Below are 72,089 nucleotides of genomic sequence, written 5' to 3' on the forward strand. Positions count from 1 at the left end.
TTCATCACATTCAAATAAAAAATAAATCTGCTACAGCATGTGACCAAGCTAAAAGTGCAGATACATTTTTAACCACCATTTTTTTAAATGTCACCATTTTTCTAGGTAAATATATTTCTAAAGGTTCCATTGACATGCAATTTTTAACACATGTTGTTGGTGGTTAATGGAAGGAAAAATACCCTGGTGTCAGTAGTTGGTTCAAGGAAGAATACCTTGGTGTAGGTAGTTACTGGGAGGAACAATGCCCTAGCATTGGTGGTTAGTGCAAGGAAAAATACACTGGTGTCCGTACTTAGTGTAAGGAAAAAAAAAACAGGTGACTAGTTAGTGGAAGGAAGAATACCCCAGTGTAGGTGGTTAGTGGCAGGAGGAAGAACACTCCAGTGTTGGTGGTTAGTGGGAGGAGGAAGAACACTCCAGTGTTGGTGGTTAGTGGGAGGAGGAAGAAGGCCCCAGCTTTGGTGGTTAGTGGCAGGAGGAAGAACACCCCAGTGTTGGTGGTTAGTGGGCAGAGGAATGCTCCATCATCAATGCTCTGTAAAGAGTGCTGACATTGGTCGTCAGGGGTCAATGGGAGGAAAATTTGACCTCTGAAGGGTTAGGCCCCCCCCCCCCCCCATATCAACATTTTTGAAAAAAATCTTATGCAGTTTGTTATATCTTTGTTAGATCAACGGTTGTTTGCGTTAGATCTCACACAGAAGAAGCAATATTAACAGTTATTTTCTGGGGGGCTAACCCGTCATCAGCTCCCCCTTATCAAATAATTTACCAAACAGCTATTTTGGAAGCTATTTGTTAGATCCGGTAAGATCAAGTGGTTTTAACGTTAGATATCACATAATTAGAGACTTATTAAGTGATTAATGAGGGGGGGGGGCTGGCCCCCTTATCAAATTTTCTGGCCAAAACTCATTCAGGCTAATAGATATTCAATAGATCTGGTAAGATCAAGTGGTTTTAACGTTAGATCTATAGATAATTAGTGCAGCGCTATACGTGTTAAAAACACAATACTTATAGTGACATAAGAAGTAGAACAATAAATATAGTAAATGTGACTCAACAATGAATTAAGTCCAATAGGTAGATTCACAAAGAGTTAGGCCCCATACACACGGGAGGATTTATCCGCGGATACGGTCCAGCGGACCGTTTCCGCTCATAAATCCTCTCGAGGATTTCAGCAGATTTCTCTGCGATGGAGTGTACTCACCATCGCATTGAAATCCGCGCCGAAATCCTCTGGCGATGACGTGTCGCGCCGTCGCCGCGATTATGACGCGGCAACGTGCGCGACGCTGTCATATAAGGAATTCCACGCATGCGTCGAATCATTACGACGCATGCGGGGGATCCCTTCGGACGGATGGATCCGGTGAGTCTGTACAGACCAGCGGATCCATCTGTTGGGATGGATTCCAGCAGATGGATATGTTCTGCATGTCAGCAAATATCCGATCTGCTGGAATCCATCCCAGGGGAGATATATCCGCGGAAAAAGATCCGCTGGCGTGTACACATCATAGGATCTATCCGCTGAAACCCATTTGCTGGGATTTATCTGCGGATGGATTCTATGGTGTGTACGGGGCCTTCGGCCGGCTTATCTACAGATAAGCCGACCTAACTCTGAATCTAAGCCGACCTTTGTTTAAGTGTATGCTCAAACAGAGATACACTTAAACATATCTAAGATAGGACCTATCTTAGATTGCAATGTTTTGGCTGACCGCTAGGTGGCGCTTCCATTGCGGCCGGCGTCGATTATGTAAATGAGGGGATACGCCGATTCACGAACGTACGCCAGGCCTACGCCGTCGAATTACATCGTTTCCGTAAGGCCTTAGGCGGCCTAAAGTTATTCCACCTATGAGGTGGAATAACAATGTTAAAGTATGGCCGCCGTTCCCGCCGCGAGGTTTGAAATTTTTGCGTCGTTTGCGTAAATCGTCCGCGAATCGGGAGTTACGTCGTTTACACCCACGTCGAAATCAATAGGCCCGTACGGTGTACTTAGCCGCAATGCGCACTGGGAAATGTAGTGGCCCGGCGCATGCGCAGTGTCAAAAAACGTGAGGTCAAGCCTCATTTCCATACAACACGCCCCCCTCCAAGCAATTTGAATTAGGCGCCCTTACGCCCGCTCGTTTTAGGCTACGCCGCCGTAGATTAGCAGGTAAGTAGATTGTGAATCACTACTAGCCTAACTAATTTAGGGCGGTGTAGCCTAAACAGGCTAGGCTAGGCCGCCCTAAAGTTACACCAATGTACGTGAATCTACCTACATGTGCGAAGACCAGATACCACAAGCAATGTGATACTGGAAACAATGAAACACTGTATGTGAAATAGTCCGTGTAAAAAGAATATGTGTATCTTTCCAATCGCTGACATAGACTGATGAATATCTAGTTGTCTGCAGGGATCACCAAGGCATCAAGTATAGATATTAGGGTACTCTAACCATGTGGTGTGGACTCAGCTGTTTTGCAACCGTAAGTCTAATACGCTTGATGGCCTCTATGGACCTGGATCACTGCAACAAGGACTCCCAGGATGATGGAACGTTTCTCAATCACCCAGGTGAAATGAATGCCAGGAACGACAGGAACCAAACCGATGGGCCTTCAGATGCAGGATGGATGGAAAAAGACAATTCCAACAAACTCGGAGAAGCAAAAAGAAAAAAAAGAAAAAAAGAGTGCTCCAGATGGTGCAGGTCAAAAATAAACCATGACAGGTTTTATTTACAAGGTCATACGAAATGACAGAAATATGTAAATGAAATTAAAAAAGTGATCACATAGATAAAAGCAGTATGGGGTGCTGTAAAGCGGAACCCAACACGTTTCGGCTTAGAGAGCCATCAACAGGGGCATGTTACTGCACCCCCATACTGCTTGCTTTTATACATATAGTAAATTGAGACCACCCACCGGAAGGGGGCGAGGACTAACAGGAAGTGATGTAACACATAAATAAAACAGGAAATTATGTAATGCATAACCCTTACACAGTAATGACATCCCGCACAACCATGCCCAAATCTTCACAGATGCAACATATAATATATATATAGAACAGATAGTTCATAAAATATACTGGGATGTCTGTAAATCCCCATAAACCCTAAACATTGCCAAACATCTGCATCAAAAATGGTCTGCTTCCTTATACTAGAGTCAAACCTCATTGATACAATGGTCCCATTACAGAAAGCATCACATGGGGACACCTCATAGAACAGCAGTGTAAACTATCGCTATGCTGCGCACACTGGTGTGCATGGATCTCCGCTATGGCACCATTAAATGATGTCATAGGCGTTCCTACGTGAATGAGCATCTGTGGGGAAGCTTGTTCCACGGCATATCCCCATCAGGGGTACCTCATCCACGCCTCTCTTTGGGCTCATCGCGATCGACACATACGATACCCGATGACGTCAGAGAGCTCGGGACCTCTCACAGTCCGGAGCGCTGGTCACTCCTCATACAGCATAAGCAATCATGTGACCGCCTCAGGTTGCACAGTCCATGCAGTGGGCCAATTACGCTCAAGTACGGAAGGGCACATGACCGCAACATCGAGTCACGCGGTCCGGAATGTAAGACAATCAAATCCTGACACATCATAGATCATGTGACGGCAACCTAAAGTCACACAGTCACAATCGAGTAGGTCAGATGATAAATAGTGTCCTTCGCGCTACTAAACAGTGAATAGATAAATATAATCTTCCAAAATATACAGAAATGAAAATGCAGCAAAAACTGCCAGCGTTTACAATACACAGCGATAAGTGAATCAATTTAAGGGAGTTCTTGCGCATAATCTTTAAAACACGCTAATAATATGACCAAAGGTGCATAAATGGTGGAGTAATAATCAAAAGTGCAATAAAGTAAATAAACTATAGTCCATATGTGATATAGCAGTGGGTACTGCCTATAGAGGAGAAGAACTGAATGTCCACAAATCCCAGAGAAGGATAGACAACTGAATAAAACGTATGTCTGGTCTGACAGAACTCTCACCTCACTAATGAATAAAGACAGCCATAAGGATAATCATAGATGCCTTCACCTTCACCGAATAGATCATTCCACACTATAATACTTCCACTGGTGCCTCTCCGTCTAGATTACCACAGCCTTATCCAGTTTTCTCGATCAATACCTATATAAGCTCCATCCAAGGGAACAAGAGGAAGAAAGAGGGCCTCCAATGGTGTAGTATTTAAATAAAAGGGGACGTTTATTACGGTGTATATGCTCTTACATAAGAAAAGTAAAACTAGTGCAATGTAAAATGAACAGTGGCGTCCTCTGCGCCTTCTCACGTCACTCCAGGTGTACGTCTGCCCACGGCCAATCCCTACGCGTTACGACACGGTCACGTGTCTTCATCTCATGTGTTCCCCCAGATGAAGACACGTGACCGTGTTGTAGCGCGTAGGGATTGGCCGTGGGCAGACGCACACCTGGAGTGACGTGAGAAGGCGCAGAGGACGCCACTGTTCATTTTACATTGCACTTGTTTTACTTTTTTTATGTAAGAGCATATACACCGTAATAAACGTCACCTTTTATTTAAATACTACACTATTGGAGGCCCTCTTTCTTCCTCTTGTTCCCTTGGATGGAGCTTATATAGGTATTGATCGAGGAGACTGGATAAGGCTGTGGTAATCTAGACGGAGAGGCACCAGTGGAAGTATTATAGCGTGGAATGATCTATTCAATGAAGGCGGCATCTATGATTATCCTTATGGCTGTCTTTATTCATTAGTGAGGTGAGAGTTCTGTGAGACCAGACATACGTTTTATTCAGTTGTCTATCCTTCTCTGGGATTTGTGGACATTCAGTTCTTCTCCTCTATAGGCAGTATATCCACTGCTATATCACATATGGACTATAGTTTATTTACTTTATTGCACTTTTGATTATTTCTCCAGAAAGAAAACAAACATTGGGGGTCACAGGAAAATCCTGCAAGCAGCAAACCCGTTGGCCAGCTTTTCCGATGTGTGGACAGACTGTCAGGACAAGCATTTGTGTCCTGCTAGTGTGGAACATGTCTCGTACCTTTCACAAGCACATACACTGTCCTATAGCTTTAGCTACATTTTCTCTGAAACGTGCAGAGATACCCCTGCACGGAAATGCAGTTTCTACTCTTGTCAGTCACATTGGGAGCAATGGTCTCCAGGAAAATGGCCGCCATTGGCAGACACTAGCCGGCAGTGACAGATGCTGCCTCTAGTAGACGGAGCATAGGGCGCGTGCGTGTATGTCCTGGACGCTTATTCATTGGTCGCTGTGGGTAGAGCGCAGCTTCCTCTTCCCGTGTAACTTTCACTCTCTTTCCGACAGAGAGGATGCAGTGCCAGGCGGAGGAGGATGGGGAGTTCACCGGCCAGAATACAGGAGTGGACTCCGCACTGGAGGACCTGGAGTATAAAAACTGTGAGATGGAAGGGATAGGGGACGCCGACATGGACTATGACAGCCTGTCTGATCGCTATATTCCTTACAGGTACTGCTACCTTGGGATGGAAGATCACAGTGTATTAGAGAATATTCTGACTGACTATTTATTTACACTGGTCTTGGAAAATGTAAAATCGCAGATGCAGAAACATGGCAGGATTAGAGTTCACAATATATAGAGACAGGGGATGGGTGGAGTGTGGAGGTACATTGCACCTGTCACTGTGGGCAGCAGGGTTGCCAACTTTCAGTAAATTTACAAACAGTTTGTAAATTCTATAATTGTTGCATTTGTCCATGAATGTCGGTTACCGACATGCAGCCTACATGTCTATAACGGACGTTCAAGGACAGATGCAAAAAGTACGGATTTTACAAACTGTTTGTAGAATTACTGAAAGTTGGCAAACCTGGTGGGCAGTAGGTGCAGGGTGCGTAAAAAGGATCAAGCTGTTGTGGGCATTTGGCACGAGAGGGACCAAGCTGTTGTGGGCGTTTGGCGCAAGAGGGACCGAGCTGTTGTGGGCGTTTGGCGCCAGAGGGACCGAGCTGTTGTGGGCGTTTGGCGCCAGAGGGACCGAGCTGTTGTGGGCGTTTGGCGCCAGAGGGACCGAGCTGTTGTGGGCGTTTGGCGCCAGAGGGACCGAGCTGTTGTGGGCGTTTGGCGCCAGAGGGACCGAGCTGTTGTGGGCGTTTGGCGCCAGAGGGACCGAGCTGTTGTGGGCGTTTGGCGCCAGAGGGACCGAGCTGTTGTGGGCGTTTGGCGCCAGAGGGACCGAGCTGTTGTGGGCGTTTGGCGCGATTAGGGATCGAGCTGTTGTGGGCGTTTGGCGCGATTAGGGACCGAGCTGTTGTGGGCGTTTGGCACGAGAGGGACTGAGCTGTTAGGGTTGTGCCCTGGCATTGGCATCATGTTCTCCATATATCATGTTGTTGGAGGGGCATTGGGTGGGAGGAGCCGTTGTTCGGGGGCATTTAGTGGGGGAAGGGTCTGTTGTGGTGGCCATTAACTGCCAGAAGGGCATGTTGTGGGCATTGGGTGAAAGAGGAGCCTGTCTGTTAGGGTTGTGCATTGGCATCATGTTCTCCATACATCATGTTGTTGGGGGGCATTGGGTGGGAGAAGGAGCCATTTGTTGGGGGGCATTGGGTGGGAGAAGGAGCCATTTGTTGGGGGGCATTGGGTGGGAGAAGGAGCCATTTGTTGGGGGGCATTGGGTGGGAGAAGGAGACATTTGTTGGGGGGCATTGGCTGCCAGAAGGGCATGTTGTGAGCATTGGGTGGGAGAGGAGCCCACCTGTTAATGTTGTGCACTGGCATTAGCATCATCTTCCCCATATATCATGTTGTTGGGGCATTGGGTGGGATAAAGAGCCCGCCTGTTAGTGTTGTGCACTGGCATTAGCATCATGTTCTCCAGCTGTATGTATGGAACATTAGGTTCCGGGAGGAAACCCATCAATCCCCATTGTAACCAATGGCATCTACATTTAGTCACATGTTTGATGCAGAATGGCCGACTCCTATATCAACTTTTCCTGTGTGTTTGTTCATTTTACAGATACAGTGGAGGCAACGGAGACCTCCATTGACTGTCTGAGATTTACTTCAAACATCTGGTAAAATATCCTTTATTATTACAGTTGTTTATATTACTCAGTGTGTGTATGTGTGTTCTTTTCCAGAGAGAGGAAAGAATGGGCAGATGTGACTCCTGTCCCTCAAGATGATGGGCCAAACCCAGTTGTTCAGATTGTTTATAGTGAAAAATGTAAGTAGATACTTTATGTCTGGCTTTATAATACAGCTATATTTTATATATAGGAAAAAGGAGACTTTGAAGCTTAGTGTGCAAATTAACCATTTAAATTCTAATGCGCGTTCAATCATGTAAATAGCTGCGTGAGCTAGAAAATAAAGGATTGCAAAGAGGTTTTTTTTTTTTTTTTTTTTATATAGACAAGCTTAAAGAAGAACTCCAGCTTTTTCTCCCCAAAACAGATGAATTGTGCATGTAAAAAAATCACAACCCCACTTTTAGCTTATGTGTAACTTACCTCCTTTAGCTGTATGCAGCAGGTTTGTGTGTCGGTGATGTCACTCCTTCCCCTGGCTGAATCTAAAAGTTCTATGGCTTCCTGCTTCTTTCCTTTAACAGTCCTGATACTACATGTCCCATCATCCTTTTTAAGCTTTCAGGACGGGCTATGGGAGTCGCATGTACCAATTCTGGGAGTTGATGTGGGTGGGTCCTGGGGTTACTGTGGGTGTTTCTGGGCCTTCATGTGGGTGGTGAAAGGAGAGTATTGGAATTCTGCTCTCATCAATTACAATCCATTCCTCTCTGCAGTGAACAGAGTGCTGTACAGCAGGGTGTGTAACCTTACAAACCATCCCTTGGACAAGGGAAATGTGCTATTCTAGCTATAAAGGGCACACAAATGTAAGACTGATCACATGATCGTGTTTTTTTTTTTTTTTTTTCGATTTGATCTCATTCTTTTTAACAGAGAAACTGCACATTGTCTTTGAAGGCATGATTTGTAATGTGTGTGTGTGTGTGTTTATAGTGTTTACACACACAATACTCAATTTAGTCACACACATCTTTTGGTTGTTGTAAAGTGTACGTGAGTCACCAAACACACTAAAATTATTGTGAGTGTAAACGCAAACTTCTTCTACGCAAAGTGTGAATGGGCCCTTGGATGCAAGGGATCCCTACCATACTAGAATCATTGCAGTGTTGGGGCTTGTTTAAATTATTGGTGTAAAAATGTAGCACAAACACAAGGTTTTGCCACCCCCAACTGCTTCCCTTTGGCTGAAGAAGCAGTGGCTGGGGGTGAACACATGCTACAACTCTGATACTTGTCTTCATGGCTGTGGTGGGAACTCTACCTCCTGTTGTGCTTGGTGGGCACTACTGCCTGCCAGACCCAAACAAATTCTAGTGAATCGGCCCACACTGCAATTGCGCACAGTGTGCATGTTTGCAGTGCAGCATTTAGGGCAGTGGTTCTCAACCTGGGGGTCAAATGAGGATTTGCCAGGGGTCCCCAAAACCTGGGGTGTTCCTGAAGCCTGCAGCCGCCCACTCAGCCTCTTCTCAGCCACCCCTTCAGTTCATGGCATAGCTGGGGGGCAGGGACTAGAGGTCAGCTGACTGGTGAGAAATATGAAGTGGGAGGGGCTGGAGGAGACCCTATCTGCTGATTTCAGCATAGGTGTCACTGCTACGAGAAACCACAAAGTCGGAGACACAGTGTGTAACACTACCTGTGATTAGAGTTGTCCTTAAAAGTCCCCACTACAGTTCTCAGATCAGCAGATGACCTTGATCAAGAGCACCTAAGTTGGCTGATCCCAACTCCCCGCCAGCACTGACACTGATCCCATACTCCCCACCAGGGAGTAAGAGAAGGAATAAAAATAGAGACTACGTGGAAGGGAGAGGAAAAAAGGGGGAGGACCAAAGAAAAAGGGAGAGAAAGAATAAGAGAGAGAACAAGAAAGATGTCTAGAGAGGGATGGGGATAACAAACAAGAAATTAGGATAGAGGGATAAAAGGGAAAGAAAAGAGGAACATAAAGAGAGAGAGTGGTACATCCTAAAATGTACTATAAGGGGTTTTAATACTGAGTGGAAGGGATCCAGGGAGCGCTAAATGTCCGTGGGTTAGGGGCGCAAATTACTTGTCTTGTCTTGGGTGCCGACAACCCACGATAGGATTTTTTTTTTTTACCGTTAGGGGTCCCCACAACTTGGGACATTTTATCAAGGGGTCACGGCACTAGACAGGTTGAGAACCACTGATTTAGGGGATTAAAATGGGTGAGACGGTGATACAAATCCTTCTCACCGCCTGTCAAATGCTCTCTGAAAAGTGATCCGAATTCAGTAAACAAAAGGGGAAATCTATCGTACCTCCTCTTGTGTCATTCCTGTCTTGCAGCTTGCCAATAAATAATGGCCTACAGCAAGACTATAGAGCAGTGATGGCGAACCTTGGAACCCCAGATGTTTTGGAACTACATTTTCCATTAAGCGCAACTACACTGCAGAGTGCATGAGCACCATGGGAAATGTAGTTCCAAAAGATCTGGGGAGCCAAGGTTTGCCATCGCTGCTATAGAGGAGGGACTATGGGAGGTTATTTTGAAGGTGCTATCTTCCTATGTAAATGTATCGCTTCACAGAGAGCTGAGGGGTGGGATTCTCCCCGTTCACACTGGTCAGCATATTTAACTAGGCAGGACTGAATTCCAATCGTGATCCATACAAACCTGCTCAGCAGCAGCACAGCTAGTTTTCAGAACAGGCTGTGTATGAAGCGTTTCTTATTTGAATAATGCTGTGGTCTATGAGGAGGTTTGGGCTCTTCCCATAGATATGACAGGGCTGGACTGAATGCTAATTAGGATGCATTTCATTCCAACCATCAGAGCTGTAAAGGAAGTTCCATCATTTGCACAGTCTCAAAGAGGGGTGTGTTTTAGGCTAAAGATGCTGCAGGAAGTGGCTGTAGAAGAGACTGTCTACAGCAGGATATACAGAATGTCACATGATACAAAAACACAACTAAACCCAGAATATCAGGGGATCCGCAGATAACAGAGCAACATGGTACATAGGTATGATCTATGCTGCGACTGATCATTCAGTTCTAGTGAAAAGAGAGAGTTCAGCCTTAAAGCGGTATTAAACCCCAAAACAAAAATGAATTCTATTGCAGCTTACCAGTTCTTGGCTGCGGGGGCTGCATTTAATTTTTTTCTTTGTCAGGTATTTTTCCTCTGTTTTCACCTGGTGATCTGGCCAGTAATTCCTTTATTTTTCTAATTTCCTTTAAAACTGAGCTAAATCCATTAATGTAACTGTCTCTCAAAACCGTTACATTTAGGAAATGCTGTGACTAACTGCCATCTTTGCTCTCAACAGAACAAGCTGTCCAGCTTGACAGTTAGAGTTGAGACAAGCCATTTAACATTGACAAGTGATGCTTACAATGATCAGCTTTTATTTATTTAAAACCCTTATCCCAAAACGAAAAAAAAAAAAAGCTGCTGTAAAGGATAAGTTCACCTTTTGGGGGAAAAAAAATAATAAATGCACATAAGTACAATACTGCTGTACAAAGGTTTCTCGGTTGCTCCTCCATCCTGAGTGGAGACACCCCAAGACAGTAAGTGTTACTTATAAGATCACCAGGTGAAAATGACTAAATACCGTAAATAAAAAAATAAAAAAATATTGCAGTCACCACATTTAACCATTTGACTACTGGGCACTTAAACCCACTTAATAACCAGACCAATTTTCAGCTTTCGGTGCTCACATTTTGAATTATAATTACTCAGTCATACAACACTGTAACCAAATGAATTTTTTTTTTCCACACAAATAGAGCTTTCTTTTGGTGGTATTTAATCACCATGGGCCCAGATTTAGGTAGAATCGCGCAATATTTGCGTGGGCAAAGAGCAAAAATTTTTCTCTGCGCCCACGCAAATATTGCGATTTGCCCGCGATTCACGGAGCAATTGCTCCGTAAATTGCGTGGGCGATATGTTAATCAGCCGTGCGCAAGGCTGCCTAATGTAAATGATCCCGCCGGGGGCGGGAATCATTTAAATTAGGCGCGCTCCCGCGCCGAGCGAACAGCGCATGCTCCGTCGGGAAACTTTCCCGACGTGCATTGCGGCAAATGACGTCGCAAGGACGTCATTTGCTTCTAAGTGAACGTGAATGGCGTCCAGCGCCATTCACGGTTCACTTACGTAAACGACGTAAAATTTGAACGTCGCGAGCGGGAAGCGCAGCTATACTTAAGCATTGGTTGCGCCTGCTATTAGGAGCAGCCTTATGCTAAAGTGGCCGTACGGAAACTCCGTACCTTGCGTGCGCAGGGCCCGCGCAACTTTTGTGAATCGGTGGTAGTATGCAATTTGCATACTATACGCCGATCACAAAGGCCGCACCCCCTAGCGGCCAACGCAAGAATGCAGCCTGGGATGTGAAGGCATAAGGAGGCTTATGTCTGTCACATCCTAGGCTGCAGTCGGTGTAACGAGGTTCCTGAATCAGGAGCACTTGTTACACCGGAGCAAGTAAGCCCTTGCGCCGCGCAACCGCTTCTTGAATCTGGGCCATTGTTTTATTTATTTTTTGCGCTATAAGAGAAAAAAAACCCTGAAAATTCTGTAAAAAAATAAAAATAAATTTTTTCTTTGTTTCTGTTATAAAATGTAGCAAATTTGGAATTTTTCTTCATAATTTTTGGCCAAAATTTATACTGCTACATATCTTTGGTAAAAATAAGTACAAATTGGTATATATTATTTGGTCTTTGTGAACTTTTTAGAGTCCACAAGCTATGGTGCCAATATCTGAAAATGTATCACACCTGACGTACTGACGGCCTATATCATTTCTTGAGACCCTAACATGCCAGAAAAGTACAAATACCCCCCCCAAATGACCCCTTTTTGGAAATAAGACATTCCAAGGTATTTAGAAAGAGGCATGCTGAGTTTTTTTTTGAAGTTGTCATTTTTTCCTACGATTCAAAATCCAAGACTTTTTTTTCACCCCAAAAAACATTCTGCTATTACTCCCAAGTATGGCGATACGTGTATGTGTGAGATATGTGTGAGACTTTTACACAGCGTGGCCACATACAGAGGCCCAACATGCAGGGAGCACCTTCAGGCGTTCTGGAGCACCCAGGCCAATGTTTTTGCATAATGTGAAAGATGAAGTTACGCCGAGTAAATAGCTACCTAACATGTCACCCTTCAAAATTGCAAACGCTCGTGGAATGGCGCCAAACTTTGCTACTTAAAAATCCCCATAGGCGACACTTTAAATATATTTACTGGTTACACGTTTTTAGTTAGAGAACATTTAGGGCCAAAATTATTTCTCTCGCTCCAACGTTCACAGAGATGCCTCACATGTGTGGTTTGAACACCGGTTTCATATGTGGGCGGGACTTACGTATGCGTTCGCTTTTGTATGTGAGCTCACGGGGACAGGGGTGCTTTAAAAATGTTTTTATATTTTATTGTTCATTTTATTTTAGTTTGACACTTTTTTTCCACAAAAATAATTTTTTTTATCACTATTACAAGGAATGTAAACTTCCCTTGTAATTGGAATATGGCATGACGGGTCCTCTTTACAGTGAGATGTGGGGTCAATAAGATCTCACTTCTAGGCTGGGAAGCCTGAAATAAAAAAAAACAATTCTGGCTTCGATCGTAGCGTTGAATCTGTAGAAGCACCGGAGGACTGTGGGAGGGAGGGGTTGTCCCTTCTCGCCTCTCGTAAGAATGATCAAGTGGCGGAACAGCTGCTAAGATCATTCTTATGGTGTAGGGAATCGCCGGCTGAAAAAGCTGATATCTGAATGATGTCTGTAGCTGCAGGCATCATTCAGATATCCCCGCACAAATTCAAGGATGTTATGATGGCGGGCGGGAAGTGGGTATTGCACTGGGTATGGCAGAGGGTATTGCACAGTATGGGCAGGGATGGCTGGATCTGTGACTGCAACTGTCACAGCTCCCCAGTCCACAGTGCTGCTGCCTCCGCTCCCCCCCCCCCTCCTCCTCCTCCTCTCACACTGTACCGATTGGTACAGAGAGGGGAGGGAGGAACCGGCATCATCACATGACGCCGGTTTGTTTACAAGTGATCGCTCCGTCATTGGACGGAGCGATCACGTGGTAAACGGCTGCGATTTACCGTGATGCCCAGGAGGCGCACGGTAGCACGATTATGGGAGGACGTTGTATAACGTTCTCCCAGAGTTAGGGAACCACCCTGCCGCCGTTATTCGGCGGTGGTTAAGAATTGGCAAACTTTAATGTCTTGCATTTTAGTTTGAGTTTAGTACTTCTTTAGGCTCCATACACACTGGGCATTTATCTGCGATGCATGGGGCTCTGACACAGGTACACGATCAAGCAGCCTGTCAAACTCTGCGAGAGGCTGACCTCTGTTGCAGCTGGATAATGCAGCTAGTGCTACAAACATTTGGGGCAGTGGAAAAGGCTATGTTTATTTCCTTACCCCTGCTGTGGCCAGTTTCACCACCTGACCTTCAGCGCTCTGTCTATGAGAGGTCCTTCATTGTTATTGCATACAATCTTGGACTATTAAAGCAGAATTAAACCCCACTACATAATCTTTTTTTTAAATGGGCTCGCAGGAGGTTTATACCATAATGTGCTGGTGTGCACTGCATATTTGCACATTATGGCAGACTTGCCTGTCAAACAAGGCCCTCCAGCTTTGTGCGGTCCGTACTCCAGCTTGTCCGGGATGCTTCCATCTTCTCCCTGCCTTCTTTCTGGGTTTCCTTTGTTTAACTGCTTGAATAGTCAGATGCAATGACTTCACTCTCATGCATGGCATTCACTTCATCACAGCACAGAGCGGTACATTAAATGTATTCTGAGCTATGTACGTATACTTTACCAGGCAGGGAGACAAGCATTTATGACAAGAAACCAATAAAGGTCTCTTCTGTCAAAGTCCTGCCTGTCAGTGTTTAATTTAATTAAATGAGAGTTTACATCCACGTTACCCATGCATGGCCGGGAGCACCTTTAGAGATGAGGCTGCAGAGGACTAGTCGCACCAGCTGGAGCTAGGATTAAATGTCCTTTTTTTTTTTTTTTCTACCCCTAGGCAGAAACGAGCATTTAATTATTTATCCCTTGCAGTTTAGGGGGGTAGATATAGGGGTGACAAATAACGTGACATTGACAGTCAACGTTGTCTCACACAATGCCAGCTGTCAGTACAGCCATATTGGCTGCTATGTTCTCATGCAGTATTGGCTTTACCCAACAGTAGCTTGGGATTTCAGTGCCTGTGTCTGCACCTGAGATAGCCCTAAATTGGTGCAGGGACACGGTCCTCTGTCACCCGAGGTGAGGTTGCCATAGTGCATCCCCCTTGACTAATTTGGTGCTACACAAACCAGCATGAATTCAGTTTGGTAAAAGGTTGGGGCTTGGATAAGGCAATTAAGGAGTTAATAAAATTAATAAGGGTTTAATTTTATTACACATTTGTTCCTTTTATAAAGGTGCTAGAATCGTGTTACTGGTACAAAGCACTTTATTCGGTGCTACAAACCCAGCGAACACTTATTTAAAAGAGAAGTATTTTCTTCTAGATTGTAAGCTCTAATGAGCAGGGCATCCTGATCCCTTCTGTATTGTATTGGATTGTATTGTATTGTAACTGTACTGTCTGCCCCCACGTTGTAAAGCTCTGCGCAAACTGTTGGCGCTATAGAAATCCCATATTATGAAGTATGGGAATTGGTTTTGTTTTAATAATACTTGCCTAGGTGGATGCTGCGTCCGTTCCCCGTTAGCTCTAAGGCTAAGCAACGAGCGATTAAACCCTTCCGATCGTTCGGTTTTCAGAGCTTCCTGAGCAGAGAGCTGGTGACTGTCAGTCACCGTTGTCTGCCCCTCCACGCTCACTGGATCGCTGGGCTGTGGAGGAGGCTCTGCGCTGGGTGCCGGTCCAGACATGTGGGCAGATCTCAAATATGGTCGCGATCTTTCCCGAGCCTGGACTGGCTCTGTGACGTCAGCCGACAGCAGGCTTTAGCCTGCTGTCTGCTGAACATGGGTCACTGGAGTGTAGGACAAACTGCATTCCTGTGATCCACAGGAGAAATACAGCCAAATGAGCTTTGGCTGTTATCCTTTTAATGTTTTTAAATGCAAATGATTAACAAAAGGGCAACAACAAAGTATTAAGGAAATAATAAAGGGTTTAATAAAAACTAGGGTTCACTAAAGGTTAATAAGCACTACACAGGATCTTTCTGCACACCAGGTGCCCCTCCATCACTACACAGGACCCTCTCTGCACCAGTGACCCCTCCATCCCCCCCAAGGAACTCCTCTGCATATCAAGAGCCCCTGTGTTATAAGTTAAAACATTTTATACCAGGGGCTGTTCATCCCTGCAGTCAACAGGTATGACCCATATGAGTACCAGCAGCCCCTATGTTACCACATACGACCTCCCTGCACATCAGAGGTCACCCCATCACCAAGTAAGACATACACCGCTCCCCTTAATTTTATGGGATGCAAATTGTAAAATTTAGGGTTAGGCATCCCTGTGGCCCATCTGACCATACAGAAGGAGCCCTACGTGATGCTGATATGACCAAATAAAATGTGGCTCCTTCAGCACACACCAGGAGGACACTGGACAGGATTGTGAGGTGCACATGTAAGGTTAGGTACCTCAGTCAGCCAGCATACAGGTAATACCTACAGTAGTAGCTTTCATTCATAAATGAATGTAAAGCAGGAATTGAGCTGTCATACTGATAATTCTTGCAAATTACACACAGATGTGGCTCTTCCTGTGTAATCATTGGAGCTCCATGATAGCTGGACTCTGTCCTTTTTATACAAAGTGGGTGGGTGGCCCACTGACAGTGGAGTTTTGGAGAAAATTGCACTTTCCGGGAGTGCTCAGTCGACAACTGCAGAGGCAAGAAAGGCTCCAACCTCTGCTTTGCCCCCCCCCCCCCCCCCCCCATCATTGCTTACAAGTTGAGTGTTTTGGCCTGGCTCTGCTCTCAATGATCCGATGAACAGAGTTTTTTTTTTTATAGTCGACAAGACTACTGGAAATTGTCCACCCCAGGATTAATGTACCAGTCTAGAACAAGCACTTAGTGGAAAGCTCTCAGCATCTCAGAAGTAAGACATTTTCTACATTGTCAGCCTTTTTATTATTTTTACTTTTGAGAATTCTAGTCTGCATTTTCAGTAGTGGGGCAGACGAGGTAAGAAGTATGCCTGACACAATCCGTATCTGTACCAAAATAATGTAGCATTACATGATTAATATTTGACAATTATACATGTAGTTGATGTACATTTACAAAGTTACATAGTAGGTGAGGTTGAAAAAAGACACAAGTCCAACCTATGTGTGCGATTATAGAACCTAATTGGCTTTGTTGCCCTTCTTTGTACTCGCTCCATTTCCAGCACATTCTTCCTGAGGACTGGTGCCCAGAACTGGACAGCATACTCCAGGTGCAGCCGGACCAGAGTCTTGTAGAGTGGGAGAATTATCGTATATGTCTGGAGTTAATCCCCTTTTTAATGCATGCCAATATTGTTTGCAGCAGCTTGGCATTGCATGCAATTGCTGAGCCTATAATCTACTAGGACCCCCAGGTCCTTTTCCATTCTAGATTCCCCCAATGTATAGATTGCATTCATATTTTTGCCACCCAAATGCATTATTTTACATTTTTCTACATTGAACCTCATTTGCCATGTAGTTGCCCACCCCATTATTTGTTCAGATCTTTTTGCACGATTTCCACATCCTGCGGTGAAGTTATTGCCCTGCTTAGCTTGGTATCTTCCACAAATACAGAGATTGAGCTGTTTACCCTATACTCCAGGTCGTTTATGAACAAATTAAACAGGATTGGTCCCAGCACAGAATCCTGGGAGACCTTACTACCCACCCCTGACCATTTGGCGTGCTCCCCATTTACCTCTGAACTCACCCTTGTAGCCAGTTTTCAATCCATGTACTCGCCCTATGTTCCATGCCAACGGACCTTATTTTGTACAGTAAACGTTTAAGGGGAACTGCGTCAAATGCTTTTGCAAAATCCAGATACACCACGTCTACGGGCCTTCCTTTATCCAGATGGCAGATCACCTCCTCATAGAAGGTCAATAGATTGGTTTGTCAAGAACAATTCTCCATGAATCCATGCTGATTACTGCTAAAAATACCGTTCTCATTACTAAAATCTTGTATATAGTCCCTTATCCCCTCCAAGAGCTTGCATAGTATTGATGTTGGGATAACTGGTCTGTAATTCCCAGTGATGTATTTTGGGCCCTTTTTAACCACTTCCATACAGGGCACTTACGTACCTTCCTGCCCAAGCCAATTTTCAGCTTTCAGCACTGTCGCACTTTGAATGACAATTGCGCGGTCATGCTACATTGTACCCAAACAAAATTGGCGTCTTTTTTTACCCACAAATAGAGCTTTCTTTTGGTGGTATTTGATCACATCTGCGATTTTTTTTTTTTTTTTTTTGCGCAACAACTAAAAAAAGAATGAAAATTTTGAAAAAAATTCAGTTTTTATTTTTTTCTGTAATTTTTTTGTAAATAAGTAAGTTTTCTCTTTCAATTATGGGCACTGATATGGTGGCACTGATGGGCACAGATGAGATGGCACTGATGGACATCGACGAGGTAGTACTGACGGGCACAGATGAGGTGGCACTGATTGGCGGCGCTGGTATGCGGCACTGATGGGCACACATAGGCGGCACTCATGGGCACACATAGTTGGCACTGATGGGCACTCATGGGCGGCACTGATGGGCATCACTTTGCACTCATGGGCGGCACTGATGGGCACCACTGGGCACTCGTGGGGTGGCACTGATGGGCACTCGTGGGGTGGCACTGATGGGCACTGTGGGGCGGCACTGATGGACACTGTGGGGCGGCACTGATGGACACTGTGGGGCGGCACTGATTTACTTGTTGCCAATCAGTGCCCATTTGTGGGCACTGATTGGCATCTTTTTTTTTGCATCCTTTTTTTTTTCCCCCAGACTTTTTTTTTTCAAACTTTTTTTTTTTTTTTTCAAACTTTTTTTTTTTCACAATTTTTTTTGTTTTGCCCTTCCCTGGTGGGCATCCCTGGTGGTCCATGTGGCGATCCGAGGGGGGGCTGCGCTGATAAACAATCAGCGCAGCCCCCCCTGTCAGGAGAGCCGCCGATCTGCTCTCCTCTACTCGCGTCTGTCAGACGCGAGTGAGGAAGAGCCATCGACGGCTCTTCCTGTTTACACCGTGATCAGCCGTGGTTGGACACGGCTGATCACGTGGTAAAGAGTCTCCGTGAGAGACTCTTTACCGAGATCGGTGTTGCGGGGTGTCAGACTGACACCCCGCAACAACGATCGCCGCGATGCGCGCCCCCGGGGGCGCGCAGCGGCTAAGAATCCTGAGGACGTCATATGACGTCCGGTCAGGATTCTACAACCACTTTGCCGCCGTCAATCTGTCATTGGCGGGCGGCAAGTGGTTAAATATTGGTGCTGCATTGGCTTTTCTCCAATCAGCTGGTACCATTCCAGTCAGTAGACTGTCAGTAAAAATTAGGAACAATGGTCTGGCAATTACTTGACCGAGTTCTCTAAGGACCCTCAGGTGCAAGCCAGCCATAATTCTTTACAAAGGGTTTTTGTATATGGTGGGGAAAGGCTGTCATCATGACGCTTGTATAAGAAGTGAGGGTTTAGTTGTCGCTAGGACATGAAAGTTACAGACAACAATAAAAACATTGAGGTTGATTTATTAAAATTGGAGAGTGCAAAATCTGGTGCAGCTCTGCATAGAAACCAATTGGCTTCTAACTTCAGCTTGTTTAATTAAACTTTATCAAAATAAACCTTTTTAAGCTAATTGGTTTCTATGCTGTCCAGTTTTAGTAATCAATCCCATTGTCTGAAGTTCTAATGCCTCCTCATTCTGCTGCATATGTGTATTTGGTTTTGCAGCATTCTGCTGCATATGTGTCTGTGGAAGAAATTTTCCACCACATCCTGCCCTGAGATTGAAAATAAGGGGAACCATCCCAAAAGAGACAGACGGCAATAAAAACCTTACAAGTACTCTAAACATTCATAGCTCTATCCAAAACAAAATAAACATTTTGGCTGGCGTTGGGCTTTAAAGCGTTTTGTCACCCTAGAAAAAAAAAAATATTGATCCTGTACCCTTAACGCAGGTTATACAGCACGGTGCTTGTGCTGTGTCATTTGGCCCTCTGTATCACCTGAAATACCTGGCTGATCCTGCCTAATTCTGGCCTTCCCCCTGGAAACTTACCAAATATGCCCTTCAATACTGTATTTCTGAGCGGCGCTCACGTGACCGGCCGCCTTTCTCCTCCTCCCGACTGACATCAGCCGGGCCCATCCCCTTGTACCTGTCCGATTGGGAGAATCGGAAGCGGCCGGTCACGTGAGCGTCAAGCGGCACTCGGAAATACAGTATAGAACGGCATTTTTTTTTTATAAAACGAATACACTGGAGACATTGCATTATGGAAGACAGGTGAGGGCCTGAAAATAACCAAGAGGGTTACAACCACTTTTAAATCTAAAATGTAACCAAACTAATAAATACGCACTTGAAATGCATATATAATTTTACTTGTCAATGAATTTGTAGTTTTATGCAACCTGCTTTTCAGTGGTGTGACTTGGTACATTGTTATTTATAATATACAATTGCTTTTCAGTTCGGGATGTTTATGATTATTTCCGTGCTGTACTTCAGCGAGATGAGAGAAGCGATAGAGCTTTTAAACTCACAGGAGATGCCATTGAACTGAATGCTGCAAACTACACAGTATGGTGAGTAACAAATTGAAGCAGTATCTGGCTGGCCTTGCAGTGTCCCTATCATATATAGCATAACATTCTTTTAGACTGCCACTGTGTTCTATAATGGTTGAAGAAACATTTCAATTTTTTTTTTTTTTATATATATCAGCAAAGGTGTGCTGACTTAACATAACTCAGAAGATGTGCAAACAGTGTGGCTATGGAGTGGGAAAAGAAAATCAAATTCTAGGATGCATCACTAGTGTGATCCCCAGCAGGAGGTCCTGATTCCTCTAAATAGATTTTTAGTGAGACCTCCATTAGAATACCATGTCCCATTCTGGAGACCTCACTTACACAAAGATATTGATAAGCAAGAGAAAGTCCAGAGATGGGTAACAAAAGTGGTGAGAGGTGTGGGGGATAAAAACATAGGAAGAGACTTTGTTAGGAACTTAATATGTACAGTCTGGCCTTGGGAAGGAAGGGAAAGGGGAGACATGATTGAAACCTTTAAATACATCAAGGGGGTAAATAAGGTTCAGAAGGGCAGTTTTTTTCAATATGAAACCAAAGCAAGAACACGGGGAACGTGACCTTAAGCTAAGAGCCGGTTCACACAGGGGCAACCCGACTTACAGTGCGACTTTGCTAGGCAACTTTAGCGCGACTTGGAGCAACTTACAACACGACTTAAAGTTGCCTCCAGGACAGGCGACTTTGGCTGTGGCCAATCACAGAATAATCAGCTCTGTGGGAGGGAGGGGTTTGCCTGAGTAAACTATTTTCTCTTCCTGGAAAGTTGCTTCAGTTAAGACAGAGATCCGACTTTGGAGGCAACTTCCATTGAAATCTATGGGTACAAGTTGCCTAGAAGTCGCCTTGAAGTAGTACAGGAACCTTTTCTGAAGTCGGAGCGACATCAGTAGTGTACATTAAGACGGCTCTCATTCACTTTCTCATGTCGTGGTAGTGTGAACCGGCACTCACTGGAGGAAAGATCAAAACTAATCTTTAGAAAGTATTATTTTACTGAAAGATTAGTTGATGCTTGGAATAAACTTCCAGCAGAGGTAGTGAGTTGGTCAACAGTAAATGGCTTCAGACATGCTTGGGACAAACCTAGAGCTATACTTGGACAAAAAAGTAAAAAAAAAAAAAAAGCAGACACTATGGACTACTGTCTTTTTTTTTTTTTTTTTTTTTTTTTCTGCTGTCACTTTTCTGTTTCTAAGATGTAATATAATAAATCCTCTGTGCCTATGGGAAACACTGCGAAGTAGAGTGCTATGCTGATGTACACCTATTCTCTCAAGTAAATCAATACAAAAAATTGGTGCAGCACTCTAAACGGAGCACATGGATACATTTTATTTTTGCTTAATTTTACTTCATTTGTGCTCTGTTTAGTGCGCTGAAGCAATTTTTAGCTTTTTTTTTTTTTTTATTAATGCAATGCAAAACTTTACATGAACTAATAAAAATGTCTTCCTTCATTCCTGTTTTAGGCATTACAGAAGAGTACTATTGCAGTCATTGAAGAAGGATCTGCGTGAGGAAATGAACTATATCACAGCAATTATTGAAGACCAGCCCAAAAATTACCAAGTCTGGTAAGAATGAAAGCGTTGAACTATGACCTCCTTCAGTGCACAGATGGTTTTAAAAAAACTTTGGTGACCCTGGTGTATGTTTGGGCAAAAAAATGAAATTTTAAACATATTTGGTCTATCTGTGAGACGTGCACAGTTTCCCCTGTGTGCTCCTAACTTTCTGTTTGAGATGGTGACAGGTTTCTTCTGCTAGACTAAAAATTGAAGCAGTATTGTCAGCCTTACCTGGTTCTCTCCTGATTTTAGAACACCTCCTTCCCTTTCCACACAATATGGAAATGAGAAAAGGTTGGGTGTGTTCTGTAGTCCAGCAGATGAGTACTAAGGCAGGGTATAAACTGCTTGGAACTTTAGGAGGGGGAATAAAAGTTGTTTTACTAAAACTTGAGAGTGCAAAACCTGGTGCAACTCTGCATAGTAGCCAATCGGCTTCCAGGTTTTTGTCATATATAATATAATAAATATATATATATATATATATATATATATATATATATATATATATATATATATATATATATATATATATATATATATATTTTTGTCCAAGCTTCGTTGAACAAGCTGAAGTTAAAAGCTGATTGGCTACCGTGCATAGCTGCACCAGATTTTTGCACTTCACAGTAAATTTCCTTTTAGTAAATGTGTTATCGGCTCAAACAGCAAGTTAGAAACTCACTGGATTTCTGGGCAATCAATAAGCATTTACTTTCAGTGTTTTTGAAAAGATTGAGCATGGGAAAATGGGCATGTTTTACAGGGGTGCTTGGATTACAGGGCTGGCAAAACAAATCGTTTTGCAGTTAGAGAGGTTGTAAAGGATTTAAAAAAAATCATAAACATGTTATACTTGTTGCTCTGTGCAGTGGTCTTGCACAGAGCAGCCCCGATCCTCCTCCTTGGGTCCCCCGCTGTCACTCTGGGCCTCTTCCACTTGCCAGGTGCCCCCATAGCAAGTGGCTTGCTTTGGGGCACTCATGCATGCTTGCTCTCGAGCTGGTTCTCTGTGTCCATAAGACACAGAAAATGGGGCTTGGAACCACCTCCTACTCTAGCCTAACTGGTTGTAATTGACTGCCGCGGGAGCCAATGGCTCTTGCTGCATCTCGGCCAATCGGAAGGAAGAGACCTGGTAGAGCCTTTGGCTCTTGTGCACATCTCTGGATCGAGATCAGTCATTGGGTAAGTATTAGGGGGAACTGCACACTGAGGGTTATTTACCTTCATGCATAGAAAATACAGTAAAACCTTGGATTGCATAATTTGTTTCAGAAACATGCTTATAATCCAAAGCACTTGTATATCAAAGCAAATTTCCCCACAAGAAATTATGGAAACTCAAATGATTTATTCCACAATCATTTATTCATAAGTCCTTCAGTTTATAGTCCTTATAAAAAGATTATAGCAATGTGATTGTGCAACCATAAAATGTCCATCTACAAATGAAAGCCTCCACAAGGGGATTAGAAGCAAAATCCAGCAGGAGCTACAGAGTATAAAAGAGGAGAGGCGCCTCTGAGGCCGCGTACACACGGTCGGTCCAAACCGATGAAAACGGCCTGAAGTTCAGTTTCATCAGTCCAAACCGACCGTGTGTAAGGCCCATCGTTCTGTTGTCCTTCGAACAAAAGTTAGAGAACTTGCTTTAAAATCGAACCGCTGAACGGCCGACTATCGGTCCAAACCGATGGTTAGTACACAAAAGCATCGGTTCAAAACCTGCGCATGCTCAGAATCAAGTCGACGCATGCTTGGAAGCATTGAACTTCGTTTTTTTCAGCACGTTGTGTGTTTTACGTCACCGCGTTCTCAACTGATCATTTTTTTAACTGATGGTGTGTACGCACATCAGACCATCGGTCTGCTTCAGCGGTAAACCGATGAAAACGGTCCGTCGGACCATTCTCATCGGATGGATCGACCGTGTGTACGCGGCCTAAGTGTAGCAATATGTTGCTAAATGTTGTCCCGTCAACCATATTGCTAACTTGACGTTAAAGTGGTTATAAAGGCTGAAGGTTTTTTTTAACAGTGAATATATTTTAATGGTGGTTTCAGCTGTTTGCTTGAAGTTTAGTCCAAAGATAAATATTGCAGTTTAAAAAATAAAAAATAAATTGTATAGTGTAGGGAAGGATTAAAGCCTCTTCCCGCATTTTATTGTGGTCTGTTTAGTTGAAGGGATATTTCTTTGCACTGCCTGTCTATACAGTTGCATGATGTGAATGAAAAACTATTCAAATTAAGAGTAAATGCTACCTTTTAGTAGCTGCCTATCACTTTCTGTTCTAATGACGGCTGTAAAATCTTGAATTCCTCTAATTTTCTCTCTTGGTGACAGTGGTCCTCATTACAGATACTGTGATTGGATCTCCCTATTGGACACACAAATCATTCAAAATCTGACAGTTTGTTTTTTAGTTAAAATAGTCTGGCTGAAAAAAGACACAAAGACATCTACATCAACCAATAGAAAAACACAAAAAAAAAAAATCTGTTTATGCACACAGTTGATCGAGGGGAAGACAAGTCTTTCCAGAACTATAGAAAAAGGTTTGGGTTGGATTTATGCTTTAAGTACTATGTATACTCGAGTATACGCAGATTTTTTTTCATCACTTTTTTTATTTTTTTTATGCTGAAAAATCCCCCCTCGACTTATACGCCAGTCTCCCACTGTTCATGCAGTCTTAACCGCAGTTGGTGGCCGTCCATTGTAACGAAGCCCCGCCTCCTCCTAGTCCGTGATAGACTGAACACTGATACAATGCTTTGTTTAGCGTTCCGTCTATCACGGACAAGGAGGAGGCGGGGCTTTGTTACCATGGATGCAGCAGCATGGCAAAGGTACGCGGGAGATCAGATGGGCACAGTGAGGCTGCAGATGGGCACAGTAAGGCTGCAAATGGGCATTGTTGAACCTCTTTTACAGTAGCTGCTGCATTTCCCACCCTAGGCTTATTTTTGAGTCCATACGTTTTCCCAGGTTTTTTTTGTGGTAAAATTGGGTGCCTCGGCTTATATTCGGGTCGGCTTATACTCTATTATATACGGGTAATTCTTTTTGTATCATTTTGACTTGCTTTTTTTTGTGCTTGATGACACAGGACAAAGAAAACAAACCTCAGTGAACCATTGCAATGAAATGGATGTTGGGTTTTTCTCAGTGACCTGTGGTTACTGCACATCACAACTTTGCACTGTGTTGACAAATGAAGCCATAGGAACTCTAATGCTAAATATTTTACTCGTTAGGCACCACAGGAGAGTGCTGGTTGAGTTGCTCAAGGATCCAACAGAAGAGCTTGAGTTTATTGCAGACATCTTAAACCAGGATGCTAAAAACTACCATGCATGGCAGCACAGGCAATGGGTTATTCAGGTATTTCCATTCTTATGAGTACCACTCTTTACTTGTAGAGTTCTGTGTAAAGTTTTTTTTTTTTTTTATTTTTTTTTATTTTTTTTTTTATAGCAAAGATTTGTAACCAATATAATAAAGTGATTATGTATAGGTTTACCCATTCATTTATTGAACTTCAAAGTGCTATATAAAATAGAATACATTTTATGCTTGGGTGTTGGGTGACCTGTACAGGCATTACCGTATTTATCGGCGTATAACACGCACCCTAACTTTTTAAGAGGGAAGTTTCAGGAAAAAAACATTTCCACAGTCCCCTGCGTATAACACGCAGGCACAGTTTACGCTCTATTTTCAGGGTAAAAAAGTGAGTGTTATACGCCAATTAATACAGTAATTAATAATCAATTCCGGAATTACTTGTCCTTGTGGGAAACATTCTTTGCTATAGCTTTAGAACAGACTGGTTAAAAGGAGACTGATGACTACTGATAAAAATAATAAAACTGTGTCCCTGGTTGGCAGAGTATCTTTATTTCCTTATGGCTTAATTTACTTAACTAGTTCCTTACCAATTGGTATTCCTGACATTTTTATTATGAGACAACAACATTTTACAGTGAGGGGGCAAAAAAGTATTTGATCCCCCCCTGCTGATTTTGTACGTTTGCTCGCTGACATAGAAATGATCAGTCTATACTTTAATCGTAAGTTTATTTTAAAAGTGAAAGACAGAATAACAAAAACATATCCAGAAAAACGCATTTCAAAAAAGTTATCAATAGATTTGCATTTTAATAGGGGATCAAATACTTATTTCACTTATCAGCCAGCAAGATTTCTGGCTCCCAGTTTTCGTCTATACAGGTAATGAGCTGAGATTAGGAGCATTCTCTTAAAGGGAGTTCTCCCAATTTCAGCTTTTTACCTTTTATAAAAGAAACTTGTCCACAGGGGCAATTAATCAGATTCCAATCTCTCCACTATGGCCAAGACCAAAGAGCTGTCCAAGGTTGTCATGCATAAGATTTTAGACCTACACAAGGCTGGCATGGGCTACAAGACCATCGCTAAGCAGCTGGTTTACTAATGAACATCTGAATGATTCAGAGAACTGGTGTTGTGGTCAGATGAGGCCAAAATCGAGCTCTTTGGCATCAACTCAACTGACCGTATTTGGAGGAGGAGGAATGCTGCCTATAACCCCAAGAACACCATCCCCACCGTCAAACCAAAAATGGAGATAAAAACCTCATGCTTTGGGGGTGATTTTCTGCTAAGGAGACAGGACAACATCACTGCATCAAAGGGACGATGGACAAATACTTATTTCACTTATTAACCACTTCCTTTCCCACCCATAGTCATATGACGTTGGCAGAAGGGATCTCCCATCCTTGGCGGGCATTATGACGTTCTCGGCGGTATTGGGGGCGGGCCTGCCACATCAGAGGAGCCGATGCGTGTGCCCGCGATGCCTGCTGGGCACCCGCGATTGCTCGTGGCAGTTCGGGAATGTGGATCTGTGTGTGTAAACACACAGATCCACATTCTGTCAGGGGAGAGGAGACAGATCATGTGTTCCTAGTATATAGGAACACTGATTGGTCTCCTCCCCTAGTCGGTCCCATCACCCCACAGTTAGAATCACTCCCTAGGTAACGCATTTAACCCTTTGATTGCCCCTAGTGATAACTCCTTCCCTGCCAGTGACCTTTATACAGTAATTGGTGCATATTTATAGCACTGATCACTGTATAAATGTCAATGGTCCCAAAATGGTGTCAAGTGTCCGATCTTTTGCGCAAACCAATCAATATACGCTTATTAAGTAGAAGAATACATAATCGGCCTAAACTGAGAAAAAAATTAGTTTAAAAAAAACAAATTGGGGATATTTATTATAGCAAAAAGTAAAAAATATTGTGTGTTTTTTTTTTTCTTGTTTATAACGCAAAAAAATTAAAACCGCAAAGATGATCATTTGGGTACAGTGTTGCATGACTGCGCAATTGTCATTCTAAATTTTACAGCGCTGAAAATTGGCCTGGGCAGGAAGGGGGTGAAAATTCCCTATATTGAAGTGGTTAAAATGCAACTCGCTTTAACTTTTTTGAAATGCGTTTTCTGGATATTTTTGTTCCGTCTCTCTCACCGTAAAAATAAACCTACCGTTTTTTTAAAATGATAGACTGATCATTTCTTTGTCAGTGGGCAAATGTACAAAATCAGCAAGGCTTTAAATACTTTTTTCTCTTACTGTAGCTGGTATTCCCTTTTTTAATTCCCACATTCAGCATTTAGGTTTGTCAGTTGTAATTCTGTTTTTTAATAAAGGCAAAGAGCAGTGCACTGTAACCCAACATGACACAAATCCTCTGTTCACTGACTGTAGGTTCTTGCTAAAAATATTAGTTTTTTTTATGTGTAATAAATTATACTTTGAGTTTACCTACTGTTTGGTCATATACTGTATATCAAAAAGAGCTGCGCTATAAAACTGTGATAAACATACAAATCAAAATTAATTGAGTAATACAATGATGTAAACATACGATCTATTGTATAACGCCTGTGCACAATCAAGTCCAAGTGCAAAAGCCGCAATAAAGTACATTAAAAAGTATCCAAAAATGTAAATATGAAAATATAAACATATGAGGTTTGTGAAGATTAGAAGGGATCCTCTTCAGGAATGTTCAAATTTAAATTCTATAGGTAGTGAGCATGTACCAGCATTCAGGTTTCCCAGACTAACACCGCCACCTCAGTAAAAATGCAGGCTTGCTAAATTTAGTAGACCCTCTAATAAAAGGGGTCAGATGGGCATGAGGCCAAACACCATGGCCAGGGTAATCCCAAGGCTCTCCTACAAGATCCACTTGAGGTTAGGGATATGGACTACTCCTTTCAAAGGCATCCCGATAAGACCGTAATTTAAACATGGAAGAAGAAGCTCCACATAGTGTAAAACCCTTCTCAGCCTAGGTTCACACTGCTGCGAATTCAAAATCGCGATTTCGGCCGCAATTTAATGTAAATCGCGGCCCGAAATCGCAAAAAGTAGTACAGGAACTACTTTTTGAAATCGCAGATGCGGCGTCGCCATTGCCATTGCCAGTGCCATTGCCGACAATTGCCGCCGATTTGAGATGCGATTTGACATGTCAAATCGCATCTCAAATCGTTCCAAATCGTACCCAGTGTGAACCAGGGCTCAATGCTTTATTGAATGTAAGGGTTGCACTTACACCAAGAAGTACCATAAAAAAAAACCCGCTCTTCCTGGAACACGCAATGATGTCAGCACGTCGCTCCGCTCTACTCGTTTCATCACGTGACATAGGACATTCCTGAAGAGGATCTCTTCTAATCTTCACAAACTTCATATTTTCTTATTTTTATATTTCCATCTTTCAATTTTTGTATACTCCTTCTTTTTTTTTTTTTTTTTTTGCTGCTTTTGCACTTAGACCACATACACACCATTAGATTGTCCGCAGATTTTTGTCTTCAAATTTACTAAAACCATATAATATGGGGTCAAACCTTAAAGCCCTGTACACACGATCGGTTTATCTGATGAAAACCGACCGATGGACCGTTTTCATCGGATGAACCGATCGTGTGTGGGCCCCATCGTTTTTTTTTTTTTTTTTCCATCGGTGAAAAAAAATTGACCCTGTTTTAAATTTTTCCTATGGATAAAAAACTGATCGTCTGTGGGGAAGTCCATCGGTCAAAAATCCACGCATGCTCAGAATCAAGTTGATGCATGCTCGGAAGCATTGAACTTCATTTTTCTCAGCACATCGTAGTGTTTTACGTCACCGCGTTGGACACGATCGGATTTTTAACCGATGGTGTGTAGGCAAGACTGATGAAAGTCAGCTTTATCGGATATCCGATGAAAAAATCCATCGGATTGGATTCCATCAGATGTCCGATCGTGTGTACAGGGCTTAACAGTTTCAATTTGTATGTAAACTGACAGGCCCTTGCACTACATGGTTTTGGTAAATCTGAAGACAAACATCTGCAGAAAATCTAATGGTGTGTATGGGGCTTTAATTGTGCACAGGTATTTAGATTGTATGTTGCTTACATTTTCATTGTATTAATTAATTCTGATTTATATCTTTTATCACTGTTTTATAGCATGGCCCTATCTGTTCTGTGGAGGATATCTTGCAGCAGAACCACTACTTTATCACTTTTAATTGTGGATCGTATTTCCCATCAGTTTCAAGTTTGGATATTATATACTGTATATGCATTCATATTGTAGATTCTGACTTTTTTTTTTTTTTTTTTTTTTTTTTTTGTGCCGTTTTATGGTTTTGTTAGTATAATGCATTATCATTTTTGCTTTTTCTTGTTTGGTTTACTCATGTTAATATCTTTCCAGGAGTTTAATTTGTGGGATGGCGAGTTACAGTATGTTGATCTGCTGTTGGCAAGAGACTTGCGAAACAATTCTGCTTGGAACCAAAGATACTTTATTATTTCTAACACATCAGGATACAGCAATCCCCAAATTCTAGAGAGGGAGGTCCAGTAAGTGTTTCTTGTGTAATTACACATTGCGTTACGTTATTAATTCATAATAATATTGCCTATCCTAATTCTTGGTGCAATAAAATAATAGAAGCCATCCAGTTTTAAATCTTGGTAGGAATTTTATTTAACATTTTATATAAACCCAAAATGTAGTTTTTAGGATGTTTTGGCACCATACCACACTGTGTATATATGTATATATTTAGTAAAGTGTAACTATAGGAAAAAGGTGTTTTTTTTTTTTTTGTTTTTTTTATTATTTTGCATAGATTAGGGGAGGGTTCTATCCCCTGTCAGTGTTTTTTATTGACATTTGTGTCCCAAATTGCCTTCACTTCTAAGAGCAGGTAAAGTGTATTTAGCCATTTTTACATTTCCATGTTCCGTGTACTGTGGGAGACCAGATATAGTGAATGCAAGCTCATGGGTTTAGTAACACTTTAAAATGAAAAATGTCCTATGAAGCAAATATCCAAATGTAGCAATGTTGTTGGAGGACAAGGAGTAAAAGGTGGCTGCATGTATTTGATGCCACATTTATTCACATTTCACATAGTGGAAAGGCACATTCCCCTTTTTTTTTTTTTTTTTTTTTTTTTCATGCAATTTCCTTTATTTCTGCTGGTCACATATGGGGCAGCCTATTCACTTAACTGGGGTGCCCTAAAATAAGCCCCAGAACCTTTTTGGGCATGTAGTGTCATGCATTTTTTTCACCGATGTTTTGCCATGCAGCAAAATCGCACCACATTTGGGATGCCATTAAGAAATGGTGGTAGTGCAAATGCTTTGCATGTTTTGCCACGTTTTTGAAAACGCTGGCAAAAACATTAAATTATGTCTGTTTTCAGAGCAGCCAAGTGTGAATGGGCCTTGCAGGTCCTCCCAGGTGGTACAGGTCTACACAGACCTTGACTTATCTAATTTAAAGCTAAACCCCTCTCCTGCTAGAAGCTTTGTGGCCAATATATGCTCTGCCACTGAGCTACTAAACATGGGGAGTGCAGAAACCTAGCTATAAATCACAGAACTGTTTGAGACCTGTGTAAGCTGTGTGATGTGTTGGGGATTCATGAGACTTGCCAGTTGCATCAGTTTGAAGGTGTTTGCAGACAGACTGACTTTTTAAATGTCATATTAACAGATAAACTCTGACTTGTCAATACATGTATAATTAAGTTTTCTGTATTTTAGCTACGTGTGTGTGTGTGTATGTGTGTATGTATATATATATATATATATATATATATATATATATATATATATATATATATATATATATATATATATATATATATATATATATATATAATATATATATTTTTTTTTTTTCTTTTGTCGTTTATTTTGTAAAGCACGTCTTTATGCTACAACTTCCCAATCCGAATTTATTACATTTTTTTTTCAGATATGCTATAGAGATGATCAAGGTTGCTCCACACAATGAAAGTGCATGGAACTATCTTCGAGGGTGAGATCAATGTATTTTTAAATATAAAACTACCTATATATCGGCACAATTTTTGCAGCTGTGTTCTGATTTTTCTGCTTTGCGTAGCGACAAATTATATCTACAAAAAAGAAATAAGCGCGCAACTCCAAACATTTAAATGTGCAATCACAAGGGAGTGAAATAATGTTATATCAAAACCATAAAGTGATAAAAAAATAAAAAATAAAAATGATGTGTTGATACACCCTGTACCAGGTGAACAAAAAAGATATAAATAAACCCAAAACAAATAAAGAAAGAGATAATTGAGTGATCAAAGTCCTCAAAAAAATATATCAAAGAAAATCCTGACCACCAGATACTTCCAAACAATAGTTCATTAATCGCTGCAGACTTTAACCCAAAATCTTGAATCTTTATATTCAGCTGAAGAAATATAAATACTGACTCTTACCCAATCGTTGGACCCCGGTTTTAAGGAGGTCAGATGAGCTTGTGCATTAGCCTGCCGGCCCCAGGTGTATAATCAACTATCTTGGGGAGGAGTGCTTCTATCTTGCAAGAAGGAAGAGAAAAGACTTCAGCTGTCTTTCCAGGCCTTATGACACAAGAAGAATGGTAGTCGGATTTCAGTTTTCAGCTTGGAAGATGCGGGATAATAAACTCTGAACACGTAGACTCAGTGGAAATGGAGGGAGAAAAAATAGATCCTCATAGTGTAGTATATCCAAAGAATGTATTAAAAAAAACACTTTAAAAACTTCACAGCAGGCACTAATCCACTTTTTAAAATTCTCACAGCAAGTCACTTCATCATAAAAAACTCAGGATAGAAAAGAAAAAAACGGCATCAAAAAAATTATATTGTAAATAAAATATACAGCCAAGGAACAAACCAAAGAGCTGGAGTATATGAGTGTGATGGCGTTTTAAGAATAGCTCCACCCGACATGTTTCTCCGTAACTGGCTTTAACTGGGAAAGGAGTCCCAGGCTGTATATTTTATTTACAATATATTTTTTTTGATGCTGTTTTTTTCTTTTCTATCCTGAGTTTTTTTTATGATGAAGTAACTTGCTGTGAGAATTTTAAAAGTGGATTAGTGCCTGCTGTGAAGTTTTTAAAGTGTTTTTTTTAATAAATTCTTTGGATATACTACACTATGAGGATCTATTTTTTCTCCCTCCATTTCCACTGAGTCTACGTGTTCAGAGTTTATTATCCCGCATCTTCCAAGCTGAAAACTGAAATCTGACTACCATTCTTCTTGTGTCATACGGCCTGGAAAGACAGCTGAAGTCTTTTCTCTTCCTTCTTGCAAGATAGAAGCACTCCTCCCCAAGATAAGTGATTATACATCGGGGCCGGTAAGCTAATGCACAAGCTCATCTGACCTCCTTAAAACCGGGGTCCAACGATTGGGTAAGAGTCAGTATTTATATTTCTTCAGCTGAATATAAAGATTCAAGTTTCTTCAAGATTTTGGGTTAAAGTCTGCAGCGATAAATGAACTATTGTTTGGAAGTATCTGGTGGTCAGGATTTTCTTTGATCACTCAATTACCCCTTCTTTTTTTTATTCATTTTGGGTTTATTTTTATCTTTTTTGTTCACCTGGTACAGGGTGTATCAACACATCATTTTTTTTTTATCACTTTATGGTTTTGATATAACATTATTTCACTCCCTTGTGATTGCACATTTAAATGTTTGGAGTTGCGCGCTTATTTCTTTTTTGTATGTATGTCTTTGAAATTTAAGTATTTGAGCTTTTAATAGGCAGCAGCACTCCCCTATTTAAATTCAGTTTTCACTCATTTTTTTATTCCTTCCTCTATTTAGAGGTCATATATCAATTTTTCCTCACTTGTAAGTGGGTTTAGCGCAGAGTTTTCCCCCCTTTTTTGACAAATTATATCTGCTTTACATCGGTTGTAAAGGCAAGACATTTTTTACCTGAATGCATTACCTGTGTTAAGGTAAAAAATGGTCTCAGTATTTGTATGGACCCCCCCAAAATACTCCTCACTTGCTGGCGGGGAAGCCCAGAAGGAGAGGTTTGGGGCCACTCTGTGCAATACCATTGCACAGAGCAGGGAAGTATACCAAGTTTATTCCTTTAGGTTAAAAAAAAAAGTTATCCTTTTACAACTGCTTTAATAGAAATCGAACATACAAAAAACCCTAATGCACTTGCAATATTAAAAATTGTGTTTGGCGTAACGCCCAATGCTATCTTTTGATCTCTTAAAGAACAATAACAGTAAGAGCTGTGAAAATGTGTAACAGACTCCCTCCAGAGGTGGTTCTGGCCAGCTCAGTAGATTGCTTTAAAGTGGTAGTAAACCCTCCTATCTTTTTCAGCCAAGGAAGCTGCCATCTTGGCCTTTGTTCATTCTTCAACTGCCATGAAGCTGCACATGTGATCAGTTATGACACCAGCCATTGGATGGTTTGACAGTTTGGTTGAGAGCACAACCAATGTGCAGTTAGCATTCCCGGCATGCCGGGAATGTTAACAGTGTTACATCAATGGGTTTACTTCCGCTTTAAGAAAGGCCTGGATACTTTCCTAAATGTACAGAATATAATTGGGTACTGACATTTATAGGTAAAGTTGATCCAGGGTAAATCCGATTGCCTCTCGGGGGATCAGGAAGGAATTTTTTTCCCCTGCTGTAGCAAATTGGATCATGCTCTGCAAGGGTTTTTTGCCTTCCTCTGGATCAACTGTGGGTATGGAGTTGGGTGTATGGGATTGTACTGTGTGTTTTTTTTTTTTTTTTTTTTTTTTTATTATTTGTGGTTGAACTGGATGGACTTGTCTTTTTTCAACCTTACTAACTAACTATGTAACAAATTGTCCTGGATAATGTTAAATGAATGCCACTCGGCAGGACAAGCTTCCCCTATTCGAAAAAACCTGGGACCCCTGAATCACCTACCTGACAGGGACAGCCTCGTCAGATCTGAGGCTAACCTCTTGGTACCCCAGGAGAGGCTCTTTGTCGCTTTCCCCTGTCTTATTTCTTCATCCCTTTTCGCCTTTCTTTTCTTCCTCTCTTCCTTCTTTTTATTTATTTTTTTTGCCTACTTATTAAACCCTTTGGTAGTTTGGGGAGTGATGGTCGGCCACCATTGGTCCCTCTCCCCGTTTTGTGGGCTATGCATTCAGACACAATTACAAGCTACCATGATCAATTCATGCATCTTGGATGAGAGCACCCCCCGGTCATGCAGTTCCTTTTTGGAGGATGTATCTTCTGTTCTTCAGAATTCTGGTATATAACCTTAATAAAAACGACTGGAAAATAATTTTTGTTCAGAGAAAAGCCTTCCATCCAACATTTATAACTGTTTTGGATGGAGACAATTGGTGGCAGGCTTGATGGAAAAGATTATTCATCTGAGCAATTTAAAAAAATATTTTCTTGTTTCGTAAGGCCGCAATGAAAATGGCTTTTTTCCCCCCAAACAATTATCAGTTGCTTCTCACAGATCCGACTTTTTTTAAATTGATAAGTAAAGGGTAAAATTTGATTAGTTGGAATGGGCTGCTGCACTTACAGAATTCTCATGTTGTTTTCCACTGCCTTATTAAGTAAGTCAGTGCGCATTGATTACCAATTATAAAATCTTTTGAAACAAAATATCTGTTTTATGTTCTTTTCCCACTAGCATATTACAAGACCGTGGCATGTCTGACTACCCAAACCTTCTTGAGCAAATCCAGAGCATACAGCAAACGCACAGCTCCCCATTTCTCATTGCCTTTTTAGTGGACTTGTTCGATGACCTGTTGGAAAAGAAATGTAATGATCCTGAGGATACGCTGAAGAAAGCGCTAGAGGTTGGTTATTGTAATGAGTACATACATCTTGTGTATGCTAGGACATGCTGTCACTCTAGCTGCCTAATACTATGTCATAATGAAGAAGAGCCTGTTTTCTGACTGCCTGTCAGAGGATAGACCACTGAAGATCAGTTGGTATGGTTTGGCAATTCCCCAGCAATGTAATTTTCTGCTTATATGATCAGCTTATCCCCAGCAATGTAATGTAATTATGTATCCCTCCTATTCCTTGTAGCACTGTAAATCGCCACACTGCAACAGGCAAAACTTTCTATGTAGCGTGGAGTAAAGTATTGTACCATGTTGGCCATGGGTAGTAGTAGGAAAGTATAAATATATGGGATATATTTGATGTGGATAACTGAATATATTGAGGTGTAAGCTTTTAGAAAAGCTTTCAAAAAGCTTACACAGCAAAATAAGTTCAGTAGAACAAGTATATTTTAGCTTGTAAATGTTTCCCTGGAAATCTATTGGTAAGATTTCTGTGCTTGGGTCCCTGGGTCTGCATTCTTGCAGTAACCATTTATTAGAGGGGGAGGTCTCCCGCTGGGATTTTTATTTGTTATGTACAGGGGTGAACACAATAGTGTGAACGCTAGTATTATAGAGCTTAAAAGGGGAGGGGAGTTGGAGAGAGAGTGGAACTTCCCCTTTGGGTGAAGTTCCACTTAAATTTTATATGTGAGTGAGTGAGAAACTTGTATAGCGCAACACATGCAAACTGAATCGCCTCTGGGCGCTGAATCGATTCCAGGCGTAGAACCCCTTTGACCTCAGAGAGAGGTTTTAATCTTTCTCCTAAAGGCCAAGTGGTTCACCTCCAACCGAATGGTGGTTGGTAGATCGTTCCACAGACGAGGTCCCTGGACTGCAAATCTTCGATCTCCTTTGGACTTGTATCTGGCTTTGGGTATCTGAAGTAGATTTTGGTTGGTGGATCGCAGCACGCGATTGGGGTTGTGAGCTTTTATTTTTTTCGCATAGATATTGGGGGGCGTTTCCTTGAATATGTGTAGGCTACACTGAAATAAAACATAAGTTGTGAATACATTTTGGTTATCCGTTATTTGTCTATACTCTTTTGGTTGTTTGCCAGTGTATTCTACGTTGAAGGGGAAATAAAACAAAAAGAATCTGGAGCAGTTGTACATGATAACCATTCAGGGTCTAGGTTTAATTTTTAAAACGTTTTATTTTTTCTTAAAGCAGAGCTCCACCCTAAAGTGGAACTCACGCTCATCGGAACCCTCCCCCCCTTCGGTGTCACATTTGACACCTTTCAGGGGGAAGGGGGGGTGCAGATACCTGTCTAAAGACAGGTATTTGCACCCACTTCCGGCCACAGCGCTTTGGGTTTTCTCCGGGCATGACGTCGCCTCCCGTTGTGCTCTGGGAACACTCGGCTCCCAGAGCACAGCGGGAGCCAATCAGCGGCGCAGCGCAACTCGCGCATGCGCCGTAAGGAACCGGGTAGTGAAGCCGGAGCGCTTCACTTCCTGGTTCCCTCACTGAGGGGGGGGGGGCAGCAGAGTGACGAGCAATCGCTCGTCCTCTGCTGCGGACGGCGCTGGACTCCAGGACAGGTAAGTGTCCTAATATTAAAAGTCAGCAGCTGCAGTATTTGTAGCTGCTGGTTTTTAATATATTTTTTTTTTAGTGACACATCCGCTTTAAAGGTATTTACCAGTATTTTATTAGTTTACAAATAAGCATAAACACGCCAAAGAATGGGTACAAACCATTCCGTTTTGCAATATCAAATGACAATAATATAGACAGGAGGACATATCTATATACCCAGAGAATAAACAATTACCAGAAAACACCACAGTAACAAAACAGCAAGTGATTAGGGCATTTTAGAAGAAACCTGTCACTCTGATCAAAATGCAGAAGAATGAAATCCTAAAGGAGGATATAACACAGGGCACCTATCTCTAAACTCGGGGTGTACCTCCTCATTCTTAAACTTCAATCTCCCCCAAAACCTTAGAAGTCCATTCCGACCATATTCTATCATTTGTTTTGGACAACCTCTGGCAGTATAGGTCAGTTTATACATGGGCAATGCTTAATTGACCAATTCTACCCACATCTGTAAAGGGAGGGGGCTCTGATTTCTTCCAACGGATGTAAAATTTTTTTCTTTTTTGCATAAAAAAAAAAAGATAAACCGGATCAGTACCTTCCAGGCAGCACCTAACGCTTCCTCTTCCGGATCTCCAATTTTAAAACCTTTTATAGCGGAGTTTCAGTCTGGGGGGGGATTTTTTTTTTTTTTTTAAGTCGGCAGCTACAAATACTGTAGCTCCTAACTTTTAATATAAGGGCACTAATCTGTCCAGGAATCCCGCAATGTCAGCACCCCAAGCCGATTCGTCATTCGACTTTGGGTACTGGCATTGCAAGTAATGGTAACCGGCAGTGAAGCCTTCACACATACACACAGGTCCCAGAAGGCAGTGTGGGGGGAGGGACCGGAGATGACGCTCATCGCCGTGCCAGGAAGTGTTTGCGGGTACCCACCACCACCACCACCGATTTAAGCCTTGCCCTGTTTTGTGTATGCAGTCATTACCGTGGTGAATGTTGCTCTTGAAATGCCAAACAATTTGGCTGTTATGGTTACACACACTCCAGCTTAGTGGGCCAGAAATATAAAAAAATTACCATTGTTCTTGTCATTGCATTCCATTAGGTTGTGTTTTATTAATCTGATGGAAGAAGTGATTATAAGGCTGCATTCACATCTATGCGACACAGCGGCGTACGCGGCCTATTTTGCCGCGAGTGTGTATCTTCTTCTTTTTTTTTTTTTTTTATTCTTCCCATTGCGGTCAATGGGCGAACGCCAATGTTGCCTGAAAAAAGGGTCCGGGACTTTTTTTCAGGCGTTCGGCGTCTATGAGATGTGAGCCATCTCCATAGACAGCAATGGGAATTCTCCCCTCTAGCGGCAGAAGCGTCCGGCGTTTTGTCGCATAGATGTGAATGGAGCCTAAAAGTTGAATTTTTATTTTTCTAAAATAATAAACATTGCATACTTGTGTGCTCTGTGCAATAGTTTTGCCCACAGCAGCCCCAATCCTCTTCCAGGCTCTTCTTTTTCTCTGAGTGATTGATCCCAAGCCGCACTGTGCGCATCTATCAACGCACACAGTATGGCTCAGCCCCACCCCCCCCTCTTTGTTCACAGAATTTGACAGCAGCAGTATTTCAGGGGGGAGCCGACAGACTACCTTAATGCAGAGAATGTATTACAACCACTTTACGTGCTTTTTGTCTCTTTTTCAGCTTTGTGAACTTCTTGCCACAGAAAAAGATACAATTAGAAAAGAATACTGGCGCTATCTTGGACGCTCACTACAGATTAAGTATGGTTCAAAGAATTCTGAAAAGGAAGAAATTAGTCAAGCAGATAATAATGGACAATAACGATAACCTACTGTAGCTCCATATTTAATGGTGTATTTAACAATTTTTCATTTTTTACTTAGAGAAAAATGAAGTCATTATTAATCCTGCACCGTCTAACCCATGACTGTGTGTGATATACCGACTTTAATTTTAAGGATAACCAACTCATCGTGTGTACCCTTGCAGTTGCTGAAAGAGTACCAGTCACTTAAACTCTGAATATTGTTATTTAAAGCCCCTTAAAGTGAAAAATAAACTGTTAAAGTCATAGGCGTGTGCAAAGTGCATGTTTCAAAGCTCCCTATTATTTTTGGGGCTAATTTACACAGGCTTGCTGAATAAAACCAAGCCCTATCTTGTGTCTTTTACAGCACAGACAAGCTATCTCGGTTTCAGGCCAGATTTCCATCCAATCTGATTAGGTCAGCAGAACACATGTCATCCTCCCTTTATTGCAAGGTAGTAATGATTTTTTAGTGGCATGAGAAGAAATTGTAGGGCAGACAGACTCAACCTGTAACATATTAGTATTAAGCATGATGCCAGTTGTAGCTAGAGAAAGCATCAGAGCGTTGTCAGCTGGAGAAGGACCAGAGTGCTTCTAATGTTTCAGCTTTCCTGGCTGAGGTTAATCTTCACTAATATGCCCGTCATTTTGGTGGGTTTCTGAAACGTATAATAATTTCACCATGGAAGAAGTCTTTTTCAGAAGTGATTGGTTCTTTTCAGCTTGTGATGTTATTCTAAACCTTAATTGTTGCTGCATTGGCTTTTGGAGCAAAAACCTAAATCCCTTATTGTATGTTTGTTATGTTTCTTCTTACATGAACTCCTACCGCTTGTACTTAACAGATGCTAATTATTTTATTAAGATGCTGCAATGATTTGTGGAAGATGTAGCCATTTTCTTGCAATAAACTAAATTATAAAATCGTGTCTTGTGATAAACTTATTTGCGTCAGTTGTGTATCATGCCGCATTTTCCCAAATTTTTGTTATTGCGGTAGCAGCTTTAGTGCCCTTTGACATTTGATTGTGTTTTTTTTTTTTTTTAAGCCTAGTACAAATGGTAAGTTATTTTTTGTTCAACCCAGCAAGGAAAAAAGAAACTGAGCAGCTCAGCTCGCAAGGAGGTTTCTGTACGAACTATGCAATGTTGGGACAGCAATCTCCCTGCTGTGCTATTGTGTTCTGACAAGGGGATTGCCCCCCTCGCCAATTTGTGAGATCAGATTCTGTCAAACAAGGACCTGTACACACGGACCAAATGTTGGCCGGTATCCAAGTCCTGCATGCTGCATTTTTGGTGCATGTTTAAAAAAAAAAAAAACTCACCTCTCCATTAAAATAAATGGGGAAAAATACATAGATTTTTATTTATGTGCTTTGAGTCGCATGTCCATGTTTCACAGGTGCATGATTGGAGGCAGTTCTTAAATGACTAAGAGGCAGTGCCACCCGGTGAAGTCGCCAGATGGCACCATCCCCTTATGACTTCAGCGACCCAGCATGCCCTGGGTCAGTGATGTCACAAGGGGGCAGTGCCACTAAGAGCTCTTCATTCAGTCTCCAAGAGTATGCTTGTCTCTGGGTTTCAGGTATTTTTTTTATTCCATAGTGCATGGTCAGATATTGTAGTTTTTTCAATATTAGTAGAGATCACGAAGTCTAGCATCCAATAATCTATTGTAGTGTACAGGGGAGTAGAACGTAAAGTCCTGTGTCCTTGGATGTTGTATTTTCCACACATCCACCAATTGGTGACAATGTAGTTTTTGTTTTATTGTTTTCAGCTGAGCATTCCTTGTCCCCTGCACACATGACATACTGTCTTGTTGTGGATCCATACAAAAATTCAAGTCTCCAGCAATGAACACTCTCCCTTTCTTTAAGTTTTGATAGTTTTTTGAAGACTCTCCCCAGATATACAGTTGAAACTCTGTTAGGGGAAATCGTACCCAGTGTGAACCTGGGCTGAATCTCTATAGTACCAGGTTGGGAGCCAATGGGTCTTTTGTAAGAAAACTACTACTACTAATTTTATGCCTTTTTGTAGGCGTGTTCAGCCCCCGTTCATTATAGGTCAAAAAATTTAACAGTAGTCATAATTAACCACTTAAAGCGGATGTGCCACGGGAAAATAATATTAAAAGCCAGCAGCTACAAATACTGCAGCTGCTGACTTTTAATATTAGGACACTTACCTGTCCTGGAGTCCAGCGCCGATCGCAGCAGAGCACGAGCGATCGCTCGTCTCTCTGCTGCTCCCCCCGCCATCCACGCTCAGGGAACCAGGAAGTGAAGCGCTGCGGCTTCGCTGCCCGGTTCCCTACGGCGCATGCGCGAGTCGCGCTGCGCCAGCCGATTGGCTCCCGCTGTGTGCTGGGAGCCGAGTGTTCCCAGCACACAACGGGGCGACAGACGGGATGTGACGGAATGCCCGTCTTTTGCCCGTAGCGTCTGGCCGGAAGTGGGTGCAAATACCTGTCTTTAGACAGGTATCTGCACCCCCCTCCCCCCTGAAAGGTGTCAAATGTGACACCGGAGGGGGGAGGGTTCCGATCAGCGGGACTCCACTTTAGGGTGGAGAACCGCTTTAAGGACCCCTTCACGCCAATATACGTCGGCAGAATGGCACACCCACGTAACTACGTGGCCCTTTTAAGCCCAGCCATGGGGTCGCGCGTGCACGCGACCCGGTCCGAAGCTCTGCGCCCGCAGGACCCGATCGTCGCCGGTGTCCCGCGATCGGTCCTCCGGAGCTGAAGAACGGGGAGAGGTGTGTGTAAACGCACCTTCCCTGTTCTTCGTTGTGGCGCTGTCATTGATCGTGTGTTCCCTGATATAGGGAAACACGATCAATGATGTCACACGTCCAGCCCCGCCCCCCTACAGTTAGAAACACATATGAGGTCACACTTAACCCCTTCAGCGCCCCCTAGTGGTTAACTCCCAAACTGCAATTGTCATTTTCACAGTAAACAATGCATTTTTATAACATTTTTTGCTGTGAAAATGACAATGGTCTAAAAGTGTGTCAAAATTGTCCGATGTGTCCGCCATAATGTCGCGGTCACGAAAGAAATCGATATTAATAAAAATGTAATAAAACTATCTCCTATTTTGTAAACGCTATAAATTTTGCGCAAACAAATCGATAAACGCTTATTGTGTGTTTTTTTTTTTTTTAACAAAAATAGGTAGAAGAATACGTATCGGCCTAAACTGAGAAAGTTTTTTTATATCTTTTTTGGGGATATTTATTATAGCATTATATTTTCAAAATTGTCGCTCTATTTGTGTATATAGCGCAAAAAATAAAAACCGCAGAGGTGATTAAATACCACCAAAAGAAGGCTCTATTTGTGGGGAAAAAAGGACGCCAATTTTGTTTGGGAGCCACATCGCACGACCGCGGAATTGTCAGTTAAAGCGATGCAGTGCCGAATGGCAAAAACTGGCCGGGTCCTTTACCTGCATAAAGGTCCGGGTCTTAAGTGGTTAATTATAAAATCCTATTTCAGTGAGACGGGTTTTTCGCACTCTGTGTTCGAAGAAAAAGTGCATTGGACACAGTTATGGAGTGTAAAACTGTCGGCATTTATTTATGCTGTATTGCACATTACTCTTACAGGTCCAAGAGCAAAGAGGGAATGTGTGCAGTAGCAGTAAAATATCTAAGGGTGTAGTCTACCCAAAACTGATTTTTCACTCATGTATGGTGTCGCATACTGTATATCACTCACTGCAGCCTATACCTCTAAAGCCCCATATGCACGGTCTGACTTTTTGACAACAGACTTCAAAATGAGCAAGTTTTCAAAAAAAATCTGACCGTGTGTACACTCTATCAGACAAACTTTTTCAGTTTTCATCGGACACATTTTTCGGCAACAAAAGTCCTATCGTGTGTACAGAAGTCCATAGTACAAGCACACGTGCTCAGAACCAATGTTAAAATCAACCAACAATAGCAGAAGCTGACCAAACGGTGGCGGTAAAGAGCTGAAAAACCACATGATTTTGGGAAAGTTTGCTGAAAAAGTCCTGCCGTGTGTATACATAACAAGTTCACAGCCAACGGCCTTCAACCAAAAATCCACGGAAAAGTTTGTTTGAAGTCCGACCGTGTGTATGAGGCTTTAGGCTCCATGCACACTGGGCAGAAAGAAAATGCTCACATAGGGGGTTATTTACGAAAGGCAAATCCACTTTGCACTACAAGTGCACCTGGAAGTGCAGTCGCTGTAGATCTGAGGGAGACATGCAAGTAAAATAAAAAACAGCATTTTTGCTTGCACATGATTGGATGATAAAATCAGCAGAGCTTCCCCTCCGATCTACAGCGACTGCACTTATAAGTGCACTTGCAGTGTTCTTGTAGTGCAGAGTGGATTTCCCTTTAGTAAATCAACCCCATAGAGTGTTTTTTATGCATAGTTTAGATGAATTTAAAGTTTTGTTTTTTAGGGTCAGTGCACACTGGCTTTAAAAAACAAACAGTCTTGGGAACATTGCCCCCCCCAGGACTTTTCACTATACTCACATTTTATAGACTGCGTTTATTCTTCATGCTGCATTAGAAAGACTTATTTTTCTGCAGCATACATCCACAATGTGAAAAAAAATCTAAAGCTTAAGTTTAGTTAAAAAAAAAAAATCAGAACAAGGGATGATACTTGCATTCAGTGAGAAGTGTCCCTTGTGTTGGTGGCTGTTCTCTTAGTTAAAATCTGAAGTCTCCTTCTCCCCCCTCCCCCATAGTACAGCTCTTGTAAATGGTGGGATTGGGTATATAAGAGAGCTTTACTAAAACTGGTGCACTCAGAATCGGCTTCCAGGTGTTATTGTCAAAGCTAAATTGAACAAGCTGAAGTCAGAAGCTGATTGCACCAGTTTTAGTAAATCCGCCCCCCATAGTTGGCACTCTAGAAAAGTGCTGTGACCAGTCCAGATGACTATATAACCACAGGGGTTTGGGGCGGAGAGGGCGCTGAGGACTTAATATTTAAACTATGGCCCCCATTCACACTCCTGAGTCACATTTGTTGAACAGTTTTTCACTTTTTTCAGTTTCAATTTCGGCTTGGTGTGCGACAGCATAGGGCAGTCTACGAAACTTCTTTAAACATCTAATAAAAAAGAAATAAAGCGGGGGACTTGATTTTGGAGAGAGAGTGAAACAACCACAAAATGACAGTTGGGTGGACCTGGGAACTAGTAAAAAAAAAAAAAAAAAAAAAATCTAAAGTTTGAAAGCTTGGCCCCTGAATCTTCTGCAGATATTGGAAGGTTACTCACTTGACTTTTGTAGTGGAAGTATTCAGGGACACCACAATATACAGTCTGTATATACCCTTATCCTCTGCCTCCTGCACACTGCTTGATTGCAGAACTTCAATTCCCAGGACCAGCTGGCAAACTGTTGGGTGATTTGACAAAAGACTCAAGTCAAGGCAATAGTAAAAGTGTTTTCCAGGCAGAGACCGTAGGCCCCTTGTTTGTGTAGAAAAGTCCTAGTGCCCAGCTGTCCTTCTGCACTGCTGTCCACCACCTGGAGTCTAGCAACCAGTGACGTCAAACTCTCAGTGCAAAGCCTGCGCCTGGTACTGCACTGCTGTCTCCAGTCACTCTCCACCCACCTCCTCCTGCGGTGCCGGGTGGCATGCAGACAGAGGGAGGGACTTGCATTTGCAGCAGCAGGGACTGGTTGTCTTCACTTTCGTCTTTATCCACCTCCTCCTTCTCTGTCACCCGCCGCCCAGCAGCATGTAGTGGGTGAGACTTGCAGCAGAGACTGGAGTGATCTTGTGCTGCTGGCTCAGATCGATTTGACGGCTGCCCGACTTCTCCTCCTGCCCACGGCCCGACTGAGGGACCTCACTCACCAGAGGGATAGGAGGTGAGCGAATAGTAATGAAGGTGGCACAAGTGGGGGTCAGCAATAAAGGGGATATGAAGGTGGCACAAGGGAACAACAGAGAATAGTGTGACAGACCTAGCTGCGACAGAGGCTTTTGGAGAGGACTGAATGTGAGCCTCTTGCCTTCCGATTATGGGCCAGGGCCTCAAAACAGGAAGGCGAATGGGTTATCCCGGCAGACAGACCTGGAACCTTAAGACTACTTTTCCAACATCCTCGAGTTGACCCGTTCGGGGTCCCACTGTGGCTGTTGGACTGTTTCTCAGGGGGGAGGATTGTCATGGACCTTGGAATGCTGAAGTGTTTGAATCTGTTACACAATGGGGGGTCTTCTGCCCTGTCTTAAGGCTACCCCCCCCCCCCCCTCAAGACGGCTCCATGGTCTGGAGGAAAAGCATTGTTCTGTGTCTGGCTGTTTGTGTACATTGATTGCCCCCCTGGGGCTTCTGTCTCATTATTACAAATAGTAATAAAGGTGACACACAGTGGGGGACAGTAATGAAGGTGACACAGGAACTACTGAGGGAATAGTAATGAAGAAGGTGACACACAGTGGGGGACAGTAATGAAGGTGACACGTGAGCAGTAATAAAGGGGATGAGTGAGGGGATATGAAGGTGACACAGGGGAACAATTGAGGGGACAGTAATGAAGGTGACACAGGGGAACAACTGAGGGAATAGTGATCAAGGGGGACAGTAATGAAGCTGACAAGTGAGGGGATACTGTATGAAAGTGACACAGGGAATGGTAATAAGGGTGACACAGGGGAACAACTGGGGGGAATACTTAGTTATGAAGAAGGTGACACACAGTGGGGGACAATAATAAAGGTGACAAGTGAAGGAATATGAGGGTAACTGGGGGAATAGTAATGAAGAAGGGGGACACACGAGGGACAGTAATGAAGGTTACAAGTGAGGGCATATGAAAGTAACACAGGGTAACTGAGGGAATAGAAATGAAGGTGACACACAGTGGGGGACAGTAATGAAGGTGATAAATGAGATATGAAGGTGACATGGGAACTGAGGGAATAGTAAAGAAGAAGGTAACACAGTGGGGGACAGTAATGAAGCTGACAATTGAAGGCATATGACGGTGACACAGGAGAACAATGAAGGTGACACAGGGGAACAACTGTGGGAATATTTGGGAGGGGTGGTAGTTGTTGTCGCAGGGTGTCCCTGAATGGCAGTTTGGAAATGTGATCACCCTACCTACAGACACACACAGGTTGAAATTACAAACTCATTGGCAATTTATACACTAATTGCAATTTAAAAGCCACAGATGTGGGAAATTACCCTTTAATTGCCATTTTAAACCGTGGGTGTGTTCCACCTTGTTTTTCTGTACCAAGACCAAACATTCCAGGGGATTATAAACGGAATCAAATGTTCAGGGCCATTTGGGTGATTTCTGTCATATAAAAAAAAACAAATATGTGATAATAAATGGATTCATAAAATCTCATAAAATCTCTATCCCTAAATAAAAGACAGTTTTTCAGCATGATCAGTCATATTTTCAATTCCAAAATGTCACCAGTTCTACAAGGGCATGCAAACTTTTAGCAGAACTGTACATATGCAAACGCATGAATTGGAAGTGGCTACTTAAGAAAACAAACGCACTACACATGTTACATATCGCCCTGCATGCCAGTGTGACAGTTAACTCTACCAATGACCTGAAAGCAGTGGTCATCAACCCACTAAGGGCCCTTTCACACGGGACGGACCATTTTCGGGCTCCGCTTTGCTCATCGGCGGGATCGCTCCGTTGATCTCCGCTGAGCAGGTAGATGACAGGTCTGTCTCTGCACACCTATGAGAGCGCCGCTCTCCCCTATGGGGGATCGAATGACGACGGACCGTAGAGTCCTTTGTCATCTGTCGCACTTTGGCGGATCGGAGCGGGTTGGATGTCAGTGGGCATGACATCACCACTGTGGGCATGACATCACCACTGATATCCCCAGGCTCCATAGAGGTGCACTGAGTGCCCGCTCAGGTCCACCTAAAAAACTGGCATGTGGACCAGAACGGTTCGCCCGTGTGGAAGGGCCCTGAGGCTGGGTTCACAATACTACACTACTTTCATCCTACTTTGCTCTGCTACATTGGTCCTACATTTATCCTACATTGGTCCTACATCCATCCTACTTTAATGAACAGGATACTACTTTGGTCCGACTTCAATCATATTCAATGGGCCTGAAGTAGGATCAATGTAGGACCAAAAGTTGTACAGGGAGCATTTTCAAAGTCGGACCGACTTGTGTAGGACGCTACAAGACGCTCTCATAGGGAAACATTGAACACAGAGCAAAGTAGGATGAAAGTAGTGTGAACCCAGCCTAACAGGCCAGGTTTGCAAGATAACTGAAATACATCACAGGTGATATCATTTGCTGCTCAGTGATTGCAGTATTCTAGACTGCATCTCCCCAAGGAAATACATAAAACCTGGCCTGTTAGTGGGCCCTGAGTTAGGGTTGATGACCACTGCTGTAAAGCCTTTTAAACAGGAAGTAAACCCTCTCTAAAAAAAAATAAAAAAACACCCTGCAAGGCAAAGGCATAATGAGCTAGTATGCATAGCATACTAGCTCATTGTGTAGTACTTACCTGAGATCGAAGCCCCCGCAGTGGTCCTGGGTGACCTCCTTTGTCGCTGTCATTATACCAGGAGTGACTTCCGGGTATCGCTGCTCCGATGCTGTGACTGGCCGGAGCAGCGATGACACCATGCCTGCGCATGCGCCACCACTAACGGCATGATCACCGTTAGAAGCGGCACGCTCAGTGCGCCTGATGTCTACGGCGCATGCGCCGTAGACATTGGTGCCAATATTTTCTGCAAATATCTCCTAAACCTTTTAGGTTTGGGAGATATTTGTTGCACCTACAGGTAGGGTTGCCACCTCATCCCTTTAAAAAGGAACACATCTGAATTACACAGATTCTGGGGCTAATTTAATGCAGGTAAGGCACCAAGTGAGTTTAATTACCACCTTAATCAGCCACAGAACCTGTGTAATTCAGATGTGTTCCTTTTTAAAGGGATGAGGTGGCAACCCTACCTACAGGTAAACCTTAATCTAGGCTTACCTGTAGGTTAAAGTGGTTGTAATCGGTTGTGTCGGTGGTTGTGTCGGTCGACGAGCCCTGTACCAGTACGAGCCCACGCTTTTGTGAAGCCTATTAGAGCCTCTGGCTCTAATCACATGCTTTAAACTCCCCCTTATTGGAATCCATGCATCCGGCGCCCCGAATGTAGATTAGAGGGCCAGACGCATTGATAGGGTGTCAGCACCCCTAATAGATAGGCCGCCCCTGTAAAATTAGAAGTTTGTCGCCTTTTCACAGGCCCCACATAAGTGTGAACAAGCCTGTGTTAGCGACACTGCATTGATGTAGAGCCGAGCTTAAATATTTTTGCCAAAGCAATTCTTAAAATTGGGGAAATGTGTAATTTTTGATAGTTGAAAATGAATATAATCATAAGAAAAAGACAGTTATAAGGTGAATAGAACTGCATGCTGTGGCTTGAGTTGGTCTCTCTTTGTAGACGTTTGTTTAGTGACCAGTAGGTGGCGCTGAACATTTGTGTCTACCTTATAGGGAAAGAGGATGTTATGATGACAGCAGGAAGAAGGCGAAGGGATTACATGAATGTATGATCGATCCATATGGAACAGAGGAGTGCAGTACATGTGACCAGACCAGGCTGGCCTTCTCACAGTCAGCAGAAACTGGAGGTACAGTAAGTAATGATTGCACGTGATCTCCATTGTCTGGCAGCAGCTTCCTGATATCATGGATCACCCACAGCTTTATGGAGACAGATTCCCCTGTGGTTTTATTTCATAAATGCCTCTTCCATGCTGATCAGAGAAAAGATTCCATGTGTCAGAGTGTATTTCCTGCAAGGATCGATTGTTTCTTTTCACTGAAAGCAATTGTTTACCTATCCTCATTTATTGCACTTGTCTTATAGGATATGCTCTAGTCTATTCAATGACAACATGTGTAATATGGAATGATCATAGTGCTATGTCATTTGCCAGCATTTGATCCTTTGTGTGAATACACAGGGGGACCCAAACAAAGACAAAGTTACCTTGACTGCTTCAATACCAGGGCACTTTTACCCCCTTCCTGCCCAGGCCAATTTTCAGCTTTCAGCGCTGTCACACTTTGAATGACACTGTACCCATATGACATTTTTTATCATTTTCTTCCCACAAATAGAGCTTTCTTTTGGTGGTATTTAATCACCACTGTGTTTTTTCTTTTACAAAAGTTTTTTTATTGTCATACAAACCGACAGTACAGGTTTACAACAGAGTGTTATAGCATACAAAGTAAATCCAGACCCGAAAGCCCACATCGACATTTAGGCCGCACTCACACCTGAGCGTAGCGTATTCGGTCGTTTTGTCGCATGTTTTCACACGTATTCACGCGTTTGCATACAGCATTGTCCGACGTTTTTGAACTTTGTCGTTTTTTATTTTATCCAATAGGAAAAATGATCATCTCTTTCATCATTTGTTGCTATCTTTGTAGATTTTTTTTTTTATCTTCTTCCTGGGTGAATGTTCTATTCCACAGAACAGATTAAAGCGACAAAACGCCCGTAAAAACGCTTGTTGTCGCGCTAGACGCTTGAATCGAGCATTTCCATTCGTTTTTATGGGAATACAAACGTTCAAAAATGCCAAAATCAGCCCAATTTGCGCGACAAAAAGGGTCCAGAACTTGTTTGAGCTTCAGGCGTTTTGGAGTGGAGATCCAATGAGAATAATGGATTTTTTCCCCTCTAGCGTTTTATAGCTTCAGGCTACAAAACGCTCAGATGTGAATGCGGCCAAAGGAAGCAGGAGCCGCAATCTTATGCTACACCACTGTTTTTTTTTATTCTTTGCTTAAAAGAAAAAAAAAAAACCCTGCAAATTTTGGAAAAAAAAAAAAAAGTTTTTCAGTGTATTTTGTAAATAAGTAATTTTTCTCCTTCATCGATGTGCGCTGATGAGGCGGCACTGATGAGCACTGATAGGTGCCATTGATGGGCACTAGTGGGCAGCACTGATGAGCAGGCACTGAAAGGCAGCACTGGCTGGCATCACTGATGAGCACTGAGAGACCATTTCACTAACCTAATATTGCAGGCAAAAGCACTGTATCACTAGCAACAAGCTTGCAGAGATTGAGAGCGACTGCATTTTATAGCTAATCTTGATTTATTGTACCTGAATATATCTAGGCATTAAAAAGTGATACTAAACACACACTGTTTAATTGACATTGCCCCTATTTCTCTAGGTGGATGAGGACACTGTAATTATTTTAATAATAAAAAAAAAAAATCTAAGTACCATTTTCCTACTCAATATACAGCTGTCACATGACCCAGATCTTTCCCAGCCTGTCTGCAGGGAAACATAAGCAGGAGGAGCTTCTAGTCACATGTTCAAAAAAAAATAAAAAAACATCCTTTGGAGCAAAATAAATAATATCAATAAATGTTTTAAATTGGCATACAAATATGTACTTGAAATCCAATCTTTACTATTTTTTGGCGATAGCGTGGTATGGGTGGGTTTCTGCCAGTCACGCCCCTCCAGCCTGTGTCTTAGAATAAGTGGGAGGTGAAGCCTCCATTAACCTACATGCAACATCCCATCCCCATTGTATTTGGCTGGTTAGTGGGCGTGGAGGAAGAGGGAGTGGTCTGTCATTTACCACTGTGTTATACGCAAACATGTGTGATGCTAAAGTCACATGGGATGCTCAGATTTGATAGGAAGAAAAGGTTCAGCCTAGAAACTCATGTGAGTATGAACTGCATGTAATACGGCATTTATTTATGTTTTTTATGATGTGGGTTTAGTGGCACATTAGGCAGCAGCAGAGGAAAGTAAAGTAAGAAAAAGATTGTCAGTAGGCAGTATGGGGGTGAAGGGTATAGAGGTCAAGGCAAAACAAGAACAAGGAAGGCAGGGAAAAAGATATCCGTTGTCTGCTTCCAATTTTTTTTTATTAAAGCGGGGGTTCAGCGGGAAATCTTTTTTTTTTTATGTCCATATACTGCATTAAAGACAATTAAGCTTCTCTGGTCTTAGCAGGCATCCGCTATGTGATATGGCGATCAATTAATATTTATAAAAATTCGAGCAGTGCAGTTCCATCTTGCTTGTGGACATTGTGAAGCCCACAAGCAAATGCTTCCGGGAATCGGTGAATGCTGATCCCAGCATTCACAGCTCTATCCCGCGCATGTGCAGTGTTGACGGCGCTGCTCGCCGTCAACACTTCTCGGTTGCCATCACAACGGTGGCGTCATTACAAGTGCACGCCCCGTTGTGAAGGTATGCACGGTTTCTTCACGATCAGCTGTAGTTCAGAAGGAGCACTGCAGCTGACGAGTGAAACCACGCAATAGTTCCTCTAATCACCTTTTAAATCGTCTCTTGGGCAGCATGACGCCGTGCTCCCAGGAGACATTGCAAGACTAGTCCCAGCAAACACTGGGGCGCTGGGAGATAAACCGACACGCCCACTCCCGCGGGAGGTTAACCAGGAAGTGCCTTCTTCAGACACCAGAACAACGGTATGGCAATAAAATAAAAATGTATGGATTGCAAACTTTTAGCATAGACACTGAAGCCGGTCTGATTAAGGAATACTTTAAAATTAGGGTGAACCTCCGCTTTAAATTGTAAGGGCCCTTTGTCAAAGAGGCAGGAAGAAATGTTTGGGGCCCAGATCTTGTCAAAGCTGCCCTTCCTGTCCAAAACGCACACATGGGATTGTAGTCGAGTTGAAGGGTCTGGCGACAGGGTCTCTTCAGATCTCAATATTGTTTTGCTTTGGGATATGTAACTACATATAATTGACCTGTAACACCAACCTTCCTCTTATGTATAGGATGCTTCTAATCTGCCAAAGTAGAGAAAAATGGAAAGAAAACATCAAGTCGGTAGGAAGAATGGCAGCTGGAATTGTCTTCTTCTTCTCCTGATCCTACTCATCTTTACTGTGGTGTGCATCAACCTAGTGCTCTATGTTTACCTAGAGCATGCCTATGTGTCCACCGGATTCAGTCATGGGGATCCCAACGTCTGTCCCCAAGGCTACTTCAAGATTGGAGCAATGAAGAACTGCTCTGCTTGGTTGACCTGTGAGGGCCTCGACAGGGAGGTCCGCAAGTTAAAACTTGTCGGAGAAGGAGCAGTAAAAAAGGTATTTTATAGATTAGTTTATGCATTAGTAAAAAAACGCAACTGCATGTATTAACCCCAAATTCGGTCTAAGTGTGTTCGTCTGAGCACGAATACATTGCCCAACAAGAATTCTCTTGCCTTTGTGGCTGTGTGTGGTGAAGAGATGAGCTCAGACGTGTTATTTGGATATACTGCATATATTTCTTTTGTGGCCCCAACGAGTCCCCGAGCGCTGCTCAGGACTGAGGATGAGCTTGGGCATGTTATTTGGATATACCGTATTTATCGGCATATAACACGCATGGGCTCACCATTGCCACGAATGCAGCCTCACCATTGCCACGAATGCAGCCTCACCATTGCCACGAATGCAGCCTCACCATTGCCAACAAATGCAGCCTCACCATTGCAATCAGTGCAGCCTCACCATTGCAATCAGTGCAGCCTTACCATTACAACAAATGCAGCCTCACCATTGCCATCAGTGCAGCCTGATCGATGCCCATCTGCAGCCTCGGCGGGCAGAGGGAGGGGGGCGGGACGAGTGCCAGCAGATTACAAACAGGAGGGTATCTTGTTTACTCTATGGCCTCTTTAATACAAAGTCCCACCTCCTACGATAGACAGAACAGTCATCCAATGGCATCCCAGGAGACGGAACTTCCAATACAGACACTGCTGAGTAAACGGGAGATTATCCATGTAATCTGACGGCGCTTGTCCTGACCCTCCCTGTCCCCTCCAAGGCAGCGCCGATAAATACGGCATATATCTTTTTACAAACAATGTATATATCCAAATCCCCAGGGGGGCCATAATCAACAGGGGGGGCGCATTTGGTCGGTGGGCCGGACTTTGGACATGCCTGTATTAACCGCTTACATCCTGAGCGTTGTTTATAACCAGCTTTGGGATTGCAGTTGTTTTTCAGTGCCATTTTAAAACCAGTCATGGTGGCTGTGCTAGAAACCAGGGAAAGCATTGCTTCAACATAACAGTTCAACAACTAATACTTGCAGAAGGATTGTGTAGCAATGAAAGCATTCATGTTCTCTCAGTAGTCAGGTTTTCTCGAAATCTTTGGTTGCTTAGTCTCGTCCCCTCCCCCTGGTTTATTGCTTCTGCTACGTTTTTTTTTTTTTTTTGTAAGTCCAACTACAGCTCTTGCGACACATATACACACATACACACACACCCCCTTCCCCATATATATATTTTTTAAAAAGTTCACTTTATATATACCCTAAAGTAGTATTAAAGAAAAACATATTTTTAGCTGAAATTACTGTTTACAGGGTATAGAGACATAATAGTTAACTGATTCCTTTTAAAAATAGATACAAATCAATCATATAATGTAGCTGCAGTTTCTAGTTTCGTTTTTGCATGTTGTTTCCTGCTTCTGTGATGTACAGAGCCAATACAGGGCAGTGATGGTTTGGAAAACGAAACTGATTGGTGCTGAGGGGTTTTAGACACACAGTAATCACACCTCCTTGATTAGTGACCACAGAGAGAAAACTCCCAGTACTGTGGTTATCAGGAAACAGACAACCAGGAAATGTGGAGATCAGAGAAGAATTACAGCAACTTGAGAGCAAAAACGAACGATGGGGACATAAAAACAGCACTGCATTAAGGTAAAGGAAGCTAATAAGATAAAACAAAAAAAAAAATCCTTTATAAACCCTTTAAACCAGGGGTGCCCAACCAGTGGCCCGCGGAGCCCCCTGATGTGGCCCGCGACCTCCTGCTCTGGGATGGAATAGAGTACTGTTATTAAAGGTCAGTTTATTACTAAAATCTGTGTATATATGGGCATATGTGTTCTGTAGTGGTTACTGGGCTTCTTTCAAACTAGTCCGCAGATGCAGAGCAACGCACCCAAGGGTTACCTGCACTGAGCCATAGACTTCTGTTATTACCTGCGAGTTTGAGCTTTCAGAAAATGCACCACACCTGCAGAATATAATAGAAGTCTATTGCAAAGTGCAGAAAAGCCAAAGGTACACTGCGTTGCACCCGCGGTGCAGGTAAACCACAGCGCATTAGTATGAAAGCAGCCATGAGCCCCTTCCACACTACTCAGTCCGACCCAGTTGGACCCTCCAATCACCTCCAAGGAGTGGCAGACGTAAACCGTTTTGTGTCCTACCTCCAATCCGATCCGTCTGTGCCCGTGTCCACTCTGCATATGCAGAGCGGACATGGACCTGCCATCCGCCCGCTCTGCTGATTGTGGCCCGCCACCAGTTACCAAGTCGCTTAAGTGGCCCTTGTGCTTCAAAAGGTTGGTCACCCCTGCTTTAAACCCTCAGTGGTTTTTAATGTAACACATTGAGAACAATAAAATAAACATCCCTTAGGCTGGGTTCACACTACTACACTACTTTGATCCTACTTTGCTCTGCTACATTGGTCCTACATTTATCCTACATTCATGAACAGGATACTACTTTGGTCCGACTTCAATGATATTCAATGGGCCTGAAGTAGGATCAATGTAGGACCAAAAGTAGTACAGGGAGCATTTTCAAAGTCGGACCAACTTGTGTAGGACACTACAAGACGCTCTCGTAGGGAAACATTGAACACAGAGCAAAGTAGGATGAAAGTAGTGTAGTAGTGTGAACCCAGCCTTAGTAAACTATTTGTTAAAATACTTACGCCAGCATTTGCAGGTTAAAATTCTAGGTAGTGCTTTCCTGAAATTCCTGTCTTCACAGGTATGAGTTGAACGTGGACAGTACAGTCTCCAGTCAGTCTGTTTGCTTGGAGAAGGGAGGAGCAGGGGAGTGCTTTGTCACCCATAGCCTATGGGGCTGTGGGTTTCTATTGATGAACACAGTGTAGGGAGACACAACTTTAGTTCCTGCATGTAACGGGGGCTCCGTAGAATGTTGCAAGAGAAAGGAGCCACCTTGAAACAAGAAATATGGGGCAGTAATCATGGCACCAACTTAAACTGGAACATAGGCAAGGATTAAAGGATAAAGATGCTGCATACTCAGTAAACGATCAAATCTGCTGCTGAAATTGATACTAACACATACTGTTTAATTGCCCCTTCTATTTCTGTATAGGGATGATGGCACTGTAATTATTTTATAAAAAAAAAAAAACATCCTAAGTACATTTTCCCTAATTGATATACAGCTATATACATGACACGGCTCTTCCCTAGCCTGTCTGCAGGGAAACATAATCAGTAGGAACTTCTAGACCTCTGCTGCAGGTTTAAAAAACAGCCTTTGGGATACAGGGCAAAAATAATGAATTCATATCAATAAACCTTTTAATTGCCATACAAATATATATTTGAAATCAGATCTTAATTATTTGTTGCCAATTAAAACAGCGTGGGCAGATTTCTGCCAGTCACAAGCTGTGTCACGCTTCTCCAGCCTGTTTCTTACATAAAGAGGAAGATGAAGCCCCCATTAATCTACATGTAATATCCCACCCCCATTGTATTTAGCTGATTAGTGGGCATGGAGGAGGAGGGAGGGAGTGGCCTGTCATTTACCACTGTGTATACACTCATATGTGGGACTCTGTAGTCACATGGGCTGCTCAGATGTGATAGGGAGGAAATTCTCAGCATAGAAAGTCACTGAAAACTGAGCATGTGCAGAGTTGCCACCGCAGCTGCAGTCTCCCTAGCTGAATTAGGGATGTGAACGAAAGGTATAGCTAGAGAACAGCAGGATCAACCAGGTTTTTTGCAGAATACAGAAAATGAATTCCATAGTGACTGAATGAGTATGAACAGCATGTGATACAGCATTTATTGATCATTATGATGTGGGTTTAGTTACACTTTAAAGAATAATTCCAGGCATGGTAGGTATATTTTTACATAGCTACATTTGTCCAAGCTGGCTAATAATGTAACTATGTATATACAATACCTGGCTGATTTTCCTTGAAGCTGGAAATCACTGAAGTAGACACTGCTATTCTGGTGACGGGCACCATTCGGAGAAAGCTTTGCAGTTGACATCACCGTCCCGCATCTCCATCTCGTCCAATCAGAGATCACTTTGCATTTATTCAGAAAAAAAAATTGGTGGCTACTTGAGCGATTTTGAGCTTCCAGTGGCATCACCCAGGTGTGGAATAAACAACATACAATGGTTCAAGCATTGGCAGTCTTTAATCCTCCCCAGAACAAAGCTCATGTAATGATGTGTGAGGGTGAGTCTGTGCACGAATACTGCAAGCTCAGACTGGTTTGATGAAATATCGACAGTAAAAAATGTTGGATGGGGCAAAGATTTTTTAGAGTGTGATCTAAAACCAAACTAAATGGACAATTAAGTAAGTAAATAAATAAATAGTCCAATGAATAGTCCAGAAATAATGAAATGGATGATGGTCAAGCACTAGCGGCACCTACCAATAAAGCAGAAGCAGGCTCTGAAATGGGTAATAAAATAAAAGGTGCGCCAAACTAAGTGCAGTAACACTGAAAATTCAATGAAGGTATAGTTAACACTCAGCCAAATGGCTACTCACAAAGGATGAGCGGTAAAGAGGCATATACATGACAATATGGTCCGGTGTCACTCGATGATCCAAAGAATGTGGCAGCAATCACTGTTCACTAAGAGGTCCTCGGTATACAAGTAAGCTGATGGGTGGTATAGGTATACACGGAATTTCCAGAGAGACCACATGAGAACGGGAAGTGCTGCTCAGGACGGTGTGCGCCTCAGCATGGAGCGCAATGCAGCGTCGTCAAACCAAAGGTGACGTATCGGACAGAACGGGCCAATGGGATGACGCGTTTCTCAGCATCCGCTGTTTCATCAGAGGATCTGATGAAACAGCGGATGCTGAGAAACGCGTCATCCCATTGGCCCGTTCTGTATACCGAGGACCTCTTAGTGAACAGCTGTATATCAATTAGGAAAAAGGTACTTAGATGTTAACTATACCTTCATTGAATTTTCAGTGTTACTGTACTTAGTTTGGCGCACCTTTTCTTTGGTTTGATGAAATATCCCAAGGGGGTGTGTCCGTGACAGCCTGGACTTACAGGAAATAGGATTAATAACACTGGGCATCAACCCAGAAGAGAGCTTCTGAGAATCTTTATAAAAGAAAAAAGTGGAGTTGGACTTTAAAGATAAGTTTCCAAGGTTATCAATGAGCCAAACAAAATTACAAGTGAAATCTACGTTTTGGGACCCCCTATTTTTTTGCTGTTCAAAGAGGCTGTCTTGTGGCTTTATTATTCTAATCATTCCTCCGTTATTAACCATATATTGATAGGATGCAAACTGCATCTGTTTAACAAGTCACACATTGCCAAATGGTTTGGGCTGGAGAAAAAAACACTATAGGGCCTAGTGATGGTGAACCTTGTCACCGCAGATGTTTTGGAACTACATTTCCCATGATGAGCATGCACTCTGCTGTGTAGTGGAGCATCATGGGAAATGTAGGGCCAGATCCACAGCCAGGCGGCGCAACTTAACTTTTCCCATTTAAGTTACACCGCCGCAAATTTCCCAAGTTAGTGCCCGATCCACAAAGCACTTACCTGGAAATTTGCAGCGGTGTAACTTAAATCCGTCCGGCGCAAGGCGGGCCCAATCGAATGGGGCGAGTCCCATTTAACCACTTCCCGACGGCTGCATGTATATGTACGTCCACAATATGGCACGTACAGGCAAATGGGCGTACATGTACGTCCTTGCCTTTCCGCGGGTCGGGGGTCCGATCGGGACCCCCCCCCCACTACATGCGGCGGTCGGGTTCCCTCGGGGAGCGATCATGGAAGACGGCGCGGCTATTTGTTTATAGCCGCTCCGTCGCGATCGCTCCCCGCAGCTGAAGAACGGGGAGAGCCGTGTGTAAACACGGCTTCCCCGTGCTTCACTGTGGCGGCGTATCGATCGAGTGATCCCTTATATAAGGGAGACTCGATCGATGACGTCAGTCCTACAGCCACACCCCCCTACAGTTGTAAACACACACTAGGTGTACCCTAACTCCTACAGCACCCCCTGTGGTTAACTCCCTAACTGCAACTGTCATTTTCACAATAAAGAATGCAATTTAAATGCATTTTTTGCTGTGAAAATTACAATGGTCCCAAAAATGTGTCAAAACTGTCCGAAGTGTCCGCACACAATGTTGCAGTCATGAAAAAAATCGCTGATCGCCACCATTAGTAGTAAAAAAAAAAAAATGATAAAAATGCAATAAAACTATCCCCTATTTTGTAAACGCTATAAATTTTGCGCAAACCAATCGATAAACGCTTATTGCGTTTTTTTTTTACTAAAAATAGGTCGAAGAATACGTATCGGCCTAAACTGAGGGAAAAAAAAAATTTATATATGTTTTTGGGGGATATTTATTATAACAAAAAGTAAAAAATATTGAATTTTTTTCAAAATTGTCGATTTATTTTTGTTTATAGCGCAAAAAAATAAAAACCGCAGAGGTGATCAAATACCACCAAAAGAAAGCTCTATTTGTGGGGAAAAAAGGACGCCAATTTTGTTTGGGAGCCACGTCGCACGACCGCGCAATTGTCTGTTAAAGCGACGCAGTGCCGAATCGCAAAACCTGGCCTGGGCATTAAGCGCCATTCACGGACGTCTTACGCAAACGACGTTGAGGTTTAAATTTCGACGCGGGAACGACGGCCATACTTACCATGGCTTAGTCAAATAGGACTCCGCCCTAGTTTTACGCAACGTAACTCGACGGAAACGACGTAGATTTAGATAGGCAGGCCATTCGTGACGTTCGGGGATCACCGTAAGTCTTCATTTGCATATTCTACGCCGGCCGCAATGGCCTCGCCACCTAGCGGCCGGCCTAGAATTGCATCCTTAAGATCCGACAGTGTAATTCAATTACACCTGTCGGATCTTAGGGCTAGCTATGCGTAACTGATTCTAAGAATCAGCCGCATAGTTAGAAACAGAGATACGACGGCGTATCAGTAGATACGCCGTCGTATCTCGTTTGAGGATCTGGCCCGTAGTTCCAAAACCTCTGCGGTGACAAGGTTCGCCATCACTGCTTATAGGCAGTCCCACTTATTTATTGATCAGGCTGGTTAAATATTTCTTGTTGCATTGGCAAAGGGTCTACTTGTGTATGGGCAACACACTAGGGTCACACTATCATGGAACACAGTGCAGGCACGGCAGCCTATTCATTTGAATGGTCTGCCATGCCTCCTGAAAAAGAGAGAAAAGGTCCCCTGCAGCATTTTAGAAATCGCAGCCCATGTGGGAACCGCAAGTGCGGGAGTGGTTTCCAGTGCGTGCGTCATGCTGTTAGAATATATGGCACCCGCACGCATCTCCTTAGGATTCACTGTGCAGGTGGTTGAGGCTGCAGAGAACGGGTGCGGACCCACAGTGGGAACCACCCACACAAGTGTATACCCAACGTTAAGTTCCATGCTAAAACTCTTTACTTGCTTCTTCTGTAATATCGCTTTGTAGTTCTAAATTCTGTCCAAGTCACCTCTTTGTTGATGAGATCTAATAGGTTTAAACAGTTCTAGTACAGTTGAACTTTGGATTACGAGCATAATCCGTTCCAGGAGTATGCTCGTAATCCAAAGTACTCGCATATCAAAGCGAGTCTTCCCATTGAAGTCAATGGAAACGAAAATAATTTGTTCCGCATTGGCTTCAATATGATGCAATACCGAATGCCGGCAGAGGTGGGGGGGTGCCAAAAAGCACCAAAAACTTCCGGAAAAGGGCCAGAGGACACTTCGGCTAGTTTCCTGCGCCCCCCGTACCTCAGGCCAAATGAGGTACTGCAGGCCAATGTTCAGCTTTTCTCAGCTCCTGCGCCCCTGTACCTCAGGCCAAATGAGGTACTGCAGGCCTATTTTCGGCTCTGCTCGACTTCTGCCCCCCCCCCCCCCCCGTACCTCAGGCCAAATGAGGTACTGCAGGCCTTTTTAGCTTAAATTCTGCTCATCTTGCGAGTCAACACTCGCAAACCGAGTCAGAATAAAAAAAAAGTTGCTTGCAAATCAAAACGCTCTCAAACCAAGTTACTCTTAAACCGAGGTTCCACTGTATAAGTAACATGTTGGCTTTATTTTCTAGGTATACCTGTCTGAGTGGAAAGAAATGAAGGTGGCTCTGTCTCACCTAACAGTTTCGTCTCTGCAAGCTGATTTTCTTCATGGTTTACGAATGCTAAAGTCCCTACAGAGCAGACATGTAGTTACACTTGTGGGTTATTGTGAGGATAATAAGAGTATATTAACAGAGTACCATCCATTGGGCTCCCTGAAAAATCTGGATGCTACCTTTAACCTCCCGAAGTACCAGTACCTAAATACCTGGCAAAATCGTCTGGAGCTTGCCATAGACTATGTGAGTATAATCGGTTACCTTCACAGCAGTCCTCTTGGTGTACTGGTCATGTGTGATTCCAATGACTTGGACAAGGTGCTCTCTCAGTATCTGCTAACAAGTGACTTTCGCCTGGTGGCAAATGATTTGGATGCCTTACCTTTAGTAGATAGAGAGAAAGGAAGGTTGGTTAAGTGTGGCCCGAGAGAAATTACTGGGGATTTTGTTGCTCCTGAACAGCTATGGCCTTATGGGCCAGAAGTTGAGTTCCGCGATGACCTCATGCCACCATATGATGAGAAGACGGACATCTGGAAGATTCCAGCAGTGACTGATTATCTCTTAGGTCACGTAGAGGGAAGTGACATTGTCCGCTTTCATCTGTTTGACATTCACACAGAATGTAAGAAGGAGAACCCAGCTATGAGGCCTTCTGCTCAGACCATACTGGACACCTATAGGAGAGTCCTGGCTTTGCTTCTGAAGGAGTTGTCCAATTCAAAAGAAATGTTGTAAAAAAAAAAAAAAAAACTTTGCTGTTACACTGGACTTATTTAAAGTGGAACTAAACCTATCATTTTCAAATATGCTGTCACCTTTTGCTTGTGCTCTCAGCCAAACTGTCAAACCGTCCAATGGCTGGTGCCATAACTGATCACATGCGCAGCATCATGGCAGTTGAAGATCAAACAGAGGCTAAGATGGCAGCTTCCATGGCTAAAAACGATAGGGGGGGTTTAGTTCCGCTTTTAAGCGTTTTTTTTTTTTTTCTACAGATGTGTTGCTTTTTCTCAATCAACCTTTGCTTTATAATTTGGTGGCATTTTCATAGTCTTATACAATAATAAGGTGGTTTTATTGCAGCTTAGGCTGGCCATACATGATTCTTTTTTTATTTTTTTGTTCAACCTGCTGGTTGAGACATTTTTCTCATCCACACATTCTATGTAGATGGGGGAATGCATGCCGCTGTGGTATTTTATTCTAACCGCAGGGAGCCTTCCCCCACCATCACAATTGAATGATCAGTGTTACTGGCAATAACCAGCGGCACTGATCATTTGGGAAAACAGACAGGCTGGTTGTACAGTCGCCTTGTTTACAGCCAGCCTGCCCTTGCATGGATTAATTCGAGGAAAACAGGCAGGCTGGTTGTACAGTCGACTTGTTTACAGCCAGCCTGCACTTGCATGGATTAATTCGTGAAAGACAGGCAGGCTGGTTGTACAGTCGACTGGTTGGATTCAAATTCCTCCATTTCCTGCTAAACTAGCAACATTTTAAATCCATGTATGGTTGGCCTTACTATACCTTCTTCAACAAGGTGAGAAAGGTGTTTTTGTACAGATTTTGAGCTTTATATGGCAAATGCTTGAACAATGTGATCATTTTGTAGACTGACCATACACTATACAATCTGATTGTGCAATCTCCTTTAGATCTACAGTAAACTGTTGTGCAAAGGCTTGCCCAATTCGATACTGACTATATGGATTGTTAAAGTCATTGTAAACCCTTACATATACCCAGTGAAGTGACTGACCTCGGGTGATACACACCAAGCCAGTCACTGATAAAACAAATCCTCCTACATAGTTGCAAATAGACAGATACAACCTATCTTATCTCTACATCTGTTCAAAGTCCAGAGTTTATAAAGCGTGTCTGAGAGTTTAGAAAAAAAGGGGGCTGAGAACTGAAATTACCCTCTACAGGGCTCAGTGAGGAGAGCTCTGAGAGCCGATTGGAGGAAAGGGACACACCCCCTGCACACAGGAACAGAGTTGAGGCTGTCAATCGGCTAGAGATCCCTCCCCTGTCACCTTTTTTTCTCTTGGTGTCAGGAAAAAAAATGTGATTCATGCTGTTGGCAGAGGAATGGAGCAGCAGGAAAATATGACACTTATGCCTCGTTTCCACTGAGCGGATCGGTACGGTGCGCTATTTTGGGTGTTTCCATTATGAAAGTGTGCCATTAAACCGAACCGTACCGGACCATTCTGGGTCCTGCTTCAGATATGGGGCCATAGAAAATGGAACGGTTCCATTAGGGCGGAGATACAATACATTCCACTGATTGGTGGACACGCTAGGCATTTTTTCTAAACCCTGAATGGTCCCTGACGGTCTGATTTGCAGTGGAAACGCTCACGAGAATAGACCGGTCCATTCTAACCGTTCCAAATTTACTGACCCGAACCGCTCCGTTCAGTGGAAACAAGGCATAAGTGCTCTGGATTGAAACACACTATAGCAGGATATGCTTTTTTCTTATTTCATCCCTGAGGTTTTACAACCACTTTAAGGTTTGTCCTCCTATTACATTGTTTTGGTAAATCTAAAGTAAATTTGTACAGAGATTGCACAATCAGATTGTATATTGTATGGCAAACTTTGGGGTCATGTCACAATGGTGATCCTGTTGCCAGAAAATGGATCCTTATAGAGAACATCTGTATTTAAGTTGCAAAATGCTGCAGAATTTCACTTACCAATGAGGGAGCAACACCTCTCCTATTTACCTAGTAAGAGAGCGATGCCATAGCAGCTGGTAACCATTGTCTGTGTTCCTGTTGTTAACTTTCTGCCAGCCAACAGATCACTACTGTGACACGGGACAATGCAGTATTTTCATTGGATTAGGATAGAACCATGGCGTTTCTCAGGGTTGCACGTTTTCCAGACAAAAGGGTAGTTCTGATGCCTAAAGCTGGGTTCACATATATGCAGTGCGGGACACCGCATGCGATTTGAATAGGAATCGCACCTCATTCCTATGAAAATCTTTGCAGTGCGATTTGAGCGTGTTCATTTTGTATGACGTGGCATGTCTTCGCACTGCACCTCACCAAAAGGGTGCAGACATCTTAATTTTTTTTTCTAGCACACTGGAATCGCATGAATGTTCATGCCCTCGTGATACCATTACTGCAATCGCACTGCGTTTTGCAATCTGTTTTGGGGGTGTCATTAATTTAACATTGACAGCGGTGTGGGAAATACCGTATTTATCGCGGTATAACACGCTCCCGCGTATACCGCGCACCCCTAAAGTTGCCCCCGAAATTCCTGTAAAAAAAATGTTATATGATTTTATTACTTACAGTTTTGGTGTCTTCCCAGCGTCCATCGTCCGGTCCGGCGTCCGTCTGCGGCCTCGATGGTGTCCTCCCGGCTTCTCCAGCGCGCGCCTCAAGTCGAGTCCCCGCTTTCCGGGCTCAGTTCGAACGCCTCCGCCGACATATACCGAGTGCAGTACACTCGGGTACATTCGGCAAGGCTCGGCTTAGCTCGCGCTCACGCTCTGTGACGTTTATGCGTGAGCACGAGCGAAGCCGAGCCTGGCCGAATGTACCCGAGTGTACTGCTTTCAGTATATGTCGGCGCAGGATTTCAAACTGATCGCGGGAAGCGGCTATCGGCGTATATCGCGCACCCACGATTTTCACCTTATTTTAAGGGGAAAATAGTGCGCGATATACGCCGATAAATACGGTACTCGGAAATCCCTTCATTTTCCGCACTGCATATATGTCAACCAAGGGGTTGTAAAGGTTCGTCTTTTATTTTCTAAATAGGTTCCTTTTAAGCTAGTGCATTGTTGGTTCACTTACCTTTTTCTTCCATTTCCCTTCTAAATGTTTTTTTTTCTTTGTTTGAATTCCTCACTTCCTGTTTCTCCTCAGTAAGCTTTCCACCATCATCCGAGCAGTGGAAAGTCATTTAGAACAGCTTAATGAACAGCTTACTGAGGAGGAACAGGAAGTGAGAAATTCAGACAAAGAAAAAAAAACATTTAGAAGGGAAATGGAAGGAAAAGGTAAGTGAACCAACAATGCACTAGCTTAAAGGAACCTATTTAGAAAATAAAAAACAAACCTTTACAACCCCTTTTAAAGTTTAGCTAGGGTTTAGTCTTAGCCTGTTTTTTTATGTAGTTTCTCTTGTTTGTAGAGTTAAGCACAAATCCTTGGCTCCTTAGAGGCAACATGTCAGGCGCTAACACAATGGAATGATGACATTGCTGATTAGTTTCAGGGTCATGAGCTGAGATCAAACAGAACTAAAGGCAAAATGTTTTTTTCTATTCTAGTTTTGGATAGAGTGGAGATGGATTAGAACCTCTGTCAGTTTTTATTGCTGCCTGTGCCCCCTGGTAGGTAGATTCACCTTCTCTAATGTCCTGTTTATTGTAATTCTCAAAAGTAAAATAAATTCCCAAATTTTGAGTGTTCAACAGAACAGGAATAGAGGAGAAATCTTTCATTGGGGGGCACTAGTTCTGGTGACTCTCTCACTTCCTGTTTCCACTTTGGGTCAGGGAGTGAAGGTAAATCTCCCCAATGGGATGCAGATGGCAAAAAAAAAATAAACTGACAGCTGTTATATCCCTTGTTGTGATAACGGAAGTGATAAAATCATCGGCGCTTCCGGGTTCATTCGTCACAGAGGATCTCTGTGGGAAGTTCTCCCGACCGCTTACTGAAGTCCCTGGTTCTCTGGAGGAACAGGAGAGTGCAGGAAACACGGAGTGAAGGTGTATGGTGTGACCCTTTTCAGCGCTATAAAAGTGATCCCTTTTACCTGACAGCTGATCAGCGGCAAAAAAAAAAAGGAAACGCGGTACCAGGATCATGGCTGCATGCCCCTTCACTCCAAAATCAAATGTTAAAGTGAATTATACTGTATTTTAATTCCCCAAACTTAAAGCACTATTTAATTTTTAATTATTCAAAGCAAACGTACCCCAACCATCTATGTCTCTATGCTTATTTTTGCTGTGAAATCACTTTAAAAAACACCACCAAGCTTTACTGGTGGTGGCCATCTTGAGTATGGGTTGATGATTCATGTAGCATTTACTTCCTGGAGTCCATCTCCCCTAGCTCAGGCAGGAGGGTGTGCTTAGCTGAGAAAACCCCTCCTGAAGACTCCTGGGATTTATGACATCATTTGCCTAGGCCTGGATCCAGGAAGTAACTGTAGAAATGTAAAAAATATACTTTCCTATATATTTACTAATGCTAGCAGCATAAGAATTTAAAAATAGTCAATGTTGATTTAGGAAAGTCAAGTTCCGCTTGAAAAGCAAATGCTTTTGGAGTACTCGTGTCATTAACCACTTAAGACCCGGACCAAAATGCAGCTAAAGGACCTTGCCCCTTTTTGCGATTCGGCACTGCGTCGCTTTAACTGACAATTGCGCGGTCGTGCAACGTGGCTCCCAAACAAAATTGGCGTCCTTTTTTCCCCACAAATAGAGCTTTCTTTTGGTGGTATTTATTATTTTTTGCACTATAAACAAAAATAGAACGACAATTTTGAAAAAAATGCAATATTTTTAACTGTTTGCTATAATAAATATCCCCCAAAAATATATAAAAAAAAAATGTTTTCCTCAGTTTAGGCCGATACGTATTCTTCTACATATTTTTGGTAAAAAAAATCGCAATAAGCGTTTATCGGTTGGTTTGCGCAAATATTATAGCGGTTACAAAATAGGGGATTGTTTTATTGCATTTTTATTATTTTTTTTTTTTTTTTACTACTAATGGCGGCGATCAGCGATTTTTTTCGTGACTGCGACATTATGGCGGACAATTTTGACACATTGTTGCATTGTTTACTGTGGAAATGACAGTTGCAGTTTGGGAGTTAACCACAGGGGGGCGCTGAAGGAGTTATGTTTCACCTAGTGTGTGTTTACAACTGTAGGGGGGTGTGGCTGTAGGAGTGTCTTCATTGATTGTGTCTCCCTATAAAAGGGATGACAAGATCGATGCAGCCGCCACAGTGAAGAACGAGGAAGCCGTGTTTACAGCTCCGGGGACTGATTGCAGGACCCCAGCGGCGATCAGGTCCCGCGGTCCCGGAGCTTCGGACCGGGTCGCAGGAGCGCGCCGCGGGCGTGCGCCCGCGGCTGGGTACATGTACAGGACGTACCTGTACGTACATGTGCCCAGCCATGCCATTCTGCTGACGTATATGTGCAGGAGGCGGTCCTTAAGTGGTTAAAGTTAGTAAACCCACAACAGTAAAATCAGACTGTATATGCAGTAATGCATGCATGTTATACTCACTCTGCATTGTGTAAAAAGGCTGTTAGATCCTGTCTTCTCTGATCCTCCCCTTCTTCCACCGTCTCCAATCCATCTCCCAATAAGACAGAGCCATTGTAGTCACTCTACCCATGCTCAGTTTGGTGTGTATTGCTAGAGAGTTTTTCTTCCTTGGGAAGGGTGCATGTGATCATCACAGGGCCAATCAGCACTGTCCAAACAGAGGGTCAGGGGTCCTGCAGCCTCATAGGACAGTCAGAGGAGAATGAAAATTCCACCTACAAGCTTTAAGCTAACACTGATAGAAGTCACAAGACTGCTATATACTGCTGATGAGAAAGGGTATTTAGCAGTTTATATTTACTTAAATGATTGCGTTTCCATGTTCTGTGTACTGTGGGAGACCTGATATAGCAAATGCAGGGCCCTGGGTTTAGTGACATTTTAAATGTACTGATGAGAATCTGCTAGTGTGTGTCCAGCTTTACTCTATCCAAAAAGAAAATAACATTGCCTTCAGTTCTCATGTTCAGGGTGGATGCATGGGTAAAATAAAAGCATATTCTGTATATGAGCCCCTGACAGCAGTATGAAGACAAATCTAAATATAAAAAAAATCTGTAAACCAGCAACCTTTCTGGATTAAAGTGATATTAAACCCTCAGTTTATAAGAACTACTTTCTGAGTATGCAGCTTGTTTATCTTTTAATCCTTTTCTATGTTTGAAATTTAAAGCGGTATTAAACAGGGTGGATAAAAATATATATATTTTTTTTAAATCTGATATATTTTTTTTAAATATGATTTTTTTTTTTTTTTTTATCATTTTAATTTTTAAAATGCTTTTGGGCCGCCTGTCTGAAAGAGCACTAAGTTGAGAGGGCAGTCACTGGTCAGGCAGAAAACAGAGACAAGCCCTAGACCAGGGGACTTAAACTGGTGGCCCTCCAGCTGTTGCAAAACTACAAGTCCCATCATGCCTCTGCCTGTGGGAGTCATGCTTGTAACAGTCAGCCTTGCAATGCCTCATGGGACTTGTAGTTTAGCAACAGCTGGAGGGCCACCAGTTTGATACCCCTGCCCTACACTAAACCCAATAACTAAATTGTGGTATATTGCTATTTTTCATTTCTTAGATGTGGTGGCAGCATTGGTTTTAATTTTTAAGGCTAAGATTTTACCCTATTTGCAGCGCCTTGCCTTTCTCTAGTCACAACAGGGAGAGTGGACTGATCATTACTTCTAAAGTCACTATTAGTTCATAGGGCCATTTGGCCAGAGACAGGAGTTTCAACAGTTGCTGTCATCACTAGCAGAAGTTCCTTCTGAAATACTGCTGCTAATCAGTGGGCAGGAAGGAAGCTGTAATGGGGGGACAACATGGTAATTCATGTAGCAACAGAGACCCTCTATGGCATGGGTGCTCAACCTGTGGCTCTCCAGCTGTTGCGGAACTACAATTCCCATGAGGCATTGCAAGCCGCTGACAGGTACAAGCATGTCTCCTAAAGGCTGAGGCATTATGGGAATTGTAGTTTTGCAACAGCTGGAGGGCCACATGTTGAGCACCCATGCTCTATGGATTAATGCAAACTGAATTTGAGCTATTCTGCCAGTGGTAGTATCACCATGTGACATGGATTATAATGTCCCTAAAACTGATATTACAATGAAGAGGGGTTTCATATTACCGTCACTGACACCAAGGAAGAGTGGTTTCATATTACCGTCACTGACACAAATGAAGAGGGGTTTCATATTGCCGTCACTGACACCAATGAAGAGGGGTTTCATATTACCGTCACTGACACAAATGAAGAGGGGTTTCATATTACAGTCACCGACACAAATGAAGAGGGGTTTCATATTGCCGTCACTGACACCAATGAAGAGGGGTTTCATATTGCTGTCACTGACACAAATGAAGAGGGGTTTCATATTACCGTCACTGACACCAATGAAGAGGGGTTTCATATTACTGACACCAATGAAGAGGGGTTTCATATTACCGTCACTGACACCAATGAAGAGGGGTTTCATATTACCATCACTGACGCTAAAGAAGAGGGGTTTCATATTACCGTCACTGACACCAATGAAGAGAGGTTTCATATTACAGTCACTGACACCAATGAAGAGGGGTTTAATATTACCATCACTGACACCAATGAAGAGGGGTTTCATATTACCGTCACTGACACCAATGAAGAGGGGTTTCATATTACCGTCACTGACGCTAATGAAGAGGGGTTTCATATTACCGTCACTGACACCAATGAAGAGTGGTTTGATATTACCGTCACTGACACCAATGAAGAGGGGTTTCATATTGCCGTCACTGACACCAATGAAGAGGGGTTTCATATTACTGTCACTGACACCAATGAAGAGGGGTTTCATATTACGGACACCAATGAAGAGGGGTTTAATATTACCGTCACTGACACCAATGAAGAGGGGTTTCATATTGCCGTCACTGACACCAATGAAGAGGGTTTCATATTACCGTCACTGACACAAATGAAGAGGAGTTTCCTATTACTGTCACTGACACCAATGAAGAGGGGTTTCCTATTACTGTCACTGACACCAATGAAGAGGGGTTTCATATTACTGACACCAATGAAGAGGGGTTTCATATTACTGTCACTGACACCAATGAAGAGGGGTTTCATATTTCTGTCACTGACACCAATGAAGAGGGGTTTCATATTACTGACACCAATGAAGAGGGGTTTCATATTACTGTCACTGACACCAACGAAGAGAGGTTTCATATTACTGTCACTGACGCCAATGAAGAGGGGTTTCATATTACTGTCACTGACACCAATGAAGAGAGGTTTTATATTACTGTTACTGACGCCAATGAGGAGGGGTTTCATATTACTGACACCAATGAAGAGGGGTTTCATATTACCATCACTGACACCAATGAAGAGGGGTTTCATATTACAGTCACGGACACAAATGAAGAGGGGTTTCATATTGCCGTCACTGACACCAATGAAGAGGGGTTTCATATTGCCGTCACTGACACCAATTAAGAGGGGTTTCATATTGCCGTCACTGACACCAATGAAGAGGGGTTTCATATTCCCGTCACTGACACCAATGAAGAGGGGTTTCATATTACTGTCACTGACACCAGTGAATAGGGGTTTCACATTACTGTCACTGACACCAATGAAGAGGGGTTTCATATTACCGTCACTGACACCAATGAAGAGGGGTTTCATATTAATGACACCAATGAAGAGGGGTTTCATATTACCGTTACTGACACCAATGAAGAGAGGTTTCATATTACAGTCACCGACACAAATGAAGAGGGGTTTCATATTACAGTCACCGACACAAATGAAGAGGGGTTTCATATTGCCGTCACTGACACCAATGAAGAGGGGTTTCATATTGCTGTCACTGACACAAATGAAGAGGGGTTTCATATTTCCGTCACTGACACCAATGAAGAGGGGTTTCATATTACTGACACCAATGAAGAGGGGTTTCATATTACCGTCACTGACACCAATGAAGAGGGGTTTCATATTACCATCACTGACGCTAAAGAAGAGGGGTTTCATATTACCGTCACTGACACCAATGAAGAGAGGTTTCATATTACAGTCACTGACACCAATGAAGAGGGGTTTAATATTACCATCACTGACACCAATGAAGAGGGGTTTCATATTACCGTCACTGACACCAATGAAGAGGGGTTTCATATTACCGTCACTGACGCTAATGAAGAGGGGTTTCATATTACCGTCACTGACACCAATGAAGAGTGGTTTCATATTACCGTCACTGACACCAATGAAGAGGGGTTTCATATTGCCGTCACTGACACCAATGAAGAGGGGTTTCATATTACTGTCACTGACACCAATGAAGAGGGGTTTCATATTACGGACACCAATGAAGAGGGGTTTAATATTACCGTCACTGACACCAATGAAGAGGGGTTTCATATTGCCGTCACTGACACCAATGAAGAGGGTTTCATATTACCGTCACTGACACAAATGAAGAGGAGTTTCCTATTACTGTCACTGACACCAATGAAGAGGGGTTTCCTATTACTGTCACTGACACCAATGAAGAGGGGTTTCATATTACTGACACCAATGAAGAGGGGTTTCATATTACTGTCACTGACACCAATGAAGAGGGGTTTCATATTTCTGTCACTGACACCAATGAAGAGGGGTTTCATATTACTGACACCAATGAAGAGGGGTTTCATATTACTGTCACTGACACCAACGAAGAGAGGTTTCATATTACTGTCACTGACGCCAATGAAGAGGGGTTTCATATTACTGTCACTGACACCAATGAAGAGAGGTTTTATATTACTGTTACTGACGCTAATGAGGAGGGGTTTCATATTACTGACACCAATGAAGAGGGGTTTCATATTACCATCACTGACACCAATGAAGAGGGGTTTCATATTACAGTAACGGACACAAATGAAGAGGGGTTTCATATTGCCGTCACTGACACCAATGAAGAGGGGTTTCATATTGCCGTCACTGACACCAATTAAGAGGGGTTTCATATTGCCGTCACTGACACCAATGAAGAGGGGTTTCATATTACCGTCACTGACACCAATGAAGAGGGGTTTCATATTAATGACACCAATGAAGAGGGGTTTCATATTACCGTTACTGACACCAATGAAGAGAGGTTTCATATTACAGTCACTGACACCAATGAAGAGGGGTTTCATATTACCGTCACTGACACCAATGAAGAGGGGTTTCATATTGCCGTCACTGACACCAATGAAGAGGGGTTTCATATTGCCGTCACTGACACCAATGAAGAGGGGTTTCATATTACCGTCTCTGACACCAATGAAGAGGGGTTTCATATTACTGACACCAATGAAGAGGGGTTTCATATTACCGTCACTGACACCAATGAAGAGGGGTTTCATATCACCGTCACTGACGCTAAAGAAGAGGGGTTTCATATTACCGTCACTGACCCCAATGAAGAGTGGTTTCATATTACCGTCACTGACACCAATGAAGAGGGGTTTCATATTGCCGTCACTGACACCAATGAAGAGGGGTTTCATATTACTGTCACTGACACCAATGAAGAGGGGTTTCATATTACTGACACCAATGAAGAGGGGTTTCATATTACTGCCACTGACACCAATGAAGAGAGGTTTTATATTACTGTTACTGACGCCAATGAAGAGGGGTTTCATATTACTGACACCAATGAAGAGGGGTTTCATATTTCTGTCATTGACGCCAATGAATAGGGGTTTCATATTACTGTCACTGACACCAATGAATAGGGGTTTCATATTACTGTCACTGACGCTGATGAAGAGGGGTTTCATATTGCTGTCACTGACACCAATGAAGAGGGGTTTCATATTACTGTTACTGACGCCAATGAAGAGGGGTTTCATATTACAGTCACGGACACAAATGAAGAGGGGTTTCATATTGCCGTCACTGACACCAATGAAGAGGGGTTTCATATTACTGTCACTGACACCAGTGAAGAGGGGTTTCACATTACTGTCACTGACACCAATGAAGAGGGGTTTCATATTACCGTCACTGACACCAATGAAGAGGGGTTTCATATTAATGACACCAATGAAGAGGGGTTTCATATTACCGTTACTGACACCAATGAAGAGAGGTTTCATATTACAGTCACTGACACCAATGAAGAGGGGTTTCATATTACCGTCACTGACACCAATGAAGAGGGGTTTCATATTGCCGTCACTGACACCAATGAAGAGGGGTTTCATATTGCCGTCACTGACACCAATGAAGAGGGGTTTCATATTACCGTCTCTGACACCAATGAAGAGGGGTTTCATATTACTGACACCAATGAAGAGGGGTTTCATATTACCGTCACTGACACCAATGAAGAGTGGTTTCATATTACCGTCACTGACACCAATGAAGAGGGGTTTCATATTGCCGTCACTGACACCAATGAAGATGGGTTTCATATCACCGTCACTGACGCTAAAGAAGAGGGGTTTCATATTACCGTCACTGACCCCAATGAAGAGTGGTTTCATATTACCGTCACTGACACCAATGAAGAGGGGTTTCATATTGCCGTCACTGACACCAATGAAGAGGGGTTTCATATTACTGTCACTGACACCAATGAAGAGGGGTTTCATATTACTGACACCAATGAAGAGGGGTTTCATATTACTGCCACTGACACCAATGAAGAGAGGTTTTATATTACTGTTACTGACGCCAATGAAGAGGGGTTTCATATTACTGACACCAATGAAGAGGGGTTTCA

General features: G+C 42.9%; 2 protein-coding genes across 3 annotated transcripts; both read left to right on the forward strand.

Annotated features, from left to right (window-relative positions):
• Nucleotides 1–5,315: 5,315 nt before the first annotated feature.
• FNTA (farnesyltransferase, CAAX box, alpha) lies at nt 5,316–39,139 on the forward strand. Its single transcript, XM_040325231.1, has 9 exons — nt 5,316–5,545; nt 7,186–7,271; nt 19,854–19,968; nt 21,447–21,551; nt 24,810–24,936; nt 29,327–29,475; nt 30,887–30,949; nt 34,609–34,780; nt 38,081–39,139. The coding sequence occupies exons 1-9, from the start codon at nt 5,388–5,390 to the stop codon at nt 38,219–38,221; spliced, it is 1,116 nt and encodes a 371-aa protein (XP_040181165.1). The 5' UTR covers nt 5,316–5,387; the 3' UTR covers nt 38,222–39,139.
• An 8,595-nt stretch (nt 39,140–47,734) lies between these two features.
• On the forward strand, nt 47,735–60,381 carry POMK (protein O-mannose kinase). Of its 2 annotated transcripts, none has more exons than XM_040325243.1 (3): nt 47,735–47,897; nt 51,065–51,379; nt 59,457–60,381. In XM_040325243.1, exons 2-3 carry the CDS (start codon nt 51,095–51,097, stop codon nt 60,222–60,224), a joined length of 1,053 nt encoding a protein of 350 aa, XP_040181177.1. In that variant the 5' UTR covers nt 47,735–47,897; nt 51,065–51,094; the 3' UTR covers nt 60,225–60,381. The 2 variants fall into 2 exon arrangements, with proteins under 2 accessions (XP_040181177.1, XP_040181171.1); XM_040325237.1 differs by having other exon boundaries at nt 47,735–47,892.
• Nucleotides 60,382–72,089: the final 11,708 nt, after the last annotated feature.

The sequence above is a fragment of the Rana temporaria genome, chromosome 1 (assembly GCF_905171775.1).
Source record: "Rana temporaria chromosome 1, aRanTem1.1, whole genome shotgun sequence".
Lineage (NCBI taxonomy): Eukaryota > Metazoa > Chordata > Amphibia > Anura > Ranidae > Rana > Rana temporaria.

Coding starts and splice junctions, on each gene's coding strand:
- POMK (XM_040325243.1), top strand. CDS start 51,095: ATGGAAAGAAAACATCAAGTCGGTAGGAAGAATGGCAGCTGGAATTGT. Junction 51,380..59,456: donor GAGAAGGAGCAGTAAAAAAG/GTATTTTATAGA, acceptor TTTATTTTCTAG/GTATACCTGTCTGAGTGGAA.
- FNTA (XM_040325231.1), top strand. CDS start 5,388: ATGCAGTGCCAGGCGGAGGAGGATGGGGAGTTCACCGGCCAGAATACA. Junction 19,969..21,446: donor GCTGCAAACTACACAGTATG/GTGAGTAACAAA, acceptor TTCCTGTTTTAG/GCATTACAGAAGAGTACTAT. Junction 21,552..24,809: donor CCCAAAAATTACCAAGTCTG/GTAAGAATGAAA, acceptor TTTACTCGTTAG/GCACCACAGGAGAGTGCTGG.